Source organism: Perca flavescens, chromosome 19, assembly GCF_004354835.1.
Source record: "Perca flavescens isolate YP-PL-M2 chromosome 19, PFLA_1.0, whole genome shotgun sequence".
NCBI classification, from domain to species: domain Eukaryota; kingdom Metazoa; phylum Chordata; class Actinopteri; order Perciformes; family Percidae; genus Perca; species Perca flavescens.
The window spans coordinates 2,103,738-2,175,826 of record NC_041349.1 but is presented as its reverse complement, the minus strand read 5'-3'; the positions used below and the strand labels follow the sequence as shown (position 1 = coordinate 2,175,826).

At 41.3% G+C, this 72,089-nt stretch overlaps 4 protein-coding genes across 5 annotated transcripts in view; all 4 read left to right on the top strand.

The window, feature by feature from the left end:
* LOC114574052 (zinc finger protein 665-like) overlaps nucleotides 1-712 on the top strand; it is a 16,044-nt gene extending 15,332 nt beyond the window's left edge. The window contains exon 3 of the mRNA XM_028606348.1: nucleotides 1-712. This exon is cut by the window's left edge and continues 807 nt beyond it. Coding sequence (XP_028462149.1) covers nucleotides 1-645 — 645 coding nt within the window. The 3' untranslated portion in view covers nucleotides 646-712.
* A 19,282-nt stretch (nucleotides 713-19,994) lies between these two features.
* LOC114574085 (zinc finger protein 239-like) lies at nucleotides 19,995-29,951 on the top strand. The gene is made up of 2 exons (XM_028606399.1): nucleotides 19,995-20,083; nucleotides 28,853-29,951. Exons 1-2 carry the CDS (start codon nucleotides 20,066-20,068, stop codon nucleotides 29,717-29,719), a joined length of 885 nt encoding a protein of 294 aa, XP_028462200.1. The 5' UTR covers nucleotides 19,995-20,065; the 3' UTR covers nucleotides 29,720-29,951.
* LOC114574064 (zinc finger protein 239-like) lies at nucleotides 20,033-56,937 on the top strand. Of its 2 annotated transcripts, XM_028606367.1 has the most exons (4): nucleotides 41,332-41,642; nucleotides 46,520-46,607; nucleotides 47,434-47,508; nucleotides 55,346-56,937. In XM_028606367.1, the coding sequence occupies exons 2-4, from the start codon at nucleotides 46,590-46,592 to the stop codon at nucleotides 56,438-56,440; spliced, it is 1,188 nt and encodes a 395-aa protein (XP_028462168.1). In that variant the 5' UTR covers nucleotides 41,332-41,642; nucleotides 46,520-46,589; the 3' UTR covers nucleotides 56,441-56,937. The 2 variants fall into 2 exon arrangements, with proteins under 2 accessions (XP_028462167.1, XP_028462168.1); XM_028606366.1 differs by lacking the exons at nucleotides 41,332-41,642; nucleotides 46,520-46,607 and adding an exon at nucleotides 20,033-20,083.
* Nucleotides 56,938-66,364: 9,427 nt separating this feature from the next.
* Nucleotides 66,365-71,698, top strand: LOC114574054 (metalloreductase STEAP4). Its single transcript, XM_028606352.1, has 10 exons — nucleotides 66,365-66,805; nucleotides 67,145-67,252; nucleotides 67,347-67,417; nucleotides 67,529-67,616; nucleotides 67,886-68,164; nucleotides 68,297-68,391; nucleotides 68,497-68,607; nucleotides 68,892-68,934; nucleotides 69,081-69,245; nucleotides 70,613-71,698. The coding sequence occupies exons 1-10, from the start codon at nucleotides 66,608-66,610 to the stop codon at nucleotides 70,862-70,864; spliced, it is 1,410 nt and encodes a 469-aa protein (XP_028462153.1). The 5' UTR covers nucleotides 66,365-66,607; the 3' UTR covers nucleotides 70,865-71,698.
* Nucleotides 71,699-72,089: the final 391 nt, after the last annotated feature.

Sequence of the window (72,089 nt, the reverse complement as noted above, 5' to 3'; positions counted from 1 at the left end):
ACATTTTCTTCTAGTGGTACCCTAAAAGTCCACCAACGCGTTCACACTGGAGAGAAGCCATACTGGTGTGAACAATGTGGGACAACCTTTTCTCATAGTAGTCACCTTAAAACACACCAGCGCATTCACACTGGAGAGAAGCCGTACCGGTGTGGACAATGTGGGAAAACCTTTTCTCAGAGTGATAGCCTTAAAACACACCAGCGCATTCACACTGGAGAGAAGCCGTACGGGTGTGAACAATGTGGGGAAACGTTTTCTCATAGTTGTAACCTTAAAACACACCAGCGCATTCACACCGGAGAGAAGCCGTACAGCTGTAAACAATGTGGAAAAACGTTTTCTCATAGTAGTTACCTTGAAACACACCAGCGCCTTCACACTGGAGAGAAGCCGTACTGGTGTGAACAATGTGGAAAAACGTTTCCTCAAAGTAGTCACCTTAAAACACACCAGCGCATTCACACTGGAGAGAAGCCGTACTGGTGTGAACAATGTGGGGAAACTTTTTCTCGTAATGGTAACCTTAAAACACACCAGCGCATTCACACTGGAGAGAAGCCGTACTGGTGTGAACAATGTGGGAAAACCTTTTCTGAAAGTGGTAGCCTTAAAAGACACCAGCGCATTCACACTGCCTCGTAGTGAACATGTTTCAGAGCCAAGCTGTTTCCTCCTGCCTCCTCCTCATGTCCTGATAGCTGTGCTGTTATGTGGTGGAAGTTTTCCTTGAAGCAGCAGAGTTTAGTAAATATCAATGTTCTTAATGAAAACGAATATGAGCTTTTATTTACCTTTGCAAATGCAGAGAAAACAGTTTCCCAAGTACCACGGCACATCTGAAAGGGTCTTCTAACCTAAAGTCTAAACATCCAAACATCATGTAGTAAAAACCTCTGTTAAGCCACACCTCTAACCATATCTTCTAGCATGGCCATAGTTGATCACCTTCCCCTCTGCTCCTGTTATTTTCATTATCCTAAACAGTTTTATCTCAGGAGACAGAAACCTACGTACTGTCGTAAACAGTCATCGGCCTTCTCCACTTCTATCCAAGCAAAAAGACAAAAATGTGAGGAGCTTCAGTAAAACTAAATAAGTCTACTAGGCTATAGTTGACGGCTGTAGCTGTTCCCCTCTCGGGTGCTTTAAAAGTCTACAGGAAGGAGCAGGATTTTGTGGAGGTTTAAAACGATCTTTAAACAAATGGTTAATATCATTAAACAAATGGTTAAAATAAAATTTGCCACCACCGTTATATTCTGATCTTCTCTCCACATTGACGGCTGACCAGCAGTAACTTTATCTTCTGAACACCATGGATGTTATCCTGGCTACGATTACATATTACGCTCCCTCCCTCTGAAGGGGTAGTCCTGTCATTCATGTAAATAGTTTTAACCCTCTGCTTTGAACCGTATCTCACAGGCTTCCTACTCTCTATTTTTCTCTTTATTATTAGTGGTTTAACATGATCTTTTCTTACTTTGTGAACATTTCATTTAATAATCTATATTTTACATTTTATATTAACTTGTATTTTCTGTCACTGAATGTGGTTTAAGATCTGTTGAGTTGTGTTCACTGTAAAAACAAGAACTTGAAATTGCTCATCTTTGATTTTCAATTAAACTGAAACAATATGTCCTGGCATTGTAAACTTTGTTAAAGTAAATACAATTAAATTTTATTTATAGTTTCAGAACCTAACCAGAGTTATCTCAGGACACTTTACATATACAGATAGAGTAGGCCTAGACCACACTATAATTTACAGAGACACAACAATTCCAGTAATTCCCCAAAGAGCAAGCATTTAGTGCGACAGTTGCGAGGAAAAACTCCCTTTTTAGGAAGAAACCTGGGACAGACCCAGGCTCTTGGTGGGCGGTGTCTGACGGTGCCAGTTGGGGGTGTAGTCACAGTAAAGATCCCGGAACAGTGACTAGAAATGGTAGTCGTAGTAGTTCACGGCATAGCAGGGCACTGCAGGGTGTTACATGACGTAGCAGGGCACAGCAGGGAGTGCAACAGGACCACGGCGACAGCTGCAACCATGATTTAGGGGTCACCCTAATCCAAGGAATCGTATTGGACGATAAAAAAAACATAAGGAACATAAGGACTCCGGGGAATAAGCTCCCCAGAGCTAGGTTAGTAACAAGCATTTCTGGGACAAGTATGCACACAGATGGAAACAAATGGAAAGAGAGAGGAGAGAGCAGCTCAGTGTGTCAAAGGAAGTCCCCCGGCAGTCTAGAACTATAACAGCATAATTAAGAGAAACAGGTTAAGGAGAGGAGCCTGGTCGGGCTAGAACTCTCCCCAACCGGATCGGGTTGTACTGGCCTGCCTCCCTCTACTTTTATTATATTATTGACTATATGGTAGATTAATCTGATGACTATGATGAGAAGCAGGTAGGCCGGGTTAGGCGGATGTTGCAACTCCTCACTCCCTAACTATAAGCTTTATCAAAGAGGAGAGTTTTCAGTTTACTCTTAAATGTTGTGATTGTGTCTGCCCCCCAAACCCAGACTGGGAGCTGGTTCGACAGGAGAGGAGCCTGGTAGCTGAAGGCTCTGCCTCCCATTCTACTAAAAATCCAAATAAAAAGAGAGATAGTATTTAAGGCAATCTTTTTGGTGTCTTACCATTTCTCCCACTTTCTATTCAATATGTAGGTCTACATTTTTATGTCAGATATTGCAATTAGGTGGTGCATGCTCCCCAACAATACACCTTTTTCACGGCAGAAATGATGACATGTCATAGCAGGAAAAGCCCAGGTGTATTCAAACCCATTAATGATGGCTGCATTCCACTTGGGAGAGGTCCTGGTATTAAACCATTAATGATGGCTGCATTCCAGTTAGGAGAGACCCTGGTATTAAACCATTAATGATGGCAGCATTCCACTTAGGAGAGGTCCTGGTATTAAACCATTACTGATGGCTGCATTCCACTTAGGAGAGGTCCTGGTATTAAACCATTACTGATGGCTGCATTCCACTTAGGAGAGGTCCTGGTATTAAACCATTACTGATGGCTGCATTCCACTTAGGAGAGACCCTGGTATTAAACCATTACTGATGGCTGCATTCCACTTAGGAGAGGTCCTGGTATTGTGCATGCTGACTCACTGAAATATCTTACTGGGACACTTGATGGAATTGAGCCATCATTACTAAATCGGCACAAACCAGTTGATGCACAGTAAGTCTATGAGCAAGAGGTTGTCCACTTTGCCCGGTTGTCAATCCAGCCTTGCTGGTGCTATGGGCTCTATTAGTGGGTACTTGAAAAGCATTAAGCATGGCCATAGTGCATGTATTTTTCATTCATCTAATCTATTTAGGTGCCACTGAAATGCCTGCGCTTCTCTCTGATGCTCCAAAAACGGATGTTAGAGGCAACTGAAACATTGCTGAACGGGACGCTAGTTAACACTACATCTGACAGCAGGTAACGTTAGCCTACCGTTAGCTAGTAGCTGGAGTAAACACAGTTACAATGCTGACAGCTGAACGGTGTAAAAGTGTGTCTGTATTTCACTGGAGAGGATTTCATCAACAGTCTATAGCTGCCGTTGTCTGAAAAACAACACAAATGTTGCGTTCACTTGAACTTAGGGCTGCTCGATTATGGAAAAAATAATAATCACGATTATTTTGGTCAATATTGAAATCACGATTATTTAACACGGTTACTCATTAACCTTTGGATATAATGGATAGTGTCCAGGGTATAATCTGTTAGTGTCCTTTTATCTCACAGAAAGAGTCTTTGGATCAGAATAAATTCTGTGTTACTACTGTGAGTTGGTTCAGCTTTACAGATATCACACATAACTTAACACAGCTAATGAACAATTCCAGATACATAACACAATGTGCATCTCACATCACATTCTCACTATGACCTATGACCTCTACTAGCCTACTGTCCTTACCAAACATTGTGCCAAAAATAATGTTGCCCTCAGTGGGCTTATTTACTAGCTAGCTACCTGAGGAAAAGTCCAGTACATAGACGGTACCTTAGAATAACGTTACGTGAAACGTCCCTGCTCATTTTACATACACTTTAACAACAAAACTAAATGCTGAGGGAACATTACTATGATTTTTCATGTTGGTTTTGAGCAGTAGGCCTATGCCTATGCACCGCCACTAAGCTGGAAAACGTTTTAGACAGTAAGTGAATACAGCGTGTCGGGGAATACAAAGTTTACTGCAGCGCAGAGGCAGAGGGACACCAGGGTTAGCTAACGTTAGCTAGCTGTTCCCAGACAACTGAGTTGGTTTTGCCTTTTTTTCTCACTAAAACGCTGCTGTGGCTGCTCTCCTTTTGCCATCTTTATTCGCGAGTTCGAGTTTTTAAATTCCAGCGGATGATATGCACACGACTTGCCTCCCTGACTATGGCTTCGGGAGGGGCGGATGTGCGCTTGCGGACGTGCGCGTGTCATTCAGAACACAAGACAAAATAAGCGTGTTCTTGCAAAGCAGAATATTGTTACTACATTTTTAATAAATCATTTAATTTTGACACTGTGGCCTTAGCAATAAACAAGCCGACTTTTAAATCTTTTTTAGATCAACTATCATGTATATAAATATATATATTGTTTTAGCACTAGGAAAATGTTGTGTTTTCCTTTTATTTTCTTCCTGAATTGGTCATCTGCATAACAGTGAAAGTTAATTGAGTGCTTCCTAATAATATTGCCTAGAGGAAGCATATATAAGGAGAATATAATTGGTCCAAGCACTGGGCCTTGTGGAACGCCATGGCTAACTTTAGCGTACTTGGAGGATTTATTGTTAACATTAACAAATTGAGATCAATCAGAGAAATAGGACTTAAACCAGCTTAGTGCGATTCCTTTTATGCCACCACAATAAGTGGTCCAGTCTCTGTAGCAGGATGGTATGGTCAATAGTGTAAAATGCAGCACTAAGATCTAATAAAACAAGTCCTTTGTCAGCAGCTGTTAGAAATTAGCTAGTAATTTTCACCAGTGCCGTCTCTGTGCTTCAATGCTTTCTAAATCCTGACTGAAAGTCCTCAAATAAACTACTGCTATGAAGAAAATCACATAACTTGGCAACTACATTCTCAAGGATTTTGGAGAGGAAGGGGAGGTTAGATATAGGTCTATAGTTGGCTAAGACTTCAGGATCGAGGGTGTGTTTTTTCAGAAGAGGTTTTATCACAGCGACTTTAAATGACTGTGGTACATGTTAAAGATGAGACACACAGTCTGTTCGGTGTGTCCTGTACCGTCGTCAGTCTGGGGGGCCGTCGGCGTTCATTTTGGCCGACCTGACATGTTCGGTCGGCGGCAGGGCAGTCGGGACTCACCGGGAAATGGGGAGCAGAATGAGGAGCCTAGACTCTCTCAAAATCTCAACAGATTTGTTGAGCTGAAATGAAGACAGATTCAGCAACTGCACGGCCTATTTCTCGCTTAAAATGTTTCCAGAAACAGTCTGGTTTTGAGTTTCCGGAGAAAACAAACCCATGTGACGCATTCGTCCAATCAGCTGCCGGTTTTCATTTTTTGGGCGACAATACAGATTAGCGCCGCCTGCTGTTATAGAGACGTATTAACATCTCTTCTCCTTTTGTCTCTTTGGTCTGTCCCGAGGCAGTTTTTTAGACCTCGGGGACGCGACTGATCATCTCGACCATCCATAAGGGTTAATGCCCGACGAGGTGTCCGTTGTCAGGTATTAATGGACGACGGCGAGGCGTGAACCGTCCGACGTGCAGCGGACGGGCATTAACCCGCCGAAGGGCATTGACCAGCTTATACCATGGGCACTTACCAAATAACATATTTTAAAAGCATTAGATCATATTTTAATTAGTTTTACAATCGAAATCTAAAGTTTATCCAAACAGTAACTCCGTTTCCCTGGTTACGCCTGACGGTTTGACTAATACCTGGAACAATCATTTCCATCCATTAGGTTCTTATGCAATGCAAACGTTGTTCACTCTACCAGGAATTAGGAAGGACCTTAGATACGACTTGCCTCCCTTAGCAACCGGAGATATTTATATAGTCCGCTCAGCTGATAGAACCCTTCAGTTTAGCTACGAGCCAGAAAGCTAACGCTATGCTAGCAAGATCCAAAGTCAATAACATTGTGTACAGTTGGCAATCAGTAAAAATAATTTGACAGTATGTTGAACAACAAGACAAGCTAGTTACTTTTACGAAGAATTTGATCCGCGATGTGTAACGTTACTGTCGGCTGCAGCGGCGCAGCCTGAAGCAGCGAGCTGAACGGTGAACGGGATGTGAGATAACGTTATTCTCTGTGAAACTGAGTCCGTCCAGAGGGCCAGTAGAACTGACTTCTTGCAGCCTGTGTGTTTTAGCGCCATCCTGTGGTGTTCAGAGGACGAGTTGGAAATAATAAATCCACATTTCCTTCATGATTTAACGCAGCGCATTCATTTACAACAGTAAACAGACAGTTTCACCGGAACTCTTTTAGTAGGTGTCTATTTCACTTTTGAATGGACACCCTACAGCCAATCAGAATCGAGTATTCACCCAGACCATGGTATAAAACCCGTTAATAAAGATATATTGATCATATCTAGTAATTAAGTGTTAACCACAGGTAACGCTTCTTTAAGTAGCCTCGTTGAGTCAGTAAATCCCGCGAATCAGCCGAATCAGCCGGCTACGTTGTCATGAGTGGATCTGATTCAGACGAGTGAGCATAACGAGCAAGTGAGGTCTCTCCTTAAGCTCAGGGTAAAGCAAATCAACAACAAAAGCCATTCTTTCACTTCTGAAATAACATACAATGTTCTGCACGTAGCCTAGCTAGGCCACTGTAGGTTTGGTGTATAAATGTAGTATATTAAAATGCAATTAGGTCGAGCAGACAGTCCAAAAACATTGTAAGCTCGCCTCGCCGACAACTTATGTCTTCACAAAACTTTATTATTCAAGTACAGATACACATACACATTGAAAACATTAAATGCATACATACAGTACACACGGAATGTGTATGCATGGCATTTACATTAAAGAGGTTGTATGTCATTGTAAATGTTCAGATTCCAGATGGCTTTCTTATTTGTCATATTAAAGTTACAAAATATAATTCCATGTCATTTTGAAATGAATGTTCGGTTTCTTTCAGACCATTTACATTTATGGATATAACGTTTTCCAAATAAAATTAAAAGATTCTAAATGAAAACATGGCATTTTAGCCAAATAAAAAGCTTGGATGTAGAGCATACAATACTGACTCAAGTGATTCAAGTGTCTCGCACAACCCGGATCTGTTGAGTGACTCAGAATAACCCGAATCCTAAAAAGGAACTGAGTTTGCCAGGCCTATTTCATATCAGAAGATGGCGTATGGCCAAAACTTGAAAAGTACCTACGCACAGAAATATTCACATGTATAAAACCGGTCATACGCCAGGTCCTGCGCACCTTTCCTTTATACATGACAATCCACGTGAAATTGAGCGCACGTGAACGAGCTACCGACCCCGCCTTGCCTCCTCTCATAAATGAATATGGAAATGACTATAAATGTGCCCCGGACGTCATTCTTTGTCCAATCACAACGGGTTATCCTGCTGCAGATGGAAAAAAAAACTTTCCATCTGTGCTGATCACGGGGGTGGAGGCGAGAATTGTTTTTTCTGTTTGTAATTTTGTCATCTTGGATAAGCAATAAAAAAAATGCCCAGAGTGGCAAATTGTGACTCCAAACCATGGCAGAAATAAAAAAAACTTTCGAACTGGAAATCGAGAGAATAGTGGCAGCGCCACACCAGTTACCAAACAACAGTGTCAGTCAAAATTATGCACAATAAGCAGGTTGAACTCATTGATTTTCTACGTGTTAGTACGCTCAGTGAAACTGAGTCCAGCGCGAGGGAGACCCGACTCAGAAGAGGAGAGGTTAGCGAGGCCAGCGTCTCCACGGCAGGTGACGGCTGCGCCACGCATGGATGAAATATTGAAATATTAAATAGGATTACAGTAACAGAAATATGTGCAGAATCAAGACAGTCAAGACGGCCCAGTGTTTGGTTTACCGGGGTACACCTTGTTCACTTAATAGCCTACAAATCATCCACGGGATCAATTACGCATCGCATGAGTTTGCCCCCCCGACACAGCGTTTGTTCCTGGGGAGATGGATCCGTGCGTCCTGCCTTCTGTGCACCATGGATGTCTGAGGCTCAGCAGCTACAGGATCACAGGCACTATTGCATTTTCTGTGCCAATCTTTTGGTTGCACAGTGAGAAGATATTTCATCTATGGGAAATGCAGAGGATAACTGAAAGGCAAGGCAAGGCAAGGCAGCTTTATTTATATAGCACATTTCAACAACAGGGCAATTCAAAGTGCTTTACATAAAACATTAAAGAGCAGTTAGAAAACAATTAAAAACAATAATAAACAAATTAAAAACATTAAAAGACAAGAATAAAATTGATAGTGCAGTATAAGAATAAAAGCTACAGTGCTGTATAAGAAATTAAACTTAATAAAATAGATTATTTAAAGAAAAGCAACATCAAAAAGATAGGTCTTTAGCTTAGATTTAAAAGAACTGAGAGATGCAGCGGACCTACAGGTTTCTGGGAGTTTGTTCCAGATATGTGGAGCATAAAAACTGAACGCTGCTTCCCCCTGTTTAGTTCTGACTCTGGGGACAACAAGTAGACCTGTCCTAGACCACCTGAGAGGTCTGGGGGGGTCATAGTGTAGCAGACCTGTCCCAGACCACCTGAGAGGTCTGGGTGGGTCATAGTGTAGCAGACCTGTCCCAGTCCACCTGAGAGGTCTGGTTGGGTCATAGTGTAGTAGACCTGTCCCAGACCACCTGAGAGGTCTGGGTGGGTCATAGTGTAGTAGAGACCACCTGAGAGGTCCCCTGTCCCAGACCACCTGAGAGGTCTGGGTGGGTCATAGTGTAGTAGACCTGTCCCAGACCACCTGAGAGGTCTGGGGGGGTCATAGTGTAGCAGACCTGTCCCAGACCACCTGAGAGGTCTGGGTGGGTCATAATGTAGTAACAGATCAGAAATGTATTTTGGCCCTAAACCGTTTAGTGATTTATAAACCAGTAAAAGTATTTTGAAATCAATTCTTTGAGGCACAGGAAGCCAGTGTAGAGACTTCAGTACTGGAGTGATGTAATCCACTTTCTTGGTTTTAGTGAGGACTCGAGCAGCAGCGTTCTGAATCAGCTGCAGCTGTCTGATTGATTTTTTAGGGAGACCTGTAAAGACACCGTTACAGTAGTCAAGTCTACTGAAGATAAAAGCATGGACAAGTTTTTCCAGATCCTGCTGAGACATAAGTCCTTTAACCCTTGATATATTTTTAAGGTGATAATAGGCTGATTTTTTAATTATGTTAATGTGGCTTTTAAAATTTAGGTCTGAGTCCATGACTACACCAAGATTTCTGGCTTTGTCTGTTGTTTTTAACATTGTCGTTTGAAGCTGAGCGCTGACTTTCAATCGTTCCTCTTTTGCTCCAAAAAAGAGGAAGAGGAAGTATTTTCTATGTGGATTTATCATTCATTTTCCATCCTCATGTTTAACAGAGGTTAAGTAGCCTGCAAATTAAACAGTTAATTGTGTGAAAGATGTGAAACATTATCCACATACAGTAAATGATCAAACTTTTATGGAGTATTTGTGGATAAAATTATGTTTTTTCATAGGCAATGTCACAGAAGTATGCCAGTAAGTGAAGTGGAAACTTTATTTTGTAACGTTTGGTAATTTTCGGCACTTTTCAGTTAGAATTCGCCACGTTACAGAGCCAGGAAAGACTTTGCGGACGGCCCGCACATTTTCACGTCAAGTTAATTTTTTATACATTACAAAACCAGCATACGCAAGCTTTTCGTGCATACGCAACGTTTATACATGAAGCTCCTGGAGATGCAGAGTCTTTCCTTCAGGATCTTGAGACTCACTGAAAGCTTAAACCGGATTCAACTAATCAGAGAACCCACTCGGGTTGACCAGAGATCCAAATCTCTATATACTGGATTCTGGTCACCCACTCTGACAGAATCACTGAATCTGGTGTTCTACCCAATTTCTTTAGTGATCATTCCATGGTTTTCTGTGGAAAATTAGATTACCTCACCTAACACCTAAGGTAATCTGGGTAAGGCAGAGTAAACATCTTAGTTTTTCATCCAAGATTTATTAGATATAAATTGGAATAGGCTTCATCTCATTCCCTTTGTTGAATATGCTTGGAACTTTTTCCTACACTGAAGTTCTTAAAGTAAGTGACGAACATGCCCTTGGATATCAGTAAGGGTCAAGGGCTGACATTTACCTTGGATTGATGCTGATTTAATACATCTTTTTAAACAAAGAGATTAGGCCTGGGAAAAGTAGCTGATACATCAGAAAAGCAGAACTTAATATTTGGTACAGAAACCTTTGTTTGTAATTAGAGATCATACGTTTCCTGTAGTTCTTGACCATGTTTGCACACACTGCAGCATCGATTTTGGCCCACTCCTCCAGCTGTCGCCGGGCAATACGGACTTTCAGCTCCCTCCAAATATTTTCTATTGGGTTCAGGTCTGGAGACTGGCTAGGCCACTCCAGGACCTTGAGATGCTTCTTACGGAGCCACTCCTTAGTGTCCCTGGCTGTGTGTTTCGGGTCGTTGTCATGCTGGAAGACCCAACCACGACCCATCTTCAATGCTCTAACTGAGGGAAGGAGGTTGTTGGCCAAGATCTCGCGATACATGGCCCCATCCATCCTCCCCTCAATACGGTGCAATCGTCCTGTCCCCGTTGCAGAAAAGCATCCCAAAGAATGATGTTTCCACCTCCACGCTTCACGGTTAAGATGGTGTTCTTGGGGTTGTACTCATCCTTCTTCTTCCTCCAAACACAGCGAGTGGAGTTTAGACCATAAAGCTCTATTTTTGTCTCATCAGACCACATGACCTTCTCCCATTCCTCCTCTGGATCATCCAGATGGTCTTTGGCAAACTTCATACGGGCCTTGACATGTGCTGCCTTGAGAAGGGGGACCTTGCGTGCACTGCAGGATTTTAATCCATGACGGCGTAGTGGGTTACTAATGGTTTTCTTTGAGACTGTGGTCGCAGCTCTCTTTAGGTCATTGACCAGGTCCTGCCGTGTAGTTCTGGGCTGATCCCTCACCTTCCTCATGATCATTGATGCCCCACGCGGATCTTGCATGTGGCCCAGACCGAGAGAGACTGACCGTCATCTTGAACTTCTTCCATTTTCTAATAATTGCGCCAACAGTTGTTGCCTTCTCATCAAGCTGCTTGCCTATTGTCCTGTAGCCCATCCCAGCCTTGTGCAGGTCTACAATTTGATCCCTGATGTCCTTACACAGCTCTCTGGTCTTGGCCATTGTGGAGAGGTTGGAGTCTGTTTGATTGAGTGTGTGGACAGGTGTGTTTTATACAGGTAAAAAGTTCAAACAAGTGCACTTAATACAGGTAATGAGTGGAAGACAGGAGGGCTTCTTAAAGAAAAACTAACAGGTCTGTGAGAGCTGGAATTATTACTGGTTGGTAGGTGATCAAATACTTATGTCATGCAATAAAATGCAAATAAATTATTTAAAAGGAAGACTCTACCTTAGATGGGTCAGCATTTATGAAAGGGGGCGTGGCTTAAACATATGGGGCAGGTCAAACCATCAACAATGAAGAATTAAGTCTCTGCTGAGTTCAATGATACCTCACACAAGGGGTAGCGGGGGGCGCTATGGCCAAAAGTCAATTTTGGCCTGTAGGTGTCCTCAGGCCTGGACCCTTGTCAATCATGAGAAATGACTTTAAGTAAATATCGGCCTTTATTTGTCCTCAGGGTTGGACTCTTATGAATCCTGAAAAGTTTCGAGACAGTTGGACAATGTACACTCGAGTTACACCCACTTCCTGTTTCAGCGGCAAAACGCACACAATGGCCGCCCTGCCACGGCCACGCCCTATGACGAAAAGTTTTTCTTTTAACAACTTTTCATCTTTAACGTCTTAAGATGGCACAGACCGAGTTTGAAGTTGATCGGATGAAATCTCTAGGAGGGGTTCGTTAAAGTACGACATGTGGAAATGGCCAAAATTTCGATCTTTGAAATCAAAATGGTGGACTTCCTGTTGGGTTTAGGGTATGGCTCTAATGACGTTTTTTGTACATCTTGACATGTTACATATGTGTACCACGTTTTGTGAGTCTACGTTAAACGTACTGCAGGTACTCAATTTTCTTAACTTTCTAGGGGGCGCTAGCGAGCCATTTTTGTGCGCCTATTCCCGAAACCCTTAAAATACGTACATTTTCACCAGACTTGATGCGGCCGCCAAATTTGGTGAGTTTTTGAATATGTTAAGCCCCTCAAAAAGCCGATTTACTTGCAGAAAATAATTAGTTCAGTTTCAGTAGGGTCTTCGCCGCTGTCGGCGCTCGGGCCCTAAAAATTGGGTATAGCCAGGCGAAAATGTCTTGTTGAATCTTGTTGACATATAGCAGTAAAAGACTTCATGTTAAAGGAACACACTGACTTATTGTGAATTTATCTTATTCGCCGTAACCCCCAGAGTTAGACTAGTCCATACATACCCTTCTCATCTCCGTGGGTGCTGTAACGCTGTCTGATGGCTCCAGCATTAGCTTAGCCTAGCACAGATCCTGCAGGTAACTGGTTCCAACTAGCCTACTGCTCCAAATTGTGACAAAAGTGACAAAATAACTCCAACATGTTCCTATTTACATGTTGTGATTTGTAGAGTCACAGCGTGTACAAAAAACAACCTAACATGAGACACAGCCATCTTCTAACAGTAAACAAACTGGGAACTATATTCTCAGACAGGCTTGCTGCGAGCATATCACTCCGCCCAAGTATTATAGTCTTCCGCCTGAGAATATAGTTCCCGGTTTGTTTACGGTTAACAAAACCCCCCCCCGGGAAAAAATAAACTGTGAAATGGCACTTTCTGGAGAGTTTTGTGCAAAGAAATAGAGAAATTGAGTCTTCCATGATATGTGCAAAACTGCGAGGTTAAGAGCCTATACTCTGCATTGTTGTAGTATCAACAGGTATTATCAGGGCATTTATGATTCACATTACTGTTAATCAGTCATCACGTTATTACACATTGTATTAACTTGTTATGATATAAGAAGTGACCCATACCATGTGCCAAACATAATGTGCTACATTAAGAGACAGTGCAGCATATGACAGTAGCAACAGCTACAGCTACAGAAGATTTGGGTCTGTGGTGACCAGGTCCACCTCACACACACTTCCTTCTCCCCTTCTCTCTCTTTACTACAACACACACACACACACACACACACACACACACACACACACACACACACACACACACACACACACACACACGGAGCCTAATGGCCCTGCCGCTGGAGGAGATGCGATGGCGAGGACCGGTTCAACATGTTCATCATGACTTCAACATGAACTCGTAGCGGCGTTTTATCTGATAATCCTACCGACGGAGACACTAAAGGGACACTAACGGGGTTTTAGCTTTAGGAGACGGGGTTTTATCTGATAATCCTACCGACGGAGACACTAAAGGGACACTAAAGGGGTTTTAGCTTTAGGAGAAGACATTTTATCTGATAATCCTACCGACGGAGACACTAAAGGGACACTAACGGGGTTTTTAGCTTTAGGAGAAGACATTTTATCTGATAATCCTACCGACGGAGACACTAAAGGGACACTAACGGGGTTTTAGCTTTAGGAGAAGGGGTTTTATCTGATAATCCTACCGACGGAGACACTAAAGGGACACTAACGGGGTTTTAGCTTTAGGAGAAGACATTTTATCTGTTAATCCTACCGACGGAGACACTAAAGGGACACTAACGGGTTTTTAGCTTTAGGAGAAGACATTTTATCTGTTAATCCTACCGACGGAGACACTAAAGGGACACTAACGGGTTTTTAGCTTTAGGAGAAGACATTTTATCTGATAATCCTACCGACGGAGACACTAAAGGGACACTAACGGGTTTTTACTTTAGGAGAAGACATTTTATCTGATAATCCTACCGGGAGACACTAAAGGGACACTAACGGGTTTTTAGCTTTAGGAGAAGGGGTTTTATCTGATAATCCTACCGACGGAGACACTAAAGGGACACTAACGGGGTTTTTAGCTTTAGGAGAAGACATTTTATCTGATAATCCTACCGACGGAGACACTAAAGGGACACTAACGGGTTTTTAGCTTTAGGAGACATTTTATCTGATAATCCTACCGACGGAGACACTAAAGGGACACTAACGGGGTTTTTAGCTTTAGGAGAAGACATTTTATCTGATAATCCTACCGACGGAGACACTAAAGGGACACTAACGGGGTTTTTAGCTTTAGGAGAAGACATTTTATCTGATAATCCTACCGACGGAGACACTAAAGGGACACTAACGGTTTTTTTATCTGATAATCCTTTAGGGGACACTAACGGGTTTTTATCTTTAGGAGAAGGGGTTTTAATAATCCTACCTAAAGGGACACTAACGGGGTTTTAGGAGAAGGGGTTTTATCTGATAATCCTACCGACGGAGACACTAAAGGGACACTAACGGGGTTTTTAGCTTTAGGAGAAGACATTTTATCTGATAATCCTACCGGGAGACACTAAAGGGACACTAACGGGGTTTTAGCTTTAGGAGAAGGGGTTTTATCTGATAATCCTACCGACGGAGACACTAAAGGGACACTAACGGGGTTTTTAGCTTTAGGAGAAGACATTTTATCTGATAATCCTACCGACGGAGACACTAAAGGGACACTAACGGGTTTTTAGCTTTAGGAGAAGACATTTTATCTGATAATCCTACCGACGGAGACACTAAAGGGACACTAACGGGGTTTTAGCTTTAGGAGAAGGGGTTTATCTGATAATCCTAAGGGGTTTTTAGCTTTAGGAGAAGACATTTTATCTGATAATCCTACCGACGGAGACACTAAAGGGACACTAACGGGTTTTTAGCTTTAGGAGAAGACATTTTATCTGATAATCCTACCGACGGAGACACTAAAGGGACACTAACGGGTTTTAGCTTTAGGAGAAGACATTTTATCTGATAATCCTACCGACGGAGACACTAAAGGGACACTAACGGGTTTTAGCTTTAAGAAGGAGTTTTATCTGATAATCCTACCGACGGAGACACTAAAGGGACACTAACGGGTTTTAGCTTTAGGAGAAGGAGTTTTATCTGATAATCCTACCGACGGAGACACTAAAGGGACACTAACGGGGTTTTTAGCTTTAGGAGAAGACATTTTATCTGATAATCCTACCGACGGAGACACTAAAGGGACACTAACGGGTTTTTAGCTTTAGGAGAAGACATTTTATCTGATAATCCTACCGACGGAGACACTAAAGGGACACTAACGGGGTTTTAGCTTTAGGAGAAGACATTTTATCTGTTAATCCTACCGACGGAGACACTAAAGGGACACTAACGGGGTTCTTAGCTTTAGGAGAAGGGGTTTTATCTGATCAATCAGAAAAATAAGACTTAAACCAGCTTAGTGCAATTCCTTTATTTCCGACTAAGTGTTCCAACCTCTGTAACAGGATGGTATGGTCAATAGTGTCAAAAGCAGCACTAAGATCTAATAAAACAAGTATGGAGACAAGTCCTTTGTCTGCAGCAGTTAGAACGTCGTTAGTCATTTTCACCAGTGCCGTCTCTGTGCTATGATGCTTTCTAAATCCTGATTGAAAGTCAAATAAGCTGTTGCTATTATTGCCTCATTTATTTATTTAATGATGTATTCCAAAGGCAGATTTATTTATTTATTTATTCATTTATTTAATTCTGAATAAAACGGCATTCCATACACAACCTCTCCACAACCTCTCTAAAACCTCTCTTAAACCTCTCCTAAACCTCTCCTAAACCTCTCCTAAACCTCTCCATAACCTCTCCTAAACCTCTCTTAAACCTCTCCATAACCTCTCCATAACCTCTCCACAACCTCTCCAAGTGACCACATTTTGCTAAATGCTTTTACTCACTTCTATACTATTATAAAAAACATACTAAAGACTTAAAATGACTTCCAAAACCTTTTAACATCCATCCAAACACTGTTGATCATATTTGTTCTCATAAATCACATGGATGTGGCTGCTGGCTCTGGGAGGCGGGACTTAGCTCTGTTGTCCATTCATTAGGACTGGCTCCCATTGGATGTTCCTGTCACGCTATGTACCGTTGGAAAGGGAACGTGATTGGCTACAGCTGCCATGATTGACGTGTTGATAGCCAATGAGAGCTGTTTCTAAGATGGCTGCTCAGAGAGATGACGCAGCGTATTGGCGCTCCACAGTGGGAGCGCTCGCTGGACGTCGGGGTGTCCCGGGGTGAAAACTAAACAGAAAAAGGCGGGGATAGTTTCTTTGTGTAGGCAGCAACGTGAAGAAAACAAACGTACCCGGGAACACGTTGCAGGGCGAGGAGACGGAACGAGGTCGGCACATGAAGTTAGCAGACAGTTAGCATGGACTCTACAGGACAATATTCCTAACCTGGAGGAATTCTTTCCATCTGTGGACACTTCCGGACTAGAGGAATATTAATAAGACAGGAAAGGACGGGGACTGAAGGTTTAGGACAGCCTCCAGGTAGGGAAGCGCCATCATCTTCTCCTTTTGGTCTTCTTCTTTGATCAGTCTCATGAGATCACTAAGATGCTGAGTCATGCTTTGGTGCTTCTGATTCCAGTCAAATGAAGTGAAGGACTGAAGTCCAGAGAATGGATGTTAACGGCCCAGTTTGGGCCTTTTGACTTCGGTAAAGTTAGAAAGATATTCACAGATTCGAACTTCCGGGATCAATTACTCTACAGCGAAATGTTATTAAATCACAAACGACGCATGTGTCCTACCGTAGTCAGGTCAACAACGAGCTACAGACTCCTTCTCATCAAGACGAGCCGTCCTCTGACCTGGAGAAATAACGTTGGTCTCTACGAGCAGCCGGCGGTGAGACGGCAGGAAGATATGCAACAACAATATGTATTAATTTAATGATTAAATAAGGTAGTGTCTCCAAACCTACCTCGATTATAACTACTCTCCTGATGGTTGTACTACAGTACTTACTTTAAAAAATAACCATAATCCTAATTTTGGCGAATTGTTTATTGCTAAAAACATGCAATACTTTAATAATTCAAAAGAGAATTGTTTGCATACTTAGCTCACTATAACTGCTCAAAAATGGTTGAACTATAACTATATTATTTTTCAAAAAGAAACATACTTTTGGGGTATATTTATCTCAAGAAATATGTTCTAATTACATATAGAAATATTTATATATATATATATATATATATATATAAAAAGTGTTATTTGTGTTACATTATCTATCATAAAGACAGCATGTTGTACAGAATCGCCTGCTGTTGCTCCAGGGCTCCCTTGTAAAAGAGAGTTGACTATCTCAATGGGACATCACCTGGTAAAATAAAGGATAAATAAAAAATAAAACATGACAAAGACCCCACAACTGGTGACATCTTCCTGAAAGGTGGGGGTTCTCTTGGCGGGCTTCCAGAGGATCAACCACACAAATGTGAAAAAGTAACATATTAAACCATGCAATCTTTAAGCCTATGTCTGCAACAACAGGAAAAATAACATGAGCAGCTTTATTTCGGTAAAACATCAAAGCCACAATAGACAAACTTTTGTTAATTACCTTTTTTTTTTTTTTTAACATTCAACTTAAAACTTCAATGAGAATTGACAGATTTTATGTCAGTTTGAAGCTGCACAATATTGGTTATTAACGAATGACATATGACGCACATTGAATGGTTTTGGCAAAAATAATTTGCCATGATTATGGTTATTTTTGAAAGGTAAGTGCTGTACTACAACCAGCAGGGGGCCTACTACGTGTGTTGTACTTTTGTAAACATGACTCTCTGTAATTCAAGATTCAATATCCTTTATTAAGCCCACAATGGGGAAATTCACACTGTTGCAGCAACAAGGGATAAGAGGAAAAGTGGGAAAAATAGAAGACACACGTTAACACACGGCAATATAATTAAACCAAATCAATATTAAATAGTAAATACTAAAATGTATTTACAGTAACTGCACAGTCACATGTTTGATTGTATGTTTTCTCAGTGTGTGTGTGTGTGTGTGTGTTTTTTGTCCATGTGGTCTACTGGGAGCAGTGGTGATTGTAGAGTCTGGCAGCAAGAAGACGTGCGGTGGGTGCAGCAGTCTGTCCCTGAAGGAGATGTTCAGTGCTGACACAGTTTCCTGCATGGGGGGGGGGGAGTCGTCCATCATGGAGGATCATTTAGCCACTATCCTCCTGTCTCCCACCACCTCCAGCTGGCCTTCTTAATCAGCCTGTCCAGTCTTTTCCTGTCTGCCACAGCGATGCCACAGCCCCAGTAGACCACTCCATAGAAAATGGCTGATGCCACCACAGAGTAAACAATGTCCTCAGGAGTGCCCCCTTCACCCCTAAAGACCTGAGTCTCCTCAGCAGATAAAGTCTGCTCTGGCCTTTTACTGGCCTTATTTATGACATATATTAAAAAACTATTTGCTAAAAATATTCCCCACAATTATGAATATGCCTATTTTTAAAAAGTAAGTGCTGTAGTAGGGCTGGGCGATATATCGATATTATATTGATATCGTGATACGAGACTAGATATCGTCTTAGATTTTGTATATCGTAATATCGTGATATGACATAAGTGTCTTTTCCTGGTTTTAAAGGCTACATTACAGTGAAGTGATGTACTTTTCTGAACTTAACAGACTGTTGTAGCTGTTCTATTATTAATGATTATTTATCTAAAATCTAAGTGTGAAGATATTTTGCGAGAGCACCAACTGTCAACTCTAAAATATATCGCCGCAATATCGATATCGAGGTATTTGGTCAAGAATATCATGATATCTGATTTTCCCTATATCGCCCAGCCCTATATCAGAAAATATGGGACGTAGAAATAAGCGCTGAAAATGTGTAGAAGAAAAATTTAACAATTTAAAACGTTGGAAAAAACTAAAACAAACCTTATGGAGCTTTGATTTCATAAAAGGTACTCCTGTTGTTATACAGTATTTATGTTTACATTTTATTGTTATTTGAACAGCTGAGCATTGAACCAGGTGAAGAAACATGTTTATTATTTATTCATTTTGATTTTGCAACTGTTCACTGAAATAGCCGGTTTCTATGAAACTACTTGTGACATGTCATATTTGACTTTGACTGAACATTTGCTCTCACTTTGCGGAAAAAATATCGGGATATATATTGTATATCGATATTCAGTCAAAATGTATCGGGATATGACTTTTGGTCCATATCGCCCAGCCCTATGCTGTAGTACAACTAGCAGGAGACTAGACTTTAGAAATGCCACTCTTTTAATTATTAAAATATGAAACGTTTTTGGCAAAACATATTCCCCATTATTATGAATATGCTTATTTTTTTAAGTGCTGTAGTACAACTAGCAGGAGAGTAGTTATAATTGAGGTAAGTTTGGAGACACTGCCTTATTTAATCATTAAATTAATACATATTTTTGTTGCATCTCTTTTCGTCTCACCGCCGGCTGCTCGTAGAATCAATGTTTTTTCTCCAGGTTGGAGGAATTGATCCTGGAAGTTTGAATCTGTGAATATCTTTCTAACTTTACCGCAGTGTTCCTTTGGTGGAGATCCAGGCGGCATGCGGAACAACAACAATTCATCTTTAATATCTATAAATCTTTATCATCCTACCAACACGGTGGAGGCTAATGTAGCATGGTGTGTCTCTGTGTGTAGATCAGCAGATAGTATATGAGTATAGTGATGTTCTAGTGTGGAGTGTCTCCTGTCTCATGGTGTGTCTCTGGTTGTTGTCTTCACAGCTCATCTGTGGGACGAGACCCTTCTGACTTCAGGACGTCCGTCTGGAATTAGTTCCCCCTGAAGAACAAGAATGAGTTCTCCACAAAAGGTGAGATCACTTTGACTCCAAGTGTTTGGATTAGTTTAGTCATTGGATGCTCCATGGATCTCCTCTTTACTTTAGATATCAACCTTAGTATTTCAACAGTTCAATCAAATGATAGCAAGAAAAAGAAGAATAGTTTCCCCAAAATAAACTGGAAGGACACAACAATGCAGCATTAATATTGATTGATTGGCATTATTATTATTACATATTGGATCATTTCGGCATATTTAAAAAGTATGTAAATTAGGACTGTCAATCTATTAAAATTGACAAAAAGACAGTTGGTGACTTTAAAGAACAGCTTGTTTATTGCTAAGGCCAGTGACTGGTAACACTTTATAATAAGAGACCATTAAAAGCATGAATTAATTAATGTAGTACTTGATGAACTATCAGTAATGTACAAGGATTAATAGTATATCATGCATGACTTAATGCAGGAACAATATGTTAATGAATGCATCAATTAAGGTATTTGAAACCTCATGATTTCTCATTTATTAATGATGATCATGTCTTCTTCAAAATACTGATCAGTCACACCAGTGTTCGTATATTGTGATGAATTCTAGTTGTGTAATCATGATAACCTAAACATTACATCTTCATGTTTGTACCTCTTAAAATAAAGTGCTGACTGGGTCCATCTTTAACATTGATGAATAAGAGATGACTAATGGTGACATTAAATTAAATGTAAATGGACTGTTTTTATAAAGCGCTTTTCTAGTCTTAACGACTACTCAAAGCGCTTTTACATAGTACAGGAACCATTCACCATACGCTGTGGCCGAGGCTGCCTCCTGCTCATCACAGACATTCACACACGCATTTAAAACTCGGGGTTCAGTTCATCGAACCTCCAACCTTCCGATTGGCAGTCGACCACTGAGCCACAGCCGCTCAGTGGTAGAGCATGTATTAAGAATTAAAGGAGTGGGTTGGCAAAATGATACTAAGGGTCACTGAATTTACACAAAATTACAGTATACTGCAGATGCATTTTATAGCTTCTATTCACAACAAATACGGCACTTAAACATTAACGCCTGGGGACAAGATCAGTGAAGTAGGCTTCTTAATGTCTGCACACACTTTCCAAAATTAGATGAATGGACAGAAGGGCTGACTTCATTTGCATGGTCCCAAAGATGATTGTTGCATATGCCACCATTAATCATATTCTATGTATTAATGTTCCAGATGGAGCAGGTCAGCACTTTATTTGAAGGGCCACAAACATGAAGGAATAATGTTTAATAATGGAAAGGAATAATGTTTAGTTAATGATTACAAACCTACAATTCAGTTTAACATCATTAATAAATCAGACATCATCATGATGATGATTGAAACATCTTAATTGATGCATTATTAGGATACGAGCACTAAAGTGCCAGGGCTGAGAGTGCAGGGAACTGGTTGATTTTTGAAGGAATCACAAAAACGTTTTGTTTTTCTTAACTGACAAAAATTGGTACATATGTAAGACTTGTCCAAAATGTCAAAGATATGTAGTGTTTGGGCTTGAGCGTGGCCAGCGGGCTCCATAGCGCCCCCTAATGCATCCCATGGTACAGATAAAGTTCCTTTTGATATTTACAAAATGTCAACCGGAGATCAGCTGTCTTGGATGTTGTGCATTAATTTCCATGTTACGAACGCACGTTTGAGGACTTTTAAATGAACGAAAACTCTCAACATGTCAATACCATGTTGGAAATGGTATACTTTGATTTGATAGTGCATTTAGGCTTGTTTAGGCTTGCTTATAATAGCACTGATTCATGGTTGTTACACAGAAACTACCAGAAGCATATCCAGGTAATCTCTGTTATTCTAATATTACCATGTAATACAATAGAAACAGGCAGAAGTGTAGAGATTACCTGGAAATGCTTCTGGTAGTTTCTGTGTAACAACCATGAATCCGTGCCGCAAAATGCAAAACTGCCTATTTTTATTGTTACATGGTAATATTAGAATAACAGAGGTGTTTCCAGGTAATCTCTGCAACTCTGTTATTCTAATATTACCGTGAAATGTGTCTTTTCCTGCATGCATGTAACCCTGTGCAATCTGACCAGCAGCTAAACACCTTCCACCATCAAGCACAGGAGACTGGGATCGTTGTAACTCAGTGCATTTGACTTAGAAAGGGTGAAACTGGGAAATGAAACCCAATGACCAGTTACTTACATACAGTATTGATGAGTCACAAACATTATACAATGATAATTGTAAAAACAATATAAATACACATCACTGTAATGGGGTAGTATATACAGTAGCTAACATGTAAGCTGAAATAAAGGAAATACGTAATGTATTGTTATATAGTGTACGTAGTATAACCTATATTCTTTATCTAAATAAAATATAGTTACATGTAGCACAACCCAAGATAACAGTGGCAAACTAGCTTACTGAAGCATACTGTCAGTCTAATATGAGCTGTCCATTATAAAAAATATACATATTGCACATCAAACATTTTGACAATAATTAACAAAGATATCAGAACAGTATATCAGCATCTATTTCACATACTGAGAATGCTACCAAAGGCATGGAACGTCGAAGATTGATGCAGATAGTATGGACAGATGATAACATATGAGGCTGTCCTGCTCACATTCAACTTCCTGACTAAATCCCATCCCAACTATATACTATATCTGGGTAATGGTAATTTAGTTATATTAATATTGTAATAACATGATAATAATGGGGTAATATATGTTTTCACAGTAGTATAGGCTACTATCAGCGTAATACTTTCCAAATTAGATAAAACTTCTTGGAATTTAAAATAGGTAATAGCCATATTATTATGCTGAAATTCATCCACCCTTTATGTTCCAAATATTTCCCTTTTGTTTCAAGGTAATACTTTACAAATGATATATTTAATTTTGTAACTTCTTACCTGGAAACACGGCTGCTAGTTTCTGTGTAACAACCATGAATCAGTGGTGCAAAAAAAACTACCTGTTTCTATTTCATTTTCTTCTGTCCCTATCAGGACATTAGTTCACTTAAATGTTTTTCTTCTCCCATTGCTGGCAGTAGTTTCTTCCACATGCGTGTGTGTTCTTTTAAGAACTGTAGGACCTTGGCATCATGGGACTTAGTCAGGAAGTTGAATGTGAGCAGGACAGCCTCATATGTTATCATCTGTCCATACTATCCGCATCAATCTTCGATGTTCCATGCCTTTGGTAGCATTCTCGGTATGTGAAATAGATGCTGACATACTGTTCTGATATCTTTATTATTATATCTATATTATTGTCAGAAGGCTTGATGTGCAATATGCAGATGATGATTGATAGCTCATATTAGACTGACAGTATGCTTCATTAACCACTGTTATCTTATAGGAAATTCTTTATTAGGTATAACCCCTTGAGATGTAGCATCTCATTTTCAAGGGGGTCCTTAAAGGCAAACATATACAATACATACACAATTAGACAAAACAGTTAACAAAACAACTTGAGGAGACCTCAAGAAAAACATACATCAGACATACAGACAATAAACAGTGAAGGTCATTCATATACAGTTGAAAAAAGAAGAATTCCTTAAGAATTTAAGGAAAATAATAAAAATAAATGGATGAATAAATAAAAATACCAAGCATGAGGAAAACAGTTGCAGATTATATGCAAATAATTAAGAAGAGCCATCTTAAACTGGTGAAAAGAGGAGATAGATCTAAAAGAACTAGTTAAGCCATTCCAATTCAAGGGGCTTTAAATTGAAAGGCTGTCCTCCCAATTTCTTTGGATATATGTGGTACAGAGAAAAAAAAAAAGGTGGTCAGTATCTCTTAAACTATAGGATGATTGATATAAAATCAAGTGTCTCAGATAGGACGGGTAGTTTCAAAAAAATGCATTTATGAACAAACTGCAACCAGTGAAACTGACGTCTAGCATTTTGTGAAAGAAAATTCAAATGACAAATCTGCAGAGACTATTATAAATCATATTCAAAGGTTTAAGATTGATTTTGGCTGTGTTCTGATGAACAACATCCACATAATCAACTATAGGCAATAATAGTTGAGTAATAATTTTTAATCTAATCTGTTTTGTAAAACAATTAATTGAGCAGTATAACATTCTTAAGCTACAGTTTATTTTTTTCCACAATGGAGTCAATATGACTGATGTGATACAAAGGCATGTCTGAAGGTAAGTTGGGATGGAGCCTAAGGCCAAGATATTTAAACTCCTCAACACTCTCTAGAGGTGTACCATCCAGGAATTTAACCTCAAGAGAGTTATTTTGCTTATGGAGTGCAGATCTCGTTGCAAAAAACATGCTATAGCACTTCTTTTTATTCAATAGAAGCAGATTGCAGATGTTTAGATGTATGCATAACTGTGTCATCTGCATATAGATGGATCTGACAGTCTAAAGATATTTGTGGTAGATTATTTATAAAAATCTAAAATAAAAGGGGCCCTAGGGAAGAACCCTGAGGGACACCTGTTTCAATTATTCTAGGCTGGGAGAGAGCAGCATTAAGAGACACGCTTTGACGTCTGTAATGAAGATATGCATTAAACCAGAGAACAGCTGATTTGGAAAGACCAATAGCATATAGTTTATCAAGAAGAATATAATGATTGACCATGTCAAACGTCTTAGTGAGGTCAATAAAAATTGCACCAGTAGACCTGTTATCTTGTGCAGAAAAAATATCATTGGTAAATAATGTAAGGGCTGTTGTAGAATGATTAGGTCTAAATGCAGACTGATTTCGACTCAAGAGGGAGAAGTCAATATATTTAGACAATTGCCTAAAAATAAGCTTTTCGAATATCTTAGCTACATTACTAATTATGGAGATTGGCCTATAATTGTTGACATCAAGTGAGTCACCACCTTTGTGTAGTGGTGTTACTTTTTCGAATTTCAACATTAATGGAATTATGCGAGTGGATAGTGATAAATTAAATAAGTCACATAGTGGAAATGCTTGGACGTGGGAAGAAAGCTTAATAAACTTAATGTCCGGACCAGCACCATTAGAAGATTATTTTTTTCTGAGATTGCCTGTTGGACATCAGAGGGATGAATAAATGAAAATGAGAATGAGCCATTGTTCACAGTATTTGTTATGCTAGAATAGGAGAGCTCAGAGAACAACAGGGGAAACATGATGATTGAGAGCATTGGCCATTGGCATAGGGTCAGTAATAATGTTCATTCTAAGTTTGGCAGAAAGACTTTTATTGGTTTTGTTAAAGAGTTAAGTTTCTTCCAGAATTGCTAAGGGTTTTTGATGTCATCTGATGAAGAATATTCATAATAATTTGATTTTGCATTCCTTGTTTTGGTTGTACAATATATTCAGGTCTTATATTCAGACCAATCAGCAGCGTCCTTTGTCATGTGGTATCTGCCCCAGGCTTTATCTCGTTGTTTAAATAAATGTATTAAATCACTGTTAATCCAAGGTAAATGACTCCCCTTGACCTTAACAGATGTCCAAGGTGCATGCCTATCTATGACTTTAAGAACCTCTGACAGAAAAAAGTTCCCGACATCTTCAACATAAGGGAACATTTGAAATCTAGAACAGTTAATGCTTATTAAATCTTGAATGAAAGCATCTGGGTTTAGTTTTTTACACTGTCTTATCGTAATTACTTTAAATGGCAGATGGGGTAGTCTTATTTTCCAAACACAAAAAACAATTGAGTGATCACTAAAACAATCAGATAATACTCCAGATTGAGATATTCTATTTGCATGGGTAACCAAGATCCAGTCCAGAAGAGACTTAGACTTATTAGTCACCCTGGTCGGATCAGTAACGAGTTGAGTAAGGTTTAGACCATTAAATAAGTTTTTCTCATGGAAAGATGAGCGATCAAGCAAATTATGATTGAAATCACCCAGTAAAATCAATTAATTTGCATAGTCTAAAGACTTAATAGTAGCAAGAATACAATTTGTCAATTCAACAGGGGAATTAGGAGGTCTATAGATGTTACCTATAATTATCTGCTTGTTTTCATGAAAAGCAATATTAACAAATAAGCATTCAAAATGTACAGCCATCTCCTTTGGCATAATGAGTTCGGAAGATAAATGAGAAGAGATATAGGTGGCTACTCCCCCACCACGAGTACACCTGTCTGCTCTATACAGAGTATAACCATCAAGTTTAACATCTGCATCAGATATACTATTCAGCCATGTTTCATATATATATATAACACAAATATTTACAAACCTTTACCTTTAATGTCCAGTTCAGAGTTTCTTTTTGATATCATCAAACTCCCAACGCTTTTGGAGAAGACTGGTACTGAAATTCGGGAAGATATGAACACGTTTGTCATTGTACTTAAGTTCTTCTTTTTCACGGGCAAGTTGTAGGATTTTAAACCTATCCTGAAGACTGAGGAGTTTCACCAGGATAGGCCTCGGAGCAAAATTCTTCTGGTTCTGTTACTGTTGCATAGGGGAGCGGTGAACCCGCTCTAGAGCTGGAAGTACTAGAAAACTCTCCTCACCCAGAAGCTGCTGGATTAGGCCGCCGATGAATCCATGGATGTTTTTACCCTCCGCTTTTTCAGGCACATGAATGAAGCAAAGATTGTAGGCCCTGCTTTGGTTTTGAGCATCATCCAGTTTATCCCGCAAATTTACGTTTTCACTTCAAGTGAATTCAAGCGTTTTTGTATGTCTGATAAGTTGTCCTCATTGGAGCTGATCCTATGTTCAAGCTCCGCTACATGGTCGCCTAGTTTTTATCAGAGAGCCATGAATCAACATTAAACTTGACTGAATATTGTCCATTTTTGCGTGTGATAACATTTCAGCTTTCAGTTGTTGTATAGTGTCCACTATAAACGTGTTGGTAACTGATTGCTCCATGATAGATATAGATATATAGATATATATATAGATATATATATATATATATATATATATATAGTGAATGGTCAGGCCGATGAAAGGCTCCGTGGTACGGCTCGACCACAGGTCCGTTGTAGCGGCTTAAATCCAAACCAAGTCCAAATAACGGATGTTGCACCGGTCTTTTTCACCAGCTCCTTGTTTCACTTTTAGTCATGTTTACTGAAGATGACGATGACGCGTTGCAGCTTGTGGCTCTAAACTTCGCGGGTAGATTCATCAACATGAATTATAGCGATAGTGCAATATAATTAAAATCTCTATCGTTTCTATTGCATATCGTCTCTATCGCCCATCTCTAACTCTCAGTGCTTAATTCTGACTTCTGTCAGAGAGTGTGGGGAATCGATCATGCGACTCCCTGTGTGGTACTCGTATGAGTATGAAATACAAAAAACATATTGATATATTTTCATATGATGTTGATAAATGTTGAGCCATTTTTATCATAGTGAGTCCAATAGGGTTAGTATTACATTTGAAGTAAAATGTATCATGATTATCATAACATTGTGCTATAAAATAAAAGTTAAGGTCTTTAGCCTTGGTATGACCGATTTTGTGGTCAATGCTAAGGCAGAATACAGTAACTTCCGAAAAAGGGTCAAAGGTCAAATTTGAGTTAAACTTTTTTTGTTAATAGATTAATACAGGTATGCATTACAAAATGTGAAAATTACAATATTATACCTAATAACTTAATTGTCAGGACATTAAGATAACTTTTTAAAGTATTTCTTCTCAGTTTCACACTCTGGTGAGTTAAGGTTTTGTGCCTTAGTAGAGCAGTACTGCTGCAAATAAGTGCCAAAATAACGCCAACATTTTCCTATTTCCATGTTGTGATTTGTATAGTCACAGCGTGTACAAATAACAAGGTCACATGAGACACAGCCCCCTTCTAACCTTATCTAAACTGGGAACTATATTCTCAGAAGGCAAAAAACTGCTACTTGGGCGGAGGGATTTGCACGCAGCAACTGAGAAGCGCCGTGGTAGAGCAGAGAGTAACGGTGGTTTTCAAGTGTTGACCTAATATCTACAAAAACAAATTGTAGATAGAGAACCAAACAAACCTTAGTGTATCTCATCCAAATTAAATACTATCAATGAGAATCCTCCTTTTTCATCCCACATACAAAAAGTATATATCTCTATAAGAACTGCCCATGCAATCTGTACCAAATTTGAAGTGTTTGATCTAGGGCCACTCCTGAGGCCACACATTCAGTAAACAATGGTGTACTGATTGGTGAAAAGCTGTTTAATTCAGAAAACCGTGACGCTATTGAGAAGTAGTTAAACTAGTATCGTTACTGCCCAACACTGCTGGCGATACAAGTTGGATTTAGGAAAAACAACAACGTAAAACAAAAGGTCAATGGTGCCCCTCATTGCTAATGCCTATCAGGGACAATGGTTCCAACTGACATAACAGTCCAGGAAAAGAAATATAAACACTCTGCTGGAGTAGAGCTAGTCCAGCAACATAAAGACAACCTGATAACCCCTACAGATACCAGTGCAAGTTTCTAACAATTCTGGATGATCACCCATTTGTTACCACCTGGCTAAAGGTTGGCAACAGTGAGGGAGGCCACACATACTGTATATTAATCAAAAGTAGTTTATTTATCACAAATTAACCAACACTGGATCTTACATTCCACATAATGCGACTCCATAATGGGGATGTCGGCAGATACTTATGAAAAGTAATGCATCAGTCAAACTATGTTCTCTAAATATTGTTTCATGTTTAAGATAGATCGCTACAGCATGGCACCTTACTAACTCACTCTCTGTTTTTCTGTCTGTTGATAGAAACCGAGAGGAAGAGGAGTCAAACGTCACCACTGTCAGCACTGTGACAAATCCTTCACAACATCAGCCTCTTTAAAGATTCATCAGAGATTTCACACTGGAGACAAACCTTACCGATGTGATCTATGTGGGACAGCTTTCACACGACAGGGACACTTTAAAACACATCAACGTATTCACACTGGAGAGAAGCCGTACAGCTGTGATCATTGTGGGCAAACCTTTTCTCATAGTGGTCACCTTAAATCTCACCAGCACATACACACTGGAGAAAAGCCATACGGGTGTGAACAATGTGGTGAAACGTTTTCTCAACGTAGTAACCTTAAATCTCACCAGCGCATTCACACTGGCGAGAAGCCCTACAGCTGTGATCAATGTAGTGAAACTTTTTCTCGTGGTGACAACCTTAAATCTCACCAGCGCATTCACACTGGAGAGAAGCCGTACTGGTGTGAACAATGTGGGAAAACCTTTCCTGGAAGTAGTGCCCTTAAAAAACATCAGCGCATTCACACTGGAGAGAAGCCGTACGGCTGTAATCAATGTGGGAAAACTTTTTCTCAAAGTGGTAGCCTTAAATCTCACCGGCGCATTCACACTGGAGAGAAGCCATACTGGTGTGAACAATGTGGGAAAACCTTTCCTGGAAGTAGTGCCCTTAAAAAACATCAGCGCATTCACACTGGAGAGAAGCCGTACGGCTGTGAACAATGTGGGAAAACTTTTTCTCAAAGTGGTGGCCTTAAATCTCACCAGCGCATTCACACTGGAGAGAAGCCGTACGGGTGTGATCAATGCGGTAAAAGTTTTTCTCGGGGTTGTAACCTTAAAACTCACCAGCGCATTCACACTGCATCGTTGTGAACATGTTTCAGAGCTAGGCCTGTCGCGATAGTCATTAAATCAATTAATCTCACGCTAAAAAAGAATTAGCTCGATAATTTTTCCGGCCACTGTCAGTGTGTCAGAGGCAAATGAATTAGCCTGAGGTAAACGATAGCTATCAGTAAACAGAAGTAATGTGGTGGCTGGTCTCGTGTGTGTGTTTGTGTGTGTGTGTCAGAAGAAAATAGCTGCACCTTCGCCAAAATGAATAACTATTTGAACATTTACTCGCCATGTGGCAACATATAGATAAATATAATTTATAAATTATATATTATTTAAATTTCATATTTAGTGTTTCATAAATAATTGTTAAATATAGCACAGAGTCTGTAGTCTATCGCACAAACACTCGAGGAATGCTGCAACATTTGACAGCCAGTACGAATTGCCTGGGAGAACATACGTGTCACAAACAGCGTGAAAGACGACATACTAAAGGAGATCAAAGAAATATTGTGGAGATTTAAAATGTCTTCCAGTTCCACTGTTAAATACTCCTTTAGAAATAAAAGTTTATTGATCTTTGAAAAGGTGTACCTGCATTATTGTGCCATTATCATTATATTAGATGAAAATGGTTTCAGAACAACAATATTATCGTTTATCGCAATAATTTCTGGGACAATTTATCGTCCAGCAAAATCTGTTATCGTGACAGGCCTATTCCGAGCCAAGCTGTTTCCTCCTGCCTCCTCCTCATGCCCTGATAGCTGTGTTGTTATATTCTGATCTTCTCTCCACATTGAAGGCTGACCAGCAGTAACTTGATCTTCTGAATCCATGGATGTTATCCTGGCTACGACTACATATTACACTCCCTCCCTTTGAAGGGGTAGTCCTGTCATTCATGTAAATAGTTTTAACTCTCTGCTTTGAACTGTATCCCACAGGCTTCTTCAGTGGATCAGATTTCAGTCTGACACTTCAGTCACATTAAAACAGCTGGTTGGATTCAGGGGGAAGTTTAAGAGCTGAAGAAGGCTGTGGAATTTGGTCAAAAGCTCCAAATGAAAGAATGTGAGCCTTGTGTTGAGAATGATCTGTTAAAAATGTGTTCCCATTATTATCATTATTTGTCTGCCTTATACATATTCTTTTGTATTATTCGTAGTTTAACATTATCTTTTCTTACTTTGTGGACCTTTTCATTTAATAATCTATATTTTATATTAACTCTTTGTATTTTCTGTCTCTAAATCTTTGAGTTTTGTTCACTGTAAAAACAAGAACTTGAAATTGCTCATCTTACTTTGATTTTCAATTAAACTGAACAAAACATACCTAATGGCGTTGTAAACTTTGTTAAAGTAGTTACTTCAGGGGACTTCCGGTGAGGTGGCGTGGTGAAGCGGCTGCGTTCGCACCTCGCTCCATCCTTTTCATCTCTAACCTTCTTTACAGTCCAGCCAAAGCTCTACAACCAACCATTTATATTCAACTATATTTGACAGCACCCCCCACGACGAGAGGATGTCCAGCAAGTCGAAAAAAGACGTTCCAAAGAAGGGTGACTCGTCATTGACTGTTGCCATGCTAATGGCTATGCTAGCAGAACACAGGGCTTCACTTTTGACTGAGTTCAAGTCTTTCTTCCAAGCCGAATTCAATGCGGCATTTTTTCCAAACTTGAGGCAAGATTAGATAGTGTCCAGACTACTATATTGGATCACCAACAGCGTCTTTATCACTGGAGTCACTTGCCAACACCACGAGCCAGGACATGGAAAATGTGGAAGCTAAGCTAGCTGTGGTGTCTGAGGTGAATGATAAAACCTACGGTGCACAACCAATGTTTTTTCCTCCTCAGCTCCTAGCAGAGGTCCTTGGTGAACAAATACTGGACTCCTCTCCGAAACCGGAAAGACCTAACCGAACGCCAGCCCCGAGGTCTAGCCCCTATGAAAAACCTTGAGTTGTCGTGTTGCAGTTCCACAGATTCCAGACTCAGGAGTTGGTTGTACACGAGGCTCGAAGGCTTTGTGGCAAACTGACATACAAGGGCGTTCCAATCCACATCTTTGAGGACTACCCGCCCGAGGTGGTCGAGCAACGATCCGCGTACCGAGATGTTCTGAAACAGCTCTATAACCTGAGCCTCAGACCTACGCTTCGCTTCCCTGCCAAGTTGTTTATTAGAATCGAAGACGGACTGAAACGGCTCATTCCCCCAGGACCTCATCTCCTCTTGGCGCCGACTCAGCTCGAGACCCACAGAGGACTGATTTCGTCTGGCAACATAACGGATACGCAGTGTTTCCTCTATGTTGATTTGACCGTGGCGGCCCCCCACGGCAACATTTCTGCCCCCCACGGTATCAGAAATAGGGCTGCATTCTTACAGTGCATGTCGGAGAACGTTTGTATTTTAGGACCATTATTTACATGCTGAAGTAGTTACACTGCATTACGCTAAAGTAATTAATAGTGGGTTTATTGTTATTTGCTACAGAATGCTTAGCCTACAGTCCCTGACAAAAGTATTGTCGCTTGTGTACAAATTGACCTGAAGTGCCGTTGAAATATATTTCTAATCAAGATGTTTTTACAAGAAATGGCTCATTTTAATCCCAACAGCTTTAGTAATAATGTTTCAGGTCAAAATTAAACTGTCAAAAAGTATTCTAATATTCACAGCTTGGTAAAGCCCATTGAGTCAATTTTTGCAAAGACATAAGTGTTGTTGCCTCGTCATATGAGCTTCACCTGTGACTAATAATGGATCAGTTAGGTCTCAGGTGTGTATAAAAACAACCCCAGTACACTAGACCTTCACATCAACTGCAACTAGACCTCTGCAAACATTCCTAAGATTCACCCTGAGACTAAAGTTTTGATTATCAAGAGGCTGAAGACCAGATCCACTGCTGATGTGGCAGACACCTTCAATGTGTCTCAGCGTCAAGTACAGAGGATAAAAAAAACATTTGAAGACACTGGATACTTTTTGACGAGCCCAGGTCAGGCAGACCCCGCAAGACAACTGCTCGAGAGGACCGTTTGTTGGCTCGAAAATCCGAGGCCAGCCCATTTTCCACTGCAGCAGAGCTCCCCGAGACCTGGTCACCTGAAGTCCCTGTGTCAACCAGAACAGTTTGTCGGATTCTGTTTCGAAATGGCCTCCATGGTCGAATCAGTGCCCAGAAGCCAGCACTAAACAAAAGACAATTGAAAAACCGTGTGGCATTTGCCAAGGCCCACAGCCTGCTAAAAGGATGGATGCTGGAAAAGTGGAAGAAGGTGGATTTTTCAGATGAATCTTCTGTTGAATTACACCACTGTTGCCGCAAATATTGCAGGAGATCTACTGGAGCCTGCATGGATCCGAGATTCACCCAGAAAACAGTGAAATTCGGTGGCGGAAAAATCATGGTCTGGGGTTACATCCAGTATGGGGGTGTGCGAGAGATCTGCAGGGTGGAAGGCAACATCAATAGTCTAAAATACCAAGAAATCTTAGCTACTTCTTATATTCCCAACCATAACAGAGGCCAAATCCTGCAGCAGGACGGTGCTCCATCGCATACTTCTATCTCCACATCAAAGTTCCTCAAGGCGAAGAAGATCAAGATGCTCCAGGATTGGCCAGCCCAGTCACCAGACATGAACATCATTGAGCAAATGTGGGGTAGGATGAAAGAGGAAGCATGGAAGACGAAACCAAAGAATACTGATGAACTCTGGGAGGCATGCAAGACTTTCTTTGCTATTCCTGATGACTTCATCAATAAATTGTATGAATCCTTGCCAAACTGCATGGATGCAGTCCTTCAAGCTCATGGAAGTCATACAAGATATTAAATTTGGATCTCACAGCACCACTACTTAATTTGCTGACATATTTTTGTATTTGCAATAAATTTGTTCAATTTCGGTATAGGCGACAAAACTTTTGTCTTGCCAAAATTTGACCTTTCTGTGTTGATTAAATGATAAATCTTTTTTCAGTGAAACTAATTTATTTCAGTGCATTAAACATCATTTGGGAGGGTTTTAGCTTTTCATATGAGCTATTTCTAACACCAAGTGATTAATTAAAAGTCAGGTTAATAGCAGGTGTTTCTACAAAATAGATAAGCGACAAGACTTTTGTCAGGGACTGTATTTGTCAAGATCAAAGTTGGCCTATATAGTAACTCAGAAAATACAGTTCAATCACAACTGAAAATATGCCTCATTGTGAGCTTTCCTTAGGATGTGCCATTTCTGTGTCTGTAGCTATTGAGGAGGAAAGAGGGCGGGGCAAGCCATGATTGAAACCCATGATGTCTCTCTCTCTCATGGGTGGGCCAAATTCTCTGGGCGGGCAATGCAGAGAAAGGGGAGGTAACCTCGCTTGTTATGACCTCATAACAAGCAAGATTCCAGAACAGCTCATCTGAGCTTTCATTTTCTCAAAGGCAGAGCAGGATACCCAGGGCTTGGTTTACATCTATCACCATGTCTAGCTTTAGTTCTTCTCACTGCAGCTCAATCACTCTCTGCAAAAGACGATTATGTTAATACGTGAGGATAAGTGATATAGCAGTCTTGTTAGTGTAATGCTAATTCAGTACATAATACAAAAATGGTATTTCATAAAAAAAGATTAATTATCAGCATACAGGAAGTCTGATTCAAACAAAATTTTAAATATATAAATAAACATTTTGACATTGACATTTTGTCCGGAGATTGGTATGGTGTTTTGCTCCCAAAACACAGGACTTTTCTGTCCCGAAAGTATTTATTTTAACCCAACCACAAACTAATTCTGGTAAGACGTTTGGTGCCTAAACTTAACCGTCACAACAGCCACATAACGGTGACCAGTTGTTGTTTCACAGCATTTAAAAGAATGCCATATGTCCTCCGATATCAATACGAATGCTCGCGCATTGTGCATCAGTTACGCAATTTCCGTAAGATACATTAATCGCATGAAATGTGACAAGTAGATGATTTATTATCACGTATTGCTTCCTGCAGTAGCAACCTAATGTCACTTCCAAGCCTATCATTAATATTCACTGTCTTTTAGCTCTGTTCTTTTGAGGTAAATAGTAAAACAAAGTGATGAATAAATAAAAATTCATCTTTATGCAGATGATGCTGTTTTAGATGCTGTTTTAGCTGATGCTGTAGCTGATTGTGTACAGTTGGCTAAATGGAAACTATTGCTCTGCTTTAAGGCCATAAAGATGCTCTCAGGGTTAACTGCCCTTCAGACTCAGGGGGTCCGGGTCAGAGTCTGAGAGGGGGGCGGGTTTATATTTTTTAAGTTGTTTAAGTTTTTATTTTTATATTTTTGAATTTAAAATTTTTATTTTGTTATATTTCTTATCTATATTAAGTATCTCTATATTCACCTATCGCTGAATAAATTTACCCAGCATGCCCTCTGAGTGTTTCCTAATTTCTTTTTTACTTAATGTTTCATCAATGTAACGTTGTTGTTTTTAACATGTGCTAAATAAATAAACAAAAGTATTTCCTTGATAAATATCTTGGTAGATAAAATGTGATAACTGTTGTTGTTATTATTATTATTATTAATGTTATTGTATTTGTTTGATGTACTTTATTATTAAAACATGTATAACACTGCAAAACAGTTATTTCAAACTTGAGTCAGTAAATGTGTGGATAGTGGAGCAGCCTTCAAGGATCACTACAAAGCTGCTGACTCCACCCCCCCCCCACACCAACAGACCTCAGTCTGTTAGGTTAAATAATCACACCTTCTCAATCATCACCCTCAACACCGGTGTACCACAGGGATGTGTGCTGAGCCCTCTCCTTTACTCCCTCTTCACCTACGACACAGGAGGGCGTTGTAACAGGTTAGTAACAAGGATGCACACAAATGAAAACAGAGGAGAGAGCAGTTCAGTGTGTCGTAGGAAGGAAGGAACTGCCCCGGCAGTCTAGAATTATAATAGCATAACTAAGAGAGGCAGGTTAGAGAGAGGTGCCGGATCGGGCTTGAACTCTCCCCTGCCGGATCGGGCTGTACAGGCCTGCCTTCCTCTACTCTCACTAGATTATTTATTATATGATAAATAAATCTGATGACTACGAAGAGGAGCAGGTGGGCCGGGTTAGGCGTACACTGCGACTCCTCACTCCCTAACTATAAGCTTTATCAAAGAGGATGGTTTTCAGTTTATTCTTAAATGTGGTGACGGTGTCTGCCCCTTGAACCCAGATTGGGAGCTGGTTCCACAGGAGCGGAGCCTGATAGCTGAAGGCTCTGGCCCCAAGTCTACTTTTATGGCGTTTTTCCATTACATGGTACCGCCTTGACTCGGCACACTGTGCGTCCCTTTTCCATTGCAGATGGTTGGTCTCGCCTCAGCGTGGCTGGTCGTCATAGCGACTGCTGTGGGCGTGGCTCGGTAGCGTTGCATTTCCCCCAATGATTTCCCCCGACTCAATTCCTGGTTCTCCTCCGTAAACAACATGAAATCAACAAGATAGTTAACTTTTCCTGCTCCAGATCTCCCACCGTGGTCAGAAAGAACAGGGGAGACTCTTTGTTTCTCTCACTATATGAGTCTAGAGTCACTACTCGCTGCGGAGCTAATCGCTGGCACTCTCTCACTTCTCACTTCTCCCTCACTCACCAGCTCCCCACACACACACAAGGTAACCACGGGTAACGCTTCTTTGAGTAATCTCGTTGGGATGGGGTCTAAGAGACAGGTAGTTGGCTTAGCTGAAGAGACCTTTAACATTAATTGTTGAAGGTTTATAGGATAAAAGCAGCTTAAGTATGTATCAGGTCTTATCGTTCTCTCCAGCCCTCCTCCGACCAATGGTGAGCCGTTAGAAGCTGTGGGCAAAAGGTGATGAATTTTATCTCTAATTGTTATAATTTTATCATTAAAGAAGCTCATGAAGTCATCACTACTCAGAGCTAGAGGAATAGATGGCTCAGTAGAGCTGTGGCTATCTGTCAGCCTGGCTACAGTGCTGAAAAGAAACCTTGGGTTGTTCTTATTTTCTTCTATTAGTGTTGAGTAATAGTCTGATCTGGCATTTCTGAGGGCCTTCCTATAATTTTTCAGACTATCTTGCCAATCTACACAAGATTCTTCCCGTTTGGTGGAACGCCATTTACTTTCAAGTTTTCATGAGATTTGTTTAAATTTGCGAGTTTGGGAGATTCCTTTGCTTCATCATCTTCTTTTTGACAGGAGTGACCGAGTCCAAAGTTGTCCGTAGCATCGTCAACAAAATTATCAATTTGGCAGGGACTAAAGTTAACATAAAGGTCCTCTGTTATATTAAGGCATGACATTGAGTTAAATGCTGATGCCAGCACCAGGTCGAGGGTGTGGTTAAAACAATGCATGGCCTCATGCACACTCTGACTGAAGCCAATAGAATCTAGTAGTGAGTTGAAAGCAGTAGTAAGACTATTGCTGTCAACGTCCACATGGATATTAAAGTCACCAACAATAAGTACTTGGTCTGATTTAAGGACTACACATGATAAAAACTCTGAGAATTCAGATAAAAATTCAGAATACGGACCTGGTGCGTGGTAAACAACGACAAATGTAATTGGCTGGACTGTTTTCCACGTTGGGTGTTGAAGATTAAGAACAAGGCTTTCGAACGAGTTATAATCTAGTTTAGGTTTAGGATTAATTAACAGGCTTGAGTCGAATATGGCTGCAACTCCCCCTCCTCGGCCTGAGCCTCGTGGAATTTGAGTATTAATATGACTGGGAGGAGTGGCTTCATTTAGACTAACGTATTCATCGTGGCCTAGCCATGTTTCGGTGAGACAAAATAAATCAATTTGGTTATCTGATAGCAATTGTTTACCAATATTGCTTTAGAAGACAGAGATCTGATGTTTAATAGTCCACATTTGATTTTCTTATTCTGTTCTGTCAGTGCATTGGTTGTTCCAATTCCAATTAGGTTGTTGAGTATAGCACCTCTTTTGTTTATGTTTAATTTAATCAATCTCACTCTGGGAACAGACACCGTGGTTATGGGATTATGAATGGGTGATTGTTCCAAAGGAGCAAGCACAGAGGAGCGTGTAGTGCTGTATCTCTGATTACTGATATTATTGATTATAACTGGAATGATATTGCTGGTCTGTGGGTAAGCAGAGTTATTTATAAGTGAGTGAGAGCTTTTGGGAGAGTGTGTCTGAGCAGTGTGCAAGGCGTGGTGCAAATTCCCACGGAGCACCTGGTTTCCGCGTGTGTTGGGATGGATCCCATACCTGCTGAACAGGGAGCCACGTTTCCAAAACAGATTAAAATTGTCAATAAAACCTAGTTTATGAATGCTGCATGTAAGCTGGAGCCAGGTGTTAAGGGAGAGTAGCCTCCTAAAAAGGCATGATCCGCGACCTAGGGATGGAAGTGGGCCAGAAATAAAAACCGACTTCCCAGTGCTTTTTAAAGCCTCAATGAGAGTGGTAAACTCTTTCTTTGTGCGTTCGGAGATAGGACATGTTGTTGTGTCCACACTGGACCACGATGCGTTTAATAGAGGTCGGGAACGAGGGTGTCCGGTCCACAACTTTAGCCAGGATGTCTGCAACTTTGGCTCCAGGAAAGCAGTGAGTAACAGCATTATGAAACGTTAAATCTCTGGTGATGGAGTCACCGATAATTACTGTGGTTCGGGGGGGTGTGGATGGCCGGTGACGGGAGCGAAACAGTCAGTGTCGGTTACAGATGGACAAGGAAAAGAAGAGGACGATTGCTTACCGTTCGGTTGTTTTTGAGGAACGTTGTCGTGTGGCCGGTCCAGGCCACCAGATCGTCTGGCTACTGTGTCCATCAGAAGCTGTAGCCGCGGTAACCTCTTCTGTGACGGAGGCTGGTCAGTCGGCTTTGAAGCGGGGCGGGCCTGGCCAACCACATCAGCCACTACTAGGTCCGACTCCGACAGGGCACTGAAACGGTTGGAGAGGCTGAGGGCAGGAGGCGATGGAGCCCTACTCGAGGCTCTCTTTTGGCCACAAACCACCTCAGTCCAGCGTGGCTTGATGACCGGTGTCGAGCAAGAAGGTGGACGTGGGCAGGCGGCTGGGTCCATAGGCGCTGTATCCTGAAACGCCGCCGTGAGCGATGAGATCCGGAGCGACTGGTTATGAGCCACGTCCAAGCAGGCGGTTAACAAAGCATCTTTGGTCTTTAAGTCCTCGGAAAGTCGACGATCATCTTCCTTGAGGTCAGCAATTTCTTTGTTTGTGTGTGAGTGGTGACTCGCCAGGTGTAGAGGAGGCCATGGGGCTAGCGTTGGTTTAGCCGGTTGGTCTAGTCTTGATAAATTAGCGTGAGGCTAAATACTTACTACATGTATCTTTGGTTTTTTAAAAACACTATATTAATATAATAGAAACTAGGCTATAGAGGCGATGGGTAGGAGAGTGAAGGCAGCTGCTGGCCCGGCTGCAAAATTACGAATCCCACTATTGCCACGCCAAGACCCGCCCTACGAAGCAGCTCGATTGGTTGGGGTTAGGCGTTTCACCTCGAGTGGTTAAGGTTAGGGTTAGGGGATTGGTCAGGGGATAGGACCTGTACATGTAAGCATGGACGCCTGGTCAATAGTAGTGTGTGAACGCTATTGAAGGGCGGGTCTTGGCGTGGCCATAGTGGGATTCGTAATATCGCGGCCCGGCTTCCTCTTTCCGGCCGACTGTTGTCGCTTCTGGATGACGTCGACGTTGTGATGCGTTCAGGTGTGTTTTAGCCTTTACTACTATTACTACTGTGATAATGTTACCATACTGCACATAACTGTACATACTGTACTTATCTTTTTATATGGTTCACACAGAATATCCATATATAGTCTGTTTTTCTTATTATATATTCTGCTGATATACACTGCATATATCTATATAATTCTTACTACTAGCATAATGTCACTGCTACTACATTGCACATATCTGTACATGTTGTTCATACATTGTTCATATTACATAGCCATATTGATTGTGCTCTATAACACTGCAATATGTTTCTTGTCCTGCCTATGCACCACCTGTCTATACTTGAATATCACATTCCACACAAACTGCATTTTGTTGTCTCTGTACTTGTACTCTGCACAATGACAATAAAGTTAAATCTAAATCTAATCTAATCTCTCTGATGTTTGAAACTGCAGCTACAACCTGATACACAGAAAAACTGACTGAGAGAGACTCACTCACCTGGGTCTGGAACCTGCAGCCGCGTTCTGATTGGCTCAGAGTCCAGGAAGGCTCTCTTTGTACGTCTTGAACCAGCTGGTGCTGGTGTGTGTGTCTGTGTAAAGCTGCTGTGGAGTTATTATTGTTTTTATATATATATATATATATATATATATATATATATATATATATATATATATATATATGTGTGTGTGTACACATATGTGTTGTTGTCATGCATTTTAATAATGTTAATAATAATGTTATTATGTCTGCGTGTTGTCGTTGTCATTGTAGTAGAACTGTGTGAGTTTGGTCTCTGTTGTGTTTTCTGGTTCTGAAATTAATGAACTGTTGGTTTGGACACTCTGGTGTGTGATGTCATGTGTCTGTTGCCATGGTGATGATCTTTATTTTGTAGCCTAAATGTTCCTCTAATACAGTGACGGTTGAATTCAAACTCCATAAGTTAAAGAGCTCTGAGCTGTTCCCTGCTGAACTGATCATGTGTAAAGAAAGAGAAGGAGCTGTGCTGCCACCTGCTGGCTGTCTGACTCAACTGATATGATGCTCTCATCCAGAGAGAGGTTTACTATCAGCAGCTTATTGAAAATGATAAGAAGATGGATATAAAGGGTCTGATATGATGCTCTCATCCAGAGAGAGGTTTACTATCAGCAGCTTATTGAAAATGATAAGAAGATGGATATAAAGGGTCTGATATGATATTTCCCTTCCCCAAAGGGAGAAGCTTCTAACAGAAGAACTGGGAGGCCAGAATGCATGTATGAGACTTCATTAGAAACCTACATTCTTCTAGTTTATGAAAATGGGCTGGATTAGCATGTGATTAAAACACAACATGCACTACAGCAGTTCAAACATGGTTCAAAATAGTTATTTTGGTAAAATAACTAAAACATACTTTGTACCACACTATGCAGAACACAACACAACACAACATATACCTTCTAGACCTTGTCAACAAGACCTCTATAAAGTTTCAGATCTCTAGTCCTAAACTAATGGGAGCTAGGGAGGTTTCAGGATTTGGTATTACAGGTGGCACTGGTGAGCCACAACCTCTCCACAACCTCTCCTAAACCTCTCCAAGTGACCACATTTTGCTAAATGCTTTTACTCCCTTCTATACTATTATAAAAAACATACTAAAGACTTAAAATGACTTCCAAAACCTTTTAACATTCATTCAAACACTGTTGATCATATTTGTTCTCATAAATCACATGGATGTGGCTGCTGGCTCTGGGAGGCGGGACTTAGCTCTGTTGTCCATTCATTAGGACCGGCTCCCATTGGATGTTCCTGTACCATTGGAAAGGCAACGTGATTGGCCACAGCTGCCATGATTGACGTGTTGATAGCCAATGAGAGCTGTTTCTAAGATGGCTGCTCAGAGAGATGACGCAGCGTATTGGCGCTCCACAGTGGGAGCGCTCGCTGGACGTCGGGGGCTGTCCCGGGGTGAAAACTAAACAGAAAAAGGCGGGGATAGTTTCTTTGTGTAGGCAGCAACGTGAAGAAAACAAACGTACCCGGGAACACGGTGCAGGGCGAGGAGACGGAACGAGGTCGGCACATGAAGTTAGCAGACAGTTAGCATGGACTCTACAGGACAATATTCCTAACCTGGAGGAATTCTTTCCATCTGTGGACACTTCCGGACTAGAGGAATATTAATAAGACAGGAAAGGACGGGGACTGAAGGTTTAGGACAGCCTCCAGGTAGGGAAGCGCCATCATCTTCTCCTTTTGGTCTTCTTCTTTGATCAATCTCATGAGATCACTAAGATGCTGAGTCATGCTTTGGTGCTTCTGATTCGGTGTTTGGGTTTAACTGTTTTTTGAATGAACTGGTGATATGTGTTGCTGGCGGGGCTGCAGTAAACAACTCGGATCAATTCGCTTCTTTTTCACATTGATTTGAAAACATCACGGTAGGAACGGCTTGCTGGGACAGTCCTTTATCTGGATCCGACATCAACAAATGAGCCGTTTTTGTTACGAAAATATCACTCGTTTTCTGGCGAGTGTGACGCCGTGTGTCTCTACCACGGTCTCTGGAAACCATGCACCGACACACCGATTATCATATTCACGCTGTAGTTGGTTATAAACCGGTGTCCAAACTATAGGTAGGCCTATAACAAACAAGCTAACAACAGAGACACCAGCACAAACCTGATAGTTCACCTTTCCACACCTGCGCCTAATATCCAAATCGTTACAAAACGGGAGTTTGACAGTGCTGTCCAAATGTGATGAATGAGTAATAGTGTGTAGTGTAGACTACCATAGTGATGAGAATGATGCACGTCCGTAGAATTCAGTATAAAACCCAATCAACGGGACAGAAGTTGTGTCACAAATGAATCTGGCATCAGTCGTCGCTATCGCCACAAACATTACGTGTGAACACCTCAGAAAGTATGTTTCACTTATCCCTGTATGAAAGAATCTCAAATCAACTTGAAGTCAGATTAATAACGGAATCATAGGCTACAAATATAACACTGATAACGGAAAAGTTTTGGAAAACACACCGACGTTTGCAGTAGCCAATCGTGGACAGGCATCGACACGGCCACCTACGTTGTCAGTCTTCGTTCTTGCAGCGGCATCATAACAGTACAACATGGATTAAGTGTATTTAGATCTGTTCATATTTAAATGCAGCCTGTAAATAAATAAACTCCATATGAGGTGTTTACAGCCAGCTGAACGCAGCGTGGAGACCGCTGCCAGCTGTGGCGAAATGTGATCCGCTCAGATTAACTTGTGATACATCTGTAGGCATTTAAGAAATGTAATTATATTTATGTTAAGCTACAGCCTCTTCACAACCACAATTTTTAATATTCATTATGCCTGTGTTACAATTTTATTCCGTTTTGTGGGTAAAAAATTAAACACGTCAGTCATGCGCAAACGTGATCATTTATCATTGTTATTAATGTGTAGGTCTATCTCAGCACAAACCATCTCTTCAACCTGGGCCGCAAGTCAACTGATTATAGTTTAATTTCATTAGACCCATATTAGGAATCTGAAACAGCAACATCTATGTTATCAAACTATCTCGAGTAGCCTACATCAAAGTTTTGTATAATCATATACCATAATGACCATTGTGTGTCGTCAAAGTAGGCCAACACATTATGTGTGGGATAAATAAAAGTCAAACTGTGAGAAAATAAGCTTCATATGTTCTTCACTTCAAATCACTAGACTTTTGCTGTAACTCACTTCATAACTTAACCGAGACATAACAATAAGTCACCGGAGAGAAAACGAGGATCAGCACTTTGCTACAAGACATTCAATGGTCATAAGAATAGAGTATAGGCTACCATTAGACCAAAAAACGTGATTCTGGGTCCACACAGACATAAATTAAACACAACTATAATCAGTTGACACATGACTACGTGTTTGATTTTTACCCCCAAAACAGAATAAAGTGTTAAGTGGGGTCATGCCAGTGTGTTGTACATCAGTTAGTTTTTGGTATGTGAGACAAATATGAACTATACTTTACAGTTTCTAGGTCTGCATTTGCCCATGTTAAATTGTGACATCACCAGTTGGCATAGGTGTATATTTCTCTCATATGTTAACCTGTGTTAATTAAGACTAAAAGTCCAATATATTGATAGAAATCACAAACCCAATTCAGCGGTGTGTAGTGTTGTGTCCATGACATCCAAGGTTTGAATCCCAGCTAGATCCCAGCGTTTTTACGTTTTATTTTTCATACAGTATGTGTCGTATTTGTGTGGCTGATGCTTAGACGGACATGTATGTGTAAGTGCTACTGCAGTTGAGTTTTCTGACTCTAGTAGTATGAGAAAACAGCCTTTTAAAGATTATAAATCCCCACACATTTTGCATGACGTTATGTGATAGGGTCAAAATAAATAACAGATTAACATGAAACTTCCCCAGCTAATTACTTCCATTAAGACATATATTTTTCCAATAATATATCATATCCCAGTTTGCTTACATTTTAGATACAGTGTTGTTTTAATGTTGAAGTGTATACTAATGTAAATTCACAAGTCGATCTGGGTGTCTCCGTGGCTCGCCAGACAACGGATGATATTTCGCAACGACAACGGCTAGTGTTAGCATGAATGTCTGTCGGGACCAGAATTAATGCTCAGCAACTCATTTCTATCGTCAAGTTTCACAAAACACCGACAAATGAATGTAAAATAGAGGGTAAGCGGTAAGAATGTTTATTTCCTGGTTAGTCGGGAATGGGTCCTGTAAGGCCACGCCTACACCACATCTGCCTCTATCACCAGTTAAACCCAAACACCGGGCGCCATGCTGCCGCTCTTTACAACAACAAGTCATCTCTAATATCTAGAAATACATCTTCATCATCCTACCGACACGCTGGAGGATAACGGAGCATGGGTGTGAATCAGATACAATGCTGCTGGTTTCTGAAATAAATAACAAATAATAACTAGTCGGGGTGTGACGAGATCTCGTTGTACGAGTGGCGACATTTGGGTTTTCCTGCGGAAGTAATAAACGGCGAAAGAGTGACAGACAAGACGAACACAATATTAGAGATGTTCCGATACCAGTATCGGTATCGGCTCAGATACTGCCTAAAACGCTGGTATCGGGAAGTACTGGAGTTGATGCACCGATCCGATACCACGTAATAAAGCCCTGAAGAAAATCTACATTAAAGTAGTTTATTTATGTTCTTTTTCTCTTATAACTGACTGTCAAACTGGAGAATAAAAGAAAGTTCATACATCATATCACATCCATAAGTATACAGCTGTTATACATCATATCACATCCATACAGAAGTATAAGCTGTTATACATCATATCATCATACAGAGATAGTAGTTTGTTATACATCATATCATCATACAGAGATAGTTATACAGCTGTTATACATCATATCATCATACAGAGATATAACTGTTATACATCATATCATCATACAGAGATAGTAGTATACAGAATAAATCATAAAGTTCAGCTATACATCATCATATCACATCCATACAGAGATAGTAGTATACAGCTGTTATACATCATATCATCATCCATACAGAGATAGTAGTATACAGCTGTTCCATACATCATATCATCATCACATACAGAGATAGTAGTATACAGCTGTTATACATCATATCATCATACAGAGATAGTAGTATACAGCTGTTAAAACATAATAAAATATATGACACACTGGTATCGGATCGGTACTCGGTATCGGCCGATACGCAAGTTCAGGTATCGGAATCGGTATCGGGAAGCAAAAAAGTGGTATCGGGCCATCTCTACACAATATGTAAACATTGTAAGAAAAAAATGCCGTACTACTAACTAGTAGTTACTAACTAGTAGTTAGTAGAGAGCTGTGGTGGTGCTGTGAGTGTTTTTGCATAGTGCTCGTGTTAGCCACGGTATACGGCATTTTTTTTCTTACAATGTTTACATATTTTGTTCGTCTTGTCGGTCACTCTTTCGCCGTTTATTATTTCCGCAGGAAAACCAAAATTTCGCCACACAAATGATTTAAAAGTGGCAGGGGGGGGGGATCTTCAGTAGTAACTCCACGCTCCATCACGCTGACATCACATCGCCTCACGAGACAACTTTTCACCTCGACGAGAAATCTCGTCTCGTTCTCGTGAACCCGATCTCGTGATGCGTCTCGTCTCGGGGAGTAAGCGTCTCGTCACACCCCTAATAACTAGTGTTCTTTATATAGAAACAAACTGCAAACATACACACCTCCGGTCAAAGGTTTGGGGTCCCTTAGAAATGTCCATTATAGACAGAATAGCTGAGATCAGTTACATTGTTTCTTTAACCAGGGCATTGCATTATGAATTTACATAATTGTAAAAGAGTTCTCTGCTGTTGCAGAAAGACGTGGCTGATCTTTAATGTAATATATCTACACTGTCCATCATCAGCCACCATTCCTCCAATGTCCCAAAGGCCCATTCTGGTTACTCCTCTGATAGCATTATAAAAGGCTAACTGAGAAAACATTGGAGAACCCTTTTACCATTATGTAAATTCATAATGTAATCTGAAAACTGCTGCCCTGGTTATAAAAACTATGCAGCTGATCTCAGCTGGTAGTAGGTTCATTGGAGACGAGCCAGATCTGCGCAGTATCAATCACCGGCGATCGCAGCCTGATGCATGCTGGGTAGTCTTGTGTCCGACTTGATCCCGACTTGCTCTGACGTCATGCACACGTGGGCAACGATGACCTCACGAGATCGAGGCGCCGCAGTTGCTCTCCACCGACTGTAAGACTCAGGCAGACCCAGGGGCATGCTGGGAAACGCTGGCCTCTCAGCAGATCTAACAGCTGATTGGTTCAGAATCGACTCAACATGATGATGTTTTATATTAACTTTCTATTCATTTTGAATCGGAAGGATTACATATATATGTATATGTGTATATAGTGTAGTGCTGTTATAATGTCTCCTGTCTCATGGTGTGTCTCTGTGTGTTGATCAGCAGATAGTATATGAGTATAGTGATGTTCTAGTGTGGAGTGTCTCCTGTCTCATGGTGTGTCTCTGGTTGTTGTCTTCACAGCTCATCTGTGGGACGAGACCCTTCTGACTTCAGGACGTCCGTCTGAATTAGTTCCCCCTGAAGAACAAGAATGAGTTCTCCACAAAAGGTGAGATCACTTTGACTCCAAGTGTTTGGATTAGTTTAGTCATTGGATGCTCCATGGATCTCCTCTTTACTTTAGATAGAATAGACAAAAAGACAATTGGTGACTTTAAAGAACAGCTGGTTTATTGCTAAGGCCAGTGACTGGTAGCACTTTATAATAAGGGTCCATTAAAAACATGAATTAATTAATGTAGTACTTGATGAACTATCAGTAATGTACAAGGATTAATAGTATATCATGCATGACTTAATGCAGGAACAATATGTTAATGAATGCATCAATTAAGGTATTTGAATCCTCATGATTTCTCATTTATTAATGATGATCATGTCTTCTTCTGATCAGTCACAGCAGTGTTCGTATATTGTGATGAATTCTAGTTGTGTAATCATGATAACCTAAACATTACTTCTTCATGTTTGTGCCTCTTAAAATAAAGTGCTGACCTGGTCCATCTTTAACATTGATGAATAAGATATGATTAATGGTGACATTAAATTAAATGTATTAAGAATTAAAGGAGTGGGTTGGCAAAATGATACTAAGGGTCACTAAATTTACACAAAATTACAGTATACTGCAGATGCATTTTATAGCTTCTATTCACAACAACACTTAAACATTAATGCCTGGGGACAAGATCAGTCAAGTAGGCTTCTTAATGTTAATCTGTTTTATCATAAAAAATGAGTTACAACGATAGTTGGAGATTAATTTAAGAGTTGATTGTTGTTGAGTTTTGACAGCATATATATATATATATATATATATATATATATATATATATATATATAATTGTTTTGATGATTGTTTGTTTGTCCATCAGGGGGTCGTTCCTGACGAAGAAACAAGACCAGGCAGCACGGAAGATCATGAGGTTCCTGAGATGCTGCAGACACAGGTAACACACACACAGGTAACACAGGTAACACACACACACACACACACACACACAGGTAACACACACACACACACACACACACACACACACACACACACACACACAGGTAACACACACACACACACAGGTAACACACACACACACACACACACACACACACACAGGTGACACACACGCAGACACACTTTCCAAAATGATATGCCTAAATAGACAGAATGTCTGACTTTATTTGCGGGGTCCCAAAGATGATTGTTGCATATGCCGAAGGCTAAAAACACATCTCTTCTGCCTACACCTCCGATAAAGGAAAGTTTGACTTATTAAAGCTAATGTACTTACTCCTTGTTGTCTGGAGTTTGCACCTTCAGGGTTGAACACACTCCATTGTAAGTCGGATAAAAGCGTCAGCTAAATTCAATTTCAATTAAATTTTATTTATAGTATCAAATGATAACAAGAGTTATCTCGAGACACTTTACAGATAGAGTAGGTCTAGACCACACTCTATAACTTACAAAGCCCCAACAATTACAGTAATTCCCCCAAGAACAAGCAGTTTGTGCGACAGTGGCGAGGAAAAACTCATGACCAGGCTCTACGTAGGCGGTGTCTGACGATGCCGGTTGGGGGTGTGATGAACAAAGGCAATAATAGTCACTCTAAAGATAAGGAACAGTGGCTTCACATGGTAGTCGTAGTAGTTCATGTCATATCAGGGCGCTGCAGGGTGTTACAGGATGTAGCGTGGCCCAGCAGAGCATGGATGGACGTAGCAGGGTTCAGCAGGACACTGCAGGGTTCAGCAGAGCTTAGCAGGGAGTGCAGCAGGACCACGGCAACAGCTGCAACCAGGATCTTGGTGCCAACGTTCTCCAAGGAAATACGCTGGGTGAGAAACAAATCAAAACAAAAGGACTCCGGGGAGAAAACTCCTCAGAGCCCGATTATTAGCAGGCATCCCGTCGGACGGGATGCACAGAGATGAAAAGTTAGAGGAGAGAGCAGTCAAAGGAAATAGGAGAGGAGAGAGTCCAAGGAAGGAAGTCCCCCAGAAAGTCTAAAACTATAAGAGCATAACTAAGAGAGACAGGCAGTTTAAGGAGAGGTGCCTGTTCGGGCTTAGAACTCTCCCCTGCCGGATCGGGTTGTACTAACCTGCCTCCCTCTACTTTTGTTATATTATTAATCTGACGACTATGAAGAGAAGCAGGTGGGCCGGGTTAGGCGGACGCTGCAACTCCTCCTCCCTAACTATAAGCTTTATCAAAGAGGAGAGTTTTTAGTTTATAATTAAATGCGGTGACAGTTTCTGCCCCCCGAACCCAGACTGGGAGCTGGTTCCATAGGAGAGGAGCCTGATAGCTGAAGGCTCTGGCTCCCATTCTACTTTTAGAGACTCTAGGTACCACCAGTAACTCTGCATTCTGGGAGCACAGTGCTCTAGAGGGACAGTAAGGTATTGGGAGCTCTTCTAGATATGATGGTGCTTGAGCTTTGTAGGTCAGGAGTAGGATTTTAAAGTTAATTCTGGATTTTACAGGAAGCCAATGTAGAGAAGCTAAAACCGGAGAAATCTGATCTCTTTTCTTAGTTCTCAGAACACGCGCTGCAGCATTCTGGATCAGCTGGAGAGTCTTAAGGGACTCATTTGAGCAACCTGACAGTAGGGAATTACAATAGTCCAGCCTGGAAGTAACGAATGCATGGACTAGTTTTTCAGCATCGTTTTGAGACAGGATATTCTCAATTTTGGCAATGTTACGAAGATGGAAAAAGGCTGTTCTTGAGGTTTGTTTTAGATGGGCGTTAAAAGATATAGCTAAATAACATGTAATGCCACAATTAATCATATCCTATGTATTAATGTTCCAGATGGAGCAGGTTAGCACTTTATTTGGAGGGCCACAAACATGATGAAGAAATAATGTTATTTTTTATTTTTTTTAACGCATGCAAATGTCTTTATTCATGTTAATATTATTAGTATTTTTTTATTTTATAATTATATACACAGTATGCTACATTCAGATTTAGAATTCCATTCAGTGCATTAACAGTTGCCCCACCGTGACCATTCACCCTGTTTTAGTGAGAGCCTGGATCCATATAAGGGCGGGGGATTTAAAGCACCACGTACGAAGTGTAACACATAACACATAAAAGGTGACAAACAACAACAGAAGGAAGTGAGACGGGACAATAACAGAACTGACAAGACGGGACTGGACAGAACAGTTGACAAACCTCAGAATGTATTATTAATAATTGGTTAGAATGATCTACGATTCATATTTGGTTGATCACGGTTTTCGTGTTTGAAGGGAGTTGGAAAAACATGTTATGCATACGTGTGGATGGTGTTGCTAGTGTGTGTATGTGTGTATGAGTACAGTGATAACTGTAAGGGAAAAAACTAGACAAGGAAAAAAAGGGGAAATTAGAATAATTCAATTATATAAATAATGTAAAAGTACTAGGGAGGGCAGGGTATTACATAATGGAGGAGGGAGGAATATGTCTGGTAATAACATGCCTTGTAGTTATATTTTTGTTGAATTTAGAAATGTTAGAAATGGGGACCAGGTATCTTCAAAGGCTGACATTTGCTTCTCTCTGTGTGCATTGTGTTTTTCCATTGAGATGTATTCTGAGATTAAATTTGTCCAGTGATTGATGTGGCAAGAATTCTTTGATTTCCAGTTTTGGAGGACTACTTTTTTAGCGACAGCTAGAGAAATGAACAACGGATTCCTGAATTTTTGCGGGATGTGGATTTCGGAGATATCACCAAGGAGACAGAGTGTTGGAGAAGATGGGATCCTGTAGCTCAGGGTGGTGGACACTGTCTCGGTGACCGTGATCCAGAATGAATGAACTGGTTGACAGAGCCACATGGCGTGTAGATAATCGTCTGTGCTACCTAAGGCGCATTGTGAACAGATACCTGTGTTTGCTAGGCCCATTTTGAACATTTTCCTTTGGGTGATGTGAGTCCTATGAATGACTTTATATTGTATAAGCTGCAGGTTGGTGTTAGCAGTCATGGAGAAGGTATTCTTACAGATTTGTTCCCAGTAATCAGGGTTGGGAGAGAAGGCCAGATCAGCTTCCCACTTGGTTGTTGGGAGTGTTATTGTTGTGTTTAGGTTGGAAATCATTGTATATAGCTGGGAGGTTAGTTTTTTGAAGTTATTAATTTTCATAGGTTCTTCTGTGAGCTGAGAGGGTTGTAACGTGTTATTGGTGATTCCGATTTTATCTTTTATTTTAAGTCTAAGTTGTTGATATTGAAGGAACTGTTCTCTCCCAACCCCATATTTCTCTGTGAGTGTGTTAAATGACATGAAATGGTTGTTCTCAAATAGGTGGTGAAGGTGTGTGATTCCTTTTTGTGCCCATATGGAGAAGTAAAAATGTTTGTTCCGTAACATGAACACTGGATTGTGCCAGAGTGGGGTGAACTTGTTTAATTCTAGTGATGATTTTGGTTTGTTTTCCACCAGGTTGTCAGAGTTGAATAGATGGTAATGCGTTGGCAGAAGTTGGATTTCTTGATTGATGGTGAGAGGAAGGGGTGATCTGCAATTGGGATGTTTGTACATTGGTTTTGTTCCAGTTCCAGCCACGGGTAATTGTGCTTATGTATATTAATCCATTTAACCATGTACTGTAATTTATTTGCCAGGAAGTAATGATAGAAGTTTGGTGCCTCAAGCCCACCATGTGATTTTATTTTTTTTATTTTGTAGTGTTGAGAGTGATATTCTCATTTTTTTTTTTGGTTTTCCAATAAAATTGTGTTGTTAATGAATTGAGAGTTTTGAACCATTTGTCTGTAGGAGTGATGGGGATCATAGAAAAAAATGTGTTAATCTGGGGTAAGGTCTTCATTTTGACTGCAGCTATTCTTCCAATGAGTGTGAGTGGGTGTTTAAACCAGCGTTTATATTCGTCTTCAATTTTCCTGAGGGGGAGGGGAGTATAGTTAAGGGTGAAAATTTCTGATAGCTTGCGGGAAATGTGAATCCCTAGGTACTTGATGTTGCCTGTGTGAAGGTGGAGGGAGGTGTCCTGAGCTCCAACATCCCATGCGTCATGTGAGAGGGGTAGTAAGATTGATTTGTTCCAGTTGATAGTGTAATGTGAGACATGGGAGAATCTGTTGGTGACATTGAAAGTTTCTTTAAGTGATACCTTTTGGGTTTTGTAAATAAAGTAAAAGATCATCTGCATATAAACTCATTTTGTGTTGTACGTTGGCTACCTGAATTCCTTTGATTATGCTGTTTTGTCGTATTGCTGCTGCCAGTGGTTCAATGAAAATGGCAAAGAGGGAAGGTGAGAGAGGGCCTCCCTGTCTGGTGCCCTGATGCAGTGTGAAGCTCTGGGTGATCTGTGCAGTGTTTTAATCCAGTGGATGAACGACTCTCCAAACCCAAAGCTGTGAAGTGTATTGAATAAAAATGACCAGTTTACTCTGTCGAAAGCTTTTTCTGCATCAAGTGAGATGATAATGTATTTCTTTTGTGTTTCTTGAGATATATTGAATAAGTTGAAAAGTCTACGTACATTATCTGTAGCGTGTCTATCTTTTATGAAGCCTGTCTGATCTGGATGAATGAGTGTGGAAGTGACTGTTTCTATTCTGGTTACTAGTGCTCTGGTGATAATTTCCAAGTCAGTATTCAATAGCGAGAGAGGTTGGTAGCTAGAGGGGTGAGATGGGTCTTTGTTGGGTTTTAACAGTAATGTCATGGCTGCTGTATTCATGTGTGTGGGTATGGTGGAGGAAGTTTTTATTTCAATGATTACTCTGTTGAATAATGGTGATAATATGTCCCAAAAGTGTTTGTAGAATTCGGCTGGCAGGCTAAGAAGTTTGTCTAGAATGTTGATTTGTTCTGCAGTTATTTTTGGTAATGTCCCACTGTTTCAGAAGGTATCGATTTCTGATTGTGTAGGTTGATGAGTAGGGGAATTGGAGCTGGGCGATTTTTTTTTTTTCCCCTACAAAAATCTGTGCTTTTTTTTTTTTTTTTTAAAAAAACTCAATATTCGATTTGATTTTTATTCCCTTCCATTTAAAACAAAATAACTGCGAACTGTAAATATATTTTAAAAATATATATTTATTGTATTTAATTAAAGTGCATTAACATAACAAAATTGCAAAGGCAAACCCTTTCTCTAAGTAAATAGTCACTAGATTTTTTTGAAAATATGAATCGATTTGACCTACCAACTCGATTTTTAAATCAAATCGATTTTTTTCCCAGCCCTAAGGGGAATAGAGGTTGCTGTAGAAATTCCGAAATTTGTTGTTTATATCCTGTGGGTTTTGATTAATGTTTCCTGTGGAGTCCAAAATGTTTTGGATCCTTCAAGATGGATCTCAAGACTTATCTGTTGATCTTACAGTTATGATTTGTATATTTATGGTATTTGTTTCTTTATTAGGGCCCAAGAGCCGACAGCGGCGAAGGCCCTATTGAAACTGAAGGAATTATTTTCCCGTCAAATGAATCGCCTTTTTGAGGGTCTTAACATATTCAAAAACTCACCAAATCTGTCGGTCTCATCAAGTCTGGTGACGTATTTTACGTATTTTAAGTGTTTCGGGAATAGGCGCACAAAAATGGCTCGCTAGCACCCCCTAGAAAGTTAAAAAAAATTGAGCCCCTGCAGTGCGTTTAACGTTGACTCATAGACTAGAGCCATACCCTAAACCCAACTGGAAGTCCGCCATTTTGATTTCAAAGTTCGAAATTAGTGCGATTTTGGCCATTTCCACATGTCGTACTTTAACGAACTCCTCCTAGAGATTTCATCCGATCAACTTCAAACTCGGTCTGTGCCATCTTAAGACGTTAAAAAAACTTTTCGTCATAGGGCGCGGCCGTGGCGGGGCGGCCATTGTGTGCGCTTTGCCGCTGAAACAGGAAGTGGGTGTAACTCGAGAGTACGTTGTCCAACTGGCTCGAAACTTTTCAGGATTCATAAGAGTCCAACCCTGAGGACAAATAAAGGCCGATATTTACTTAAAGTCATAGTGGCAACAGGAAGTAGGCCTAAAAGTTAAGGTGCTATACTTTAACAAACTCCTCCTAGAGATTTCATCCGATGGACTTCAAACTTGGTCTGTACCATCCCAACACCTTAACGATGAAAAGTCATTAAAAGAAAAACTTTTCGTCAGACGGTGTGGGCGTGGCGTGGCGGCCATTTTCAGTGTTTAGCGACGAACAAAGAAGTTGCTGTAACTTGAGTGTACGTTGTCGTATCTGCCCAAAATTTGTCACGATTGACAAGGGTCCAGGCCTGAGGACACCTACAGGCCAAAATTGACTTTTGGTCTTAGCGCCCCCTGCTGGCAACAGGAAATGCTCCTTATATGACAAACATCATCAGATTTACATGAAACTTTTGTGTGGTCTACATGTGATACTGAGCCACCCCTTATACTTTAACCACGGCCACTTACTCAGGCCACGCCCCCTTTCATAACATTTGAACTGTTTAAAGTAGAGTCTTGTGTGAGGTGTCATTGAACTCAGCACAGAGTTCCATTTTAATTGGTGATGGTTTGACCCACTCCCTAAGCTTTAGCCACGCCCCCTTTTATAACTAATGACCAGTTTGATGTAGACCCTTGTGTGAGGTATCATTGAACTCAGCAGAGATTTCCTTCTTCATTGGTGATAGTTTGGCCCGACCCCATATGTTTAAGCCACGCCCCCTTTCATAAATGCTGACCCATCTAAGGTAGAGTCTTGTGTGATGTATCAATGAACTCAGCAGAGTTTTTTTGGTGATGGTTTGAACCACCCCCTATGCTTTAGCCACGCCCCATTTCACAGCTAATGAAATGTTTGACGTAGAGTCTTGTGTGAGGTATCGTCTGACTGCCCCACCGCTAGCCTAGCTTAGCACAGATCCTGGAGGTAACCGGCTCCAACTAGCCTACTGCTCACAATTAATGACAAAATAACGGCAACATTTTCCTATTTACGTGTTGTTATTTGTGTAGTCACAGCGTGTACAAACAACCTTTAACCAAGTCCAGTTGCCCTTGATTTGAACCTTTCTTGGATACTATATCCTGGATGACTGAGAACCTTTACATACATCGAAGCTATTTTTTTAAACATCCATGATCATGACATATGCGCCTGGGTTTGTCAGTGGCATCACTGATCCCCAGCAGTTTTATTTAAACAAGCTTGGCTGTGCTTGAAATTCAGGAATGCTTGAGGAAATGTAGCATGTAGACAATACATCATTACGTGCTCAAATAGGTAAGCTTCTGAAAAAAAAAAACAGTGACGCTACTGAGAAGTAGTTAAACTAGTATCGTTACTGCCCAACACTGCTGGCGATACAAGTTGGATTTAGCAAAAACAACAACCTAAAACAGAAGGTCAATAGTCAACTGGTGCCCCTCATTGCTAATGCCTATCAGGGACAATGGTTCCAAGTTACTTTACAGCCCTCAACTCTGACTAGCGGTTCAGGAAATACACATAAACACTCTGCTGGAGTAGAGCTAGTCCAGCAACATAACTAACAATCCTGGATGAGCCCCCATGTGTTACCGCCTGGCTAAAGGCTGGCAACACATATATTAATCAAATGTAGTTTATTTATCACAAACTAACCAACACTGGATCTTATGTTTGCAACTCCATAATGGGGATGTCGGCAGATACTGAAGAAAAGTAATGCATCAGTCAAACTATGTTCCACACACCTGCTCTAAATATTGTTTCATGTTTAAGATAGATCGCTACAGCATGGCACCTCACTAACTCACTCTCTCTGTTTTTCTGTTTGTTGATAGAAACCGAGAGGAAGAGGAGAAAAACGTCACCACTGTCACCACTGTGACAAATCCTTCAAAAATTCAAACTCTTTAAAGATTCATCAGAGTGTTCACACTGGAGAGAAACCTTACAGATGTGATCTTTGTGGGTCAGCTTTCAAACAACAAAGTAACCTAAAAACACATCAACGCATTCACACTGGAGAAAAACCTTTCCGCTGTGATCTATGTGGGACAGCTTTCAGACAACGGGGACAGCTAAAAAGCCATCAACGCATTCACACTGGAGAGAAGCCGTACAGCTGTGAACAATGTGGGAAAACTTTTTCTGATAGTGGTGACCTTAAAAAACACCAGCGCATTCACACTGGAGAAAAGCCGTACAGCTGTGAACAATGTGGGGAAACGTTTTCTCGAAGTAGTTACCTTAAATCTCACCAGCGCATTCACACTGGAGAGAAGCCGTACAGCTGTGAACAGTGTGGGGAAACATGTCACCAGCGCATTCACACTGGAGAGAAGCCGTACTGGTGTGAACAATGTGGGAAAACTTTTTCTGAAAGTGGGGTCCTTAAAAAACACCAGCGCATTCACACTGGAGAGAAGCCATACAGCTGTGATCAATGTGGGAAAACGTTTTCTCAGAGTACTAGCCTTAAATCTCACCAGCGCATTCATACTGGAGAGAAGCCGTACAGCTGTGATCAATGTGGTGAAACTTTTTCTCAGAGTAGTAGCCTTAAATCTCACCAGCGAGTTCACACTGGAGAGAAGCCGTACTGGTGTGATCAATGTGGGGAAATGTTTTCACAGAGTAGGTACCTTAAAAGACACCAGCGCATTCACACTGGAGAGAGGCCGTACTGGTGTGATCAATGTGGGGAAGTGTTTTCTCATAGTAGTAACCTTAAATCTCACCAGCGCATTCACACTGGAGAGAAGCCGTACAGCTGTGATCAGTGTGGTGAAACTTTTTCTCGTGGTGATACCCTTAAAAAACACCAGCGCGTTCATACTGGTGAGAAGCCGTACGGGTGTGAACAATGTGGGAAAATGTTTTCTCAGAGTGGTAGCCTTAAAAAACACCAGCGCATTCACACTGCCTCATTGTGAACATGTTTCAGAGCTAGGCCTGTCGCCATAGTCAATAAATCAAATAATCACACGATAAAAAGATGAACTCAATAATTTTTCTGGCCGCGATAATTCCATTTGCATGCTTGTTTGTTTTCCTCTCTCTCTCTCTCCAAAGAGACTGGATGACCACTCTGTTCCTTAGCGTAACGAGGAGTGAACCCTCTTTGTCAGTTGCATGGTCTTTGTGTGGGGAGGCGGGACTACTCCTAGCTGAGAGAGTTGGAGCAGGGTTTCCAACAGCAATTTAATATTTAGTGTTTCATAAATAATTGTTAAATGTAGTACAGTCTTTAGTCTATTTCACAAACACTCGAGGAATGCTGCAAACATTTGACAGCCAGTACGAATTGCCTGGAGAACATATTGTACATGTCACAAACAGCAATTCCACAACTGTCCAACAGCGTGAAAGACGACATACTAAAAGAGATCAAAGACATATTGTGGATATTTAAAATGTCTTCCAGTTCCAGTGTTAAATATTCTTTAGAAATAAGTTTATTGATCTTTGAAAAGGTGTACCTGCATTATTATGCCATTATCATTATATTAGATGAAAATGTTCCCAGAACAACAATATTATAACAACTCTGAGTTGAAGTTTCAAACTTTCACAGCCATTTTGAAAAAAAGAAGGATTTTATTCGGGCTCAAGTCCATACATGCAGTTAATGGATGCAGGCACGCATAACTGAAGGCTAGGTTAGCTCCAGTTAGCGGTTAGCTCCCATATAAAGATATGGATTGGAGGAACTGCCACTGAGAGGGGTAACAATCAGACTGATAAATGACGTTCGGGGAGCTTTCACAGCAGCGTGGCCGCGGCGTTATTAGTACAGTTAATCCCAATTATCGAATCGCAATATTTGGGAAAGAAATCGCAATTAGATTATTTTCAAAAACCGTTCAGCCCTGTTTCCTCCTGCCTCCTCCTCATGCCCTGATAGCTGTGTTGTTATATTCTGATCTTCTCTCCACATTGAAGGCTGACCAGCAGTAACTTTATCTCCTGAACCCCATGGATGTTATCCTGGCTACAACTACATATTACGCTCCCTCCTTTTGAAGGGGTAGTTCTGTCATTCATGTAAATAGTTTAAACTCTCTGCTTTGAACTGTATCCCACAGACTTCTTCAGTGGATCAGATTTCAGTCTGACACTTCAGTCACATTAAAACAGCTGGTTGGATTCAGGGGGAAGTTTAAGAGCTGAAGAAGGCTGTGGAATTTGGTCAAAAGCTCCAAATGAAAGAATGTGAGCCTCGTGTTGAGAATGATCTGTTAAAGATTTGTTCCCATTATTTGTTTTTGTATGCCTTTATACATATTCTCTTTTATTATTTGTAGTTTAAAATGATCTTTTCTTACTTTGTGGACCTTTCATTTAATAATCTATATTTTACATTTTATATTAACTCTGTATTTTCTGTCTCTCAATGTGGTTTAAGATCTGTTGAGTTTTGTTCACTGTAAAAACGAGAACTTGAAATTGCTAATCCATGATTTTCAATTAAACTGAACAAAACATACCTAGTGGCGTTGTAAACTTTGTTAAAGTAGTTACTTCAGGGGACTTCCGGTGAGGTGGCGTGGTGAAGCGGCTGCGTTCGCACCTCGCTCCATCCTTTTCATCTCTAACCTTCTTTACAGTCCAGCCAAAGCTCTACAACCAACCATTTATATTAAACTATATTTTTTTAGTACCTCCCCATGACGAGAGGATATCCAGTAAGTCGAAAAAAGACGTTCCAAAGAAGGGTGACTCGTCATTGACTGTTGCCATGCTAATGGCTATGCTAGCAGAACACAGGGCTTCACTTTTGACTGAGTTAAAGTCTTTCTTCCAAGCTGAATTCAATGCAGCATTTTTTCCAAACTTGTGGCAAGATGTGTCCAGACTACTATATTGGATCACCAACAGCGTCTTTCATCACTGGAGTCACTTGCCAACATCACGAGCCAGGACATGAAAAATGTGGAAGCTAAGCTAGCTGTGATGTCTGAGGTGAATGATAAGCTACATGCTAAACCCCTCCATCTTGAAAACAGACACCGACGATGTAACCTAAGAATAATCGGCCTCCTTGAGAACATCGAAGGTGCAAAACCAACTTTTTTTGCTCAGCTCCTAGCGCATACCGAGATGTTCTGAAACCGCTCTATAACCTGGGCCTCAGACCTACACTGTGCTTACCTGCCAAGTTGTTTATTAGGCAAGGCAATTTTATTTATATAGCACATTTCAGCAGCAGTTAAAAGTGCTTTACATAAAACATTAAAACAGAAATTAATACAGAATTAAAAACAATTAATATAAACTTAAAAACAATTAATATAAACTTAAAAACAATGAATACATAATTAAAAACAGAATACAGGAATAACATTCACAGTGCAGTACAATGAATAAAAAAAAAGGCAAGGTCAAAAAGAAAGGTCTTCAGCCTTGAATTAAAAGAACCGAGTAGGTGCTGACCTACAGTTTTCCAGAAGTTTGTTCCAGATATGTGGAGCATAGAAACTAAACGCTGCTCCCCCCTTTTTGGTTCTGATTCTGGGGATGACCTGTCCAAGATGATCTGAGAGGTCTGGGTGGTTCATAGTTCACAAGCATATCCGAAAGGTATTATGGCCCTATACCATTTAGTGATTGATAAACCAGCAGAAGCATTTTGAAATCTAATCTTTGGGGCACAGGAAGCCAATGTAAAGACTTAAGAACTGTAGTGATGTGATCCACTGTTTGTTTAATGCACCTAGCCAGTTTTTGTATTGGACCGTAGTCCCCAGGTGACAAGGTTATGTCTATTTGTGTATTGTCCGCATAACTATGATAACTTATGTTATTATTTTTCATAATCTGAGCCAGTGGAAGCATGTAGATATTTAACAGGAGAGACCCTAGGAGAACTCCACACATATCCTATATGAGCCTGAAAGGCCAACCCAATTTTCCAATCGGTCCAGTAGTATGTCATGGTCGACCGTATGAATTGCAGCACTGAGATCCAGTAATACTAAGACTGTAGTTTTACCATTATCTGTGTTCAAGTGGATGTCATAAAAAACTTAGACAAGTGCCGTCTCAGTGCTGTGGGATGGACGAAATCCCGACTGAAAGGCATCAAAAATATTGTTTAGGGACAAATAAAGCTTGTTGAAAAAACACTTTTTCAAAGATTTTACTTAAAAATGGGAGGTTAGATATTGGTTAATAGTTGTCCATTAGTGACATATCTAGATTGTTCTTTTTTTTAAGAGTGGCTTGATGACTGCAGTTCTGCTGGAAACTCTGAACACAAGCAAACAATTCCAAGCATATTTGACAGATTTCTTTTCTGATCAGATCTTCTTTAGTGTTTGTGTTCGAACTCGAAATGTTTGACAAGTTGTTCTGTGGTTGGAATACAAACATTATCAGGTATATATTGGACCAAAAAGACATTGTAGTGGACACATAAGTCACAAAGATTAATCAGAAGAGCAGTTGTATCTCTTGCCCAGTTTGGTCCGATCACTATTTGTACGTCTCCGGGAACCATCACCTTATCGTGGTGGAGAGGTTTGTGTGTCCCTATGAACCTGAGGGCTGTGTTGTCTGGAGCTGTGAGCTCCTGGTAGGGTCTCCCAAGGCAAACTGGTCTCAGGTGAGGGGCCAGACTTGGAAGAGGTGAAGTTACCCTGCCCGGAGGAAGCCCGGGGCCCCCGTCTGGAGCCAGGCCCAGATGGCGGGCTCGTCAGCAAGCGCCTGGTGGCCGGGTTTGCCACGGAGCCCGGTCGGGCACAGCCCGAAGAAGCAACGTGGCAACTGCCTCTCCATCCCATGGGCCCACCACCTATGGGAGGAACCGCTGGGGTCGGGTGCGCTGCTACACAGGTGGCAGTGAAGGTCAGGGGCCTCGACGGACCAGACCCGGGCAGCAGACGCTGGCTCTGGGGACGTGGAACGTCACCTCTCTGTGGGGGAAGGACCCGGAACTGGTGCGGGAGGTGGAGCGCTCCCGGTTAGATCTGGTGGGCGTTACCTCTACGCACAGTCTTGGTTCTGGAACCATACTCCTGGATAGGGGTTGGACTCTTTTCTTCTCCGGAGTTGCCCAGGGTGTGAGGCGCCGGGCGGGTGTGGGGATACTCACAAGCCCCCGGCTGAGCGCCGCTACGTTGGAGTTTACACTGGTGGACGAGATGGTCGCCTCTCTACGCCTGCGAGTTGTGGGGGGGAAAACTCTGACTGCTGTTTGTGCATATGCACCAAACAAGAGTTCGGAGTATTCGGCCTTCTTGGAGTCCTTGACTGGAGTCCTGCATGGGGCTCCAGTGGGGGACTCCATAGTTCTGCTGGGGGACTTCAACGCACACGTGGGCAATGATGGAGGAACGGCCTCCCTGATCTAAACCAGAGTGGTTGTTTTTTTTTGGACTTCTATGCTAGTCATGGATTGTCTATAACGAACACCATGTTCGAACATAGGGATGCTCATAAGTGTACCTGGTACCAGAGCACCCTAGGCCAAAGGTCAATGATCGATTTTATAATCGTTTCATCTGATCTGAGGCCGTATGTTTCGGACACTCGGGTCAAGAGAGGGGCGGAGCTGTCAACTGATCACCATCTGGTGGTGAGTTGGGTCAGGGGGTGGGGGAAGACTCTGGACAGACCCGGTAAGCCCAAACGGGTAGTGCAGGTACATTGGGAACGTCTGGAGGAGGCCCCTGTCCGACAGACTTTCAACTCACACCTCCGGCGTCCCTGTGGAGGCTGGGGGCATTGAATCCGAGTGGACAATGTTCAAAGTTTCCATTGCTGAAGCTGCGGCGAGGAGCTGTGGTCATAGGGCCTTAGGTGCCTCAAGGGGCGGTAACCCACGAACACCGTGGTGGACACCGGTGGTCAGGGAAGCTGTCTGACTGAAGAAGGAGTCTTTCCAGGATATGTTATCCCAGAGGACTCCGGAGGTGGTTGCAGGGTACCGAAGGGCTGCAGCGTCTGCGGGGAACCATCCAAGCTGTGTACAGTAAGGATGGGACACTGTTGACCTCAACTGAGGAGGTAATAGGGCGGTGGAAGGAGCACTTTGAGGAACTCCTGAATCCGACTAATACGCCCTCTATGTTAGAGGCAGAGCTGGAGGATGATGGGGGATCATTGTCAATTTCCCAGGTGAAAGTCACTGATGTAGTCAAACAACTCCACAGTGGCAAAGCCCCTGGGATTGATGAGATCCGTCCAGAAATGCTCAAGGCTCTGGGTGTGGAGGGGCGTATGGGGAGTATGGGCTGAGGGGGGTCTCTTTTCAGGGCCATCCAATCTCTGTACGACCAAAGTGAGAGCTGTGTCCGGGTCCGAAATTTCCGTAAGATACATTTATCATATGAAATGTGGCAGGTAGATGATTTATTATCACGTATTGCTTCCTGCAGTAGCAACCTAATGCTAATACTTTCAAGCCTATCATTAATATTCACTGTCTTTTAGCTCTGTTCTTTTGAGGTAAATAGTAAAACAAAGTGAGAAACAAAAATGCATATTTATGCAGATGATGCTGTTTTATATATCGTTTCTGATTCGGTTTTTAAATTTTTATATTTTGTTATATTTTTGTTTGTTACCCTCTGCTCTCCCGATCACTGTAACCCCATTAACTCTCATTAAGACTCATTACTACCCTCGTGAGGATTGTTACCGCTGGCTTTATCTAATTTCCTAAACACCACATTATGCAGGAGGTCTGCTTGGTGCAACACGAGTTTTGTCAGTAATTGTGAGTCGTTATGCGTTTCATTGGAGGTGGGACCAAGTGTGAATGGTGTTGGTGCCAGTCAACGATTGACAGTAATTGAGCAATCCACTGCCTCCAAAAGACGAAAAGGCAGCCCACACTGCCAAGTTTTTAAGGCCTGAAGGGTTGTGTGGAAAATCTACCAGAGAAGGGGGCACTGGACTGACACCCTGACAGAGTCAACTATAATTATACATGACTGTAAGAGTGATATATTGTTATTACAATGTGTGGTCATGGGGGATGAATTATATATTCACTACCCTCAGGACTTCTGTTCCAGAGTGAGATTTGATGTTGTAAGGGCCAAGAGGGAGAGGGCTCTGGAGTAAAATGGAGAGAAAAAAACACAGAAAAGAGAGTGAATGGAGTGATTAAAGACGAGAAGGGAGGGCAGATTCGGTTAAACATGGATGAAGTGAAGTTTAACTTCTACAGCTCGCTGAAGTCTGTGATATCCCCTGGTGCATGGAAGATTATGCCAGGCACTGCTGACTTTTTTTCCAGTATGCATTCAATAGTTTTAGTTAATATTTTCTTTCTGGTCATTTCTGGTCACATACAGATGACACACTAAAATGTGATGATTCGTGCACATCCTCCGTGCAAATATGCTGATCTAAGCATGCTGCTTCCAGTTAATTTAGTTCTCGTTTTAGTGTGTTTGGCGAGAGATGTTTTTTATGAATATAAAAATAATGCTTGACTAACAAAGAAAAATCATTAGATAGAAAGTGATCTGAAAGTGTTGCAGATGAATGTAAATCTGGCAGGTCAGTGTTGTTTATGCGTTGTGGTGTGGGGTTTTAATTATAATAACTGAGCCAGAGTTCCTTGCCCTCTGAAGCCAAGTTCAAAGATCAATCAGTAACAGCCCAAGAACAGAGCTCGACCTCAGGGAGCACAAGCGCTGCATTCAAGTACTTGTGAGCAACACGGCAAACAATCCTACTTACTGAGGGTAATGCCCTGCTTACTTCAAACCAGTGGAGGAAATAAATTAAGAAATCTATCATGGGAAATAGCCAGATTCCATTGCTCATGCTGAGAAGTTGATTGCAATAAAACAAAAATTCTTCCAAATCTTTGCAGAGAGTGATAAGGTCAGAGCCATGGCTCAAAATATCAACTCTGCAGACAGAGTATTTGAGAAGACTGAAATCCAGCAAGAACAGCTAAAACCTCATTCGTTTTTACCCATTATATTTTTAATTTGGAGTTAAGGCTATAGTTTGTGTAGTGCATTATTTTGTATTTCAAGTTATTGTTTAAAGGTCTTTTACACCGACACAGGTGTTTTCAATTACTCGTTTGCTGGTTGGGCCTCTAGCTGAGGTTGAGTGATGCAATAGAGTTGAAAAGTTGAAGGTATCACTTCGCAAGTGTTTTCCTGTTTCAAAATGTTCTCTAAATTATGTCTTCATTGTTAATTAAAAACCATGGGACTTTTTTGAACAATGTAACAAATAGGTTTACGCTGTGACCACCAGTTGGAATTATTTCAGTTCCAGTTTTTGAAAAATTATGTTTTGTTCATCATTTTGGCTTGGCGGACAGGTCGAGATACTACAATACCTGGAGAGATTTTTGGCTGATCCAAGCTGTACAAATTATCTAACTGCCAGTCACATAACAATGTATATGGGGAATATGAATGGGAATTTTGCTTTTAAGTTGCCCAAAATAGCTCCTTCCATGTCTTTGCAACTTCTTTAGAATTACATGATGTCAAACTATGTGTATATAATAATATGACAATGGGGTACATTGCCCTGCATCAACAGTTGGCAATACCTGTGTGTGTGGATTTTGTGTTTTTTGTGATACCAGAATATGTTAGTTTTCGGGGAAAGAATTGTCAGTGTCAACTGTGTACACTAAATGGTGTAAAATAAATACACGCGATATTCTGTGTCAATTATTGTGGCTTCCTGTAGTATTGCATATATCAGTGTTACCACATAACTACTGCTCGCTCATTCAGTCAACTTTTATAACCATATTAGAGCCCCTATAAAACTGAGACCATGTCCTGAGGCTGCTCTGAATTGTAAGAGACAAAAAGAGAGTCAGGAAGAGGTGTGTGTGTGTGTGTGTGTGTGTGTGTGTGTGTGTGTGTGTGTGTGTGTGTGTGTGTGTGTGTGTGTGTGTGTGTGTGTGTGTGTGTGTGTGTGTGTGTGTGTGTGTGTGTGTTACAAGGAAAGATTGGATCCGACCCGTTAACTTTACAGGCCACTTATTGAGCACCAGCGCAGCACGGGTCAGTAGAGAGAGAGAGAGAGAGAGAGAGGGGGGAGGAGGATGAGGAGGAAGAAAAGTACAGCTTGACCCTGACTCTGTCCAAAACCAAGATAAGTTGTACTAAGGAGATCATCTACTGCCAACCAGCCAGCTGGACTTTGTTTTCTTCTGTTACTCCTTTAAACACTCTACAAAACAAAAAAAGGGCTTTGACAGCTTAGCCATTTTCTGAGCAAATGATGAGTATATGTGAGTTGTTTTTCAGCCGGGCCCACTCAGGTTTCTGACTTAAGAAAAGCAGTTTTTAGCTGTGGCCTTTTCAGGCTGTGTCAGGTCACGGCCGGCAAACCCAAAACATAACCTCAAGAGAATAACTCCTACGAGGACACTTTGTGCCTCAAGGAAACCATAACGGCAGATGTGTGGTGTGGAGGAGGTGAAGTGAGAAGACGGAAAAGTCAATGTGCCAAACATCCTGCCTCAGCAGGATGTTTCTCTGTTCCTTTTCTGCCCCGCGGCACAGTAGATCCTTGGCTTGGTCACACCTCAGATCCAGCTATCTCTACCCCCCAAAATCCCTGCTGTACTGTACAACCATTCTCTAGCAGCACTTCTAACACACATCCCCCATCTCCATGCCATCCCCCTCTTTCTTTTTGACATCAAATCACACTCTGTAACAAATCTTTCCACTGTAGGTAGTTAATAATTCATCCCCCCCCCCCCCCAACCCGACCATGCTATTCACTGAATAATCGCTTCAGTTATTCATGTATCTGATAATCCATTACCTGGGGAGCATCTGCTCTGATAACCCCACCATTTAAGAAAACCTACATCACTTCTTCAGCTCTCTAAGGTCTAAATTCCACCCTAGTCAGATATTGCTCAGTGTGAAGCCAATCATGGTAATGGCCCTGGCCTGGGAATACTCGACGCTCCAGTCATCCTGGCCTGGGAGTGCTTTTATTCAGACTTGACATTTGATATGCGATTGCTGCTTCCATTCAGTTTTTATTTCGATCATCAGAAAACTACCCGCACTGTTCGAGGCTGTGATTGTTTGCCGTGTTGCTCACAAGTACTTGAATGCAGCGCTTGTGCTCCCTGAGGTTGAGCTCTGTTCTTGGGCTGTTACTGATTGATCTTTGAACTTGGCTTCAGAGGGCAAGGAACTCTGGCTCAGTTATTATAACTAAAACCCCACACCACAACGCATAAACAACACTGACCTGCCAAATTTACACTTTCACATCACTTCCTATCAGACATTTTTTTGTTCTAATTTACGGATGCAAAAACAAATGATTTTTCTTTGTTAATCAAGCGGGAACAATATGGTCATATAATGAGATCATGCAGAGGAAGAGAGGAGGGGCGTAGGAGGTCTTTGCATACCGTGACCTAGACTCGGCCCAGATAGTGTGTTTGTAGAAAGCCCACTGCTTCCCTGTTGTAATAGTTAAACAGTCAGATAATCATATTCTTGTCTGAACTGCAATTAGGACACTGGTTAGATTTTTTTAAAATTATATTTTAAACATGTTATAATCGTCTTGGAGCAGCTGGGATTAGAATCTGCCTCACACCGTGACAAGTGAATTTGGACATTCACTTACTAACTTTCTCTGTTTGTGTTCCATAATGTTTGTAGTCAACACAGTGATTTAGTCAAACTAAAATCACTAAAACAATATTTTTGGCACACTATAATGAATGATGAGAATGATGTCTATTTCCCAGAAGAAGGCCAGGCTTGAAACTTTGCCACAAAAATTCCTGGCAAAAACACACAGAGACATAGACGGACACCCGTGCCAGCAGAGACACACACACATACCTCCCCCCTTTTTGCCATGGAGTTTCCCAGTTCAGACTATTTCACCCTGAGCCATGGGAGGGGGGTGGGCCAATACAAAAAATGACTCAAGCCAAAAAATCTGTCAGTCTAAAGAGTAAGGAGTTAGAAGAGCAGACACATGGACATGGAGGGGCAGACTTACTTACTTTGAAGACTACTATTTTGTTACATTTGCCTTGAATCCGGACACATTTTGACAGAAAAGCCGGTGCAGTGTTTCGTTCTGTCACATCCACAGGAGATATCCGTGCTGTTGGTGACATGTCGTCTGACAGACTGAGCAGCGTGTCGCTGTATCCTCTGGACCCAGCAGCTGCCCCGGAGCACCAGCTGCTGGGTATCTTTGGGACGGGGGACTTAGGGCGGTCTCTGGGCCAGCGTCTGCTCCATTCTGGCTACAGGGTGGTGTACGGCAGCCGCAGACCTCAGAGCTGTGGCCCCTTGCCTCAGGGAGCTCAGGTACAACACACTGCATGACGTCATCTTCTCAAACTCTGGAGTTGGGCTTGGTGATTGTTGCTGATTTCAGAATGTGTGTTGCATTATGGTCCTGAACCAAAACAAATAACTTTGTAGATAGAAGTGCATAGATAGTGCTGGGGGGAATAAACCGTTGTTATCAGGCTTGGAAAGTTGAACTAAACAAGGTCACTGATAATGTGTGTGTTCATGTGTGTCTGCACATGTTGCTGAGTTTAGTTTTCATCGGTCATGCAATATGTACTTGATTAGAGAAGGTATGGTGAATGTGTTGCTACGTGTAATGGCCACGCATCGTAGCGTTTGTGTGTTTTGCAGGCAATGAGCCACGAGGCAGCAGCCCAGTCAGCCAGTCTGGTCTTTCTTTGTATTCACAGAGAACACTATGACTTCCTGGAAAATCTCGCGCCTCAGCTCCAGGGAAAGGTACGTTGTTGCTCAGTCAGAATCCGTTGGGTAACACAGCAGTTGGTTCATTTCTAACCTTTCATCCGCTCCGCTGGTTTTCATTGATCGGAAGGTGCTGGTGGACGTCAGCAACAACCTCAAGAAGAATCTGTACCCAGAGGCCAATGCTGAGTGTCTGCAGAGGTAAGAGGAAATCAGGCAATAATGTAACTACCTGAAATATTTGGAGATTTCATGGATCACGTGATTGGAATCACCAGCAACTGGTGGAACTGTTTGTTGTCTGTCGTCCAGGCTGATCCCTGGAGCCCATGTGGTGAAGGCTTTCAACACCTTGTCTGCGTGGGCCCTGCAGAATGGGCCCTCGGATGCCAGTAGACAGGTAATACATGTATTAGTGATGTTCTGTTTTCAATCAAATATGTTAGTGTTTTTAAGTGTATTTGACACTTGCTAAATTTTAAAAAGTACCAAATTTCCAGGCATCTCCAGGTAATTTTATGTTCAATCCCCCTGGAGTCAACCGTCCTTTTATCATTGTGTGTACAAATGCATGAACATAAATATGAAATAATGTAGACATATACTCCTCACATGGGGCATTTCCATTGCTTTGAAAGCTATCGGTGTAGTCGTGTTTCCGTGCTCCAGGTGTACCTGTGTGGAAACGGTGCTGAGGCGAAGCAGGCGGTAGCGGAGGTGGCCACCAAACTTGGCTTCGCTGCCTTGGATAAAGGTTCTCTGTCAGCAGCCAAAGAGCTGGAGGACTTCCCACTGCAGCTGTTCCCGGAGTGGAGGATGCCGCTGTACGTGGCCGTCGGCCTCAACGCCTTCATCTTCGTCTACGTGCTCATTAGAGAAGTCGTCTATGCGTATGTTGAACGGGGGGAAGACGACTCCTTTAGAATCATGGTGTCCCTGGCCAACAAGGTGAGGACTGTTTAGTGTTTCTAAAAATAGCAGCATTTATTTTCTCTTTTAAAATAACTAACTTGGATCCGGGGGCGGGGGGGTTTCTCCTCACAGTAACCACTTCTGTGTTCACTGCCAACCTTCTTGCAGGTGTTTCCCATTGTGTCTCTCATCATGTTGTCTCTGTGTTACCTGCCTGGTGTCATAGCTGGCTTCATTCAGCTCTACAGAGGCACCAAGTACAGGTCAGACATTAAAACAGGATAGATTGATATTTAGTGTCTGCAGGGACAATTTCCCAGATATATTTCAAATGTTGTATCCTGCAAGTCAAAGTAAGTTTGTTTCAGGCGTTTTCCTGACTGGTTGGATCGCTGGATGCTGTGCAGGAAACAGCTGGGACTGGTAGCTCTTGGCTTTGCTTTTCTACATATGGTCTACACTCTCATCATCCCCATAAGGTATGTAACCGGTGCCCCATACTCCTTCAAAAATATATTTTAGTAACTTTAACTACAGTCCACAGATGCCAACCTCCTTTCCCCTCTCACCCGCCCCAAGCACCAAACCTGGGGGGGGGGCAGGGCTTTTTCTGTTGCTGTCCCCTCCCTCTGGAACACCTCAGACTTTCCACATCTCTTGCTAACTTCAAAACCACACTCAAAACCCATCGGTTTAAAGCTGTAACCAACTTAGCTGTTTCTGTTTTTTTTTCTCTAAACTGTTTTCTTATTTTCTTCCCCAGATATTATGTGATATTCTGGAGTTCTGCTAATACCGTCTCAAAGGTAAGACAAACAGCTGGATGGAGCTGGAAAATAAGCTAAAAAATAAGCATTAAAAGTACTTTCATATACAAATTGAGATGTCTTTGCCTAATGCTGTAGTGTTTCAGGACAGATACTGTTCATACACATCTCTCTGTCACTTTAAGATCAGGGAGAACCGAACGTCAGTGTTTGACACCACCACGGCCTGGCGTTCAGACTCCTACTACTCCATGGGGATTCTGGGATTTGGCCTGTTTCTCCTGTTGGGAATAACCTCTCTCCCCTCGGTCAGCAACGCTCTCAGCTGGAGGGAGTTCAGCTTCATACAGGTACACATGTCGTGCATGTGGTCAAAGTCTGAATCCCTGCATCCTGTTTACGTAGTGGAACGCTGGCAGTCCCAACGAGAGGAATGTGGAGTTTCCCGTGGCGCTGTCTCTACGGTCTCCCAAGACATTGGTCCAACATTCTTAACCACATATTTGTTCATGTGTGTCTTTTTACGGGAAATAATTTCTAAAACGACAAAGGTTTGTTTGTATTCCGATCATGTCTTCGGAAACTTGATCAGCCCACGCATTAAGAAAGTACATGTCTGTATACTCTTTGCACTTAAATGCTATACCATTAAAAAATTGTATATATGGTCATTTTAGAGCCATTTCAGAGCCATTTTTTATAAAATAATTTGATTGATTAATTGATTGCTTCTGATAAAAATGAATAGCAACAAGCTCATTGGGAAATATAATTTGGGACGACTGATTATCTCACCTCTACGCTGTGGCCTTGAAAAGCTGTAAATGACAACAGATTGATGATTTAGTTCACCCAGACAGACATGCTCACAGTATTGAATAGGCTCAGTTGGTAGCCACTCACAAGGTGCACACTGGAAGTATTTTAAAGTGTGTTAGGAAATGTTCTGCCGTGACAGTATTGCATCTGTTTATGCTCTACGCTTCTGAGGTTCAGTTAGTGTGGACATTTACAGAGAACCTACTGGACCTTTAAAGTGTTTGGATACTGGCAGAGAAACTGTTTCCGACGATATGACTCATGAGAACAAACTGTGCTTCATCCCAGATGGAAAACCGTTACGGGGGCCAGACAGATGTTTACAACTTTACGTTGGAAGTAATCTGTTGAAAGTGTGTTGATGGTATTTCCATCCTTCCCTTGATAAATCTTTCGCTGTGATTGTTTCTACTCGGCAGCCACAAGTATTTACCTTTTTCCCCCACTTTGACCAATCGATAAAGAAATCGGTCTCACTACAGGAAACAAACTCATTCATTAATGTAACTGGGTCATGTTGAGCTCATTTTCTCACTGCACACCCTCCTCCCCTTTACTCCAGCCCAAATTAGAGCTGTGCTTTAAATGTTAAGTTATTCATCACATGTAATTTGGGGGGGGGCATACATTATCCTTCGCCATAGTCTTTAGGTTCAGTTCATGGCTACGGAATGGATGTACATGCCTGTAAATTTGCAAGTGTGTGTGGTGTACGCCTGTTCCCTATCTACAGTAGTTGAATTATCACTATGTGCACATGTACAGGTTAAAGCTTGTCTCTGTAAAGGTCAGTCTATCACTTACTGAGCCTATTACACAGTAATTAGTTCTGTGTTTATTAAGACAAGTGTAACTATGTGAATCAGCGAATGTCTGATTGTTTTTTCCTCTCTTCCAGTCTAAGCTGGGATACCTGACAGTGTTCTTCTGTACCCTCCACACCTACCTGTACGGCTGGGACAAGTTCCTTCGTTCCTACAAGTGGCACATGCCTCCGGCCTACATGCTCTCTCTGTTGTTGCCTTCGGTGTTGCTAGTGCTCAAGCTGCTGCTCCTCCTGCCCTGTGTGGACCGCAGCCTCACCCGCATTCGGCAGGGCTGGGAGAGGACTGGGACGCAGGACAGCGGTGGGAAACCACTGCTAACATAGAGACCATTACAGACCCAAAAACAATGGTGTACACTGAGAAAGGCCAAGACAAAGACACCACAGTGGCTTGTCTTCTAAGAGCTCTGTTATCAGATAACCCCAGCTCATTGGTTTGGACCTCACAGATCCGAGCTCTGCAGTTTACACTTACTGTTCTGCTCTCTGTTGTCAACATAGGCAACAAAGGCAATTGATTGAAACTACTTTCAAAATCTCTTTGTGTGATCATCTTTGAATTGTTCCATTTTTTAAACATAGAATATGATAAAATGGCACTGTGTATGCTTTTATCAGTTATACAAATTCCTTAGAGCAGTGATCTCAAAGTAGGGTCCGGGGACCCCCAATCCTATAATCTGCAAATATGTTTAAAACATGTCTATTACATTTTTTCTGTGTTGTTTTTTATACATAACTAAGACTGTAGAAGTGTAAAAAATAGGCTTTGTCAAATTATTCCAAGGGATAAACAGAGACAGAATATTCTGTATTTTGTAAGGGGTCCTAAAACAGATTGAGAACCTCTGCCTTAGAGAATCATAGACACACACATTAAAGCAGCCTTATAGGACTTTAACACTATAGTTGAATCATTTCACAATGACCATGAACATCCAGCGTTGTTAGAGAGTCTAACTCTGAGGCAGGCAACTCAACATCAACAGCAAGAGTTTGACTTTCATTTTTATACACAGTTTCTCATCAACCTGCATCTACATGGTGGCTTTTGTTTAATCAATTAACTTTGTATACTTTTCTGTAAATTCAGATTTGTGGATAATATTGCTAAATGTCAAATGTAACCACTGTTCAATAAATTTCGTTGTGACTGAACAGTGTTGCCTTTTCTCTCTTTCTCCTTACCATGTCTTCCATCTTGTCTGAAAGCTCAGTCAAACTGAGAGCTTTTCCCTGCTGAGTGGAGTGTGCTGTGTCCAGTCGTCCCGGTCTGACCCCCCTCCAGGGTTCATCCCTCCAGCTGATCTGATGCTGTATTCCAGGAAACCTTCGCTCTGAGCTGCAGGCTCCGACCCAGCCACTACTGGATCTCATCACATCAGTGGAGAGAGGAGCGTTCATCCCCTCCATCACGGAGGATATAATATTTGGATGTGACAGTACAGATAGGCCCTTGATGTTGTGCTGCAGCGAGTCATTTAAGTTGATCATTAAGGGAGTGAAGGAAGCATAGAACTGATAACTGGTAGTTGTTAGTGACTCGTGA

Bases quoted from the DNA above. Each gene is read 5' to 3' on its own strand.
- LOC114574064 (XM_028606366.1), top strand. The intron at 47,509-55,345 runs GTAACACACACA...GTTTGTTGATAG, and splicing joins CTGAGATGCTGCAGACACAG to AAACCGAGAGGAAGAGGAGA.
- LOC114574054 (XM_028606352.1), top strand. From the start codon at position 66,608: ATGTCGTCTGACAGACTGAGCAGCGTGTCGCTGTATCCTCTGGACCCA. The intron at 66,806-67,144 runs GTACAACACACT...TGTGTTTTGCAG, and splicing joins CCTTGCCTCAGGGAGCTCAG to GCAATGAGCCACGAGGCAGC. The intron at 69,246-70,612 runs GTACACATGTCG...CCTCTCTTCCAG, and splicing joins GGGAGTTCAGCTTCATACAG to TCTAAGCTGGGATACCTGAC.